Raw genomic sequence first — 72089 nt, forward strand, 5'->3', positions numbered from 1 at the left:
AATTCTCTTTTATTTTATCTTTATTCTCGATATATTCCAAACCCCCCTACCTTTAATTTGAGCACAAAAGTTAAACTAGTTACTCCTCGTGGGATCGATCCTTACTCCCGCTACTACGTTTGTAAGGTTTTAATTTGGAAGCCTATGACAGCTCACCAAATTTTGGCGCCGTTGTCGGGGAGATTTTCTAGCTTATTTTGTGTTTATTTAATTATTTTTTTTATTTGTTTTTTCTCGTTAATTTGTCCCAAGTTAAAAATTTAAAAAAAAAAACATTTCTTTCATTAGTTTTACATAATTGCTGCTATATATTTTCTTTTTGTTTATGCCTATAACTCAATCTGCTAATCAAAAAATCTTGCCGTACGATCCAGAAATTGAAAGAACTGTACGCAGGTGGAGGAAACAAGCTTTGAGGAAATTAGAGTTTAGTGATCTGGCTACCGATTCTGCCAACTCTGATTTAGAAGAGGAACCCATGGCTCAAAATCGGATATTAAAAGAGCTTGGAGCTCCAAATTTAGATCAACAACCATTATGCATCACTTTCCCTGCTCTGGATGCTAATGTCCAATTTGAATTAAAATCTGGATTAATTCATCTTTTGCCTTCTTTTCATGGACTTGCAGGTGAAGACCCTCACAAACACTTGAAGGAATTCCATGTGGTGTGTTCAAGTATGAAACCCACAGGGGTTATTGAAGAACAAATCAAGTTGAGAGCCTTCCCATTTTCTTTGAAAGATTCAGCGAAGGATTGGCTATATTATTTACCTTCCGGAAGCATCACCACATGGTAGAACTTAAAGACATCATTTCTTGAAAAATATTTCCCAGCTTCAAGGGCGGCCAACATTAGAAAGGAAATCTGTGGTATAAGGCAAAACAATGGAGAGTCATTGTATGAATATTGGGAGCGTTTCAAGAAGCTTTGTGCAAGTTTCCCGTACCATCAAATCAGTGATCAATTACTCATTCAGTATTTTTATGAAGGACTTTTTCCTATGGATAGAAGCATAATTGATGCCGCAAGCGGTGGTGCCTTAGTTGACAAGACACCGGACGCTGCGAGAACTCTAATTGCAAATATGGCTGCAAATTCTCAACAGTTTGGCAATAGACTTGTCCAACCGTCTAAGCAAGTGAATGAGGTAAATATTTCTGCTCTTGAATAACAAATTACTGGTTTAACTACTCTTGTTCGTCAATTAGCAGTAGGCAATATGCAAACTGTAAAAGCATGTGGAATTTGCTCGGTAGTTGGGCACCAAACTGATGCCTGCCCAACTCTTCAAGAAGTTGAACAAGTCAACATGGCTGGAGTTTTTCCTGGACAACCTCAAGGTAAGTATGATCCATTTTCTAATAAATATAATCCTGGATGGAGGGATCACCCGAACCTTAGCTATGGGAACTCACAAGGGAACCAGTTTGTTCAGAATCGTTCCAACTTTCAACAGTATAGACAACAATTTCCTTCCAGCCAACAACCAGCCCAAAGCTCTAGCTCTGGTATGAATCTAGAAGATATTGTTAAATCTCTTGCTACTAACACTTTGCAGTTTCAACAAGAAACACAACTATTCCAACAAGAGACAAGAGCTAGTATTCAAGAAACAAAGGTTAGTATTCAAAACTTAGAAAGGCAAGTGGGCCAACTAGCAACTACGGTAAGTCGGTTGGAAGCACAGAGCTCTGGCAAATTACCATCTCAAACGATCGTTAATCCTAAAGAGAATGTAAGTGCAATTACTGTGGGAAGTATGTCACTGGAAAAAAATGTTGATTTAGACAAAGAAATAAGTGCAGGTAACATTGCCAATAAAGAGAAGTCCCAAGGTAACCTTTCTTCTTTTTCTGATTATGAACCAGTACCCCCTTTTCCTCAAGCTCTTTTGGAACCAATAAGAGGAAACTCAAATAATGATTTATATGAGACATTTCGTGAATGTGAGGCTAATAAACCATTTTTAGATTCTATGAAAAAGGTACCTCGCTATGCAAATTTTCTAAAAGAGGTATGCACATTGAAAAAGAAACAAAATAAAGGAGTTGATGAAGTGAAAGTGCACGAGAATGTCTCTATGGCTAGTCAAGGCAATCTTCCTGAAAAGTGCAAAGATCCAGGTATGTTTACTATTCCGTGCATGATAAGTGGTGTGAAACTTGAAAATGCTATGTTAGATTTAGGAGCTTCTATTAATGTTATGCCATATTCTGTGTATGCTTCTTTAAATCTTGGACCCTTGAATAAATCTAGTATAATAATTCAATTGGCTGATGGATCTACTACATATCCTAGGGGTGTGATTGAAGATTTGCTTGTTGAAGTTAATAACTTGGTTTTTCCTGCTGATTTTTATGTGCTTGATATGGAAAATAGTAATAAAATTTCTCATATTTTGTTAGGAAGACCATTCTTAAAAACTGCAAAAACTAAAATCGATATTCATAGTGGTATGCTTACTATGGAGTCTAATGGTAAACTTGTGAATTTTAGTATTTATAATACCATGAAATCTCCTAGTGATGATAATTTTGCAATTTTTGTTGATTCCTTGAAATTTGTTAAATTTAATGAAATTGCTTCTATTGAGAATAAAGAAGAACCAAATAATAAATCATCTTTGAGTACTAATCTGCATGAAGGGACTATTTTGAATCGTAATCATCTAAGGAACTCAACGAGACGGTGGAAATTTAAAGAAATATCATAAGTCGAGCCAACGACGATAAACAAAGGCGCTGAATAAATGAAGAAATGGGAGAAATGATTACTGTATTTTGAAAAAAATGTTGCTGAAATTTATGAGGAAAAATGAGAAAGAATCAGCAGTTTGTTTTGAGTCTGAAGTTATCTCTGAATAAATGAAGAAGGGGAAATTCTGGTAATACTGAGGAAGCATTCTATATTTTTGAGAATGATTCTTGAAGTGTCAATGAGAAATGTTTTGAATGGAAATTGAGGGTGTTGGATTACTTGTATTTATTTGTTCCTCTAGTTTGAAGCTTTTGTTTAAACTAATTTCCTAAAAATTCCCTACCTTAACCCTAGCCCCATTACAACCTGCGAAAAGTCCTTATGATTTGTGTCATGCATGACTCTTGTAGTGGTGATTGAGAAGATATGCAAGCCTATGGTAGATCAATTTTATAGGAATGAACTTGAGTGAAATTTATACCCATCAAACACTTGAGTGATGAGTGATATTCCTGTGAGGGCTTACTTATTTAGTTTTCTCCATTTTCAAACAGGGTGCTAACTTATTAATTGCAGGATGCTTCAGATTGTTGTTCATGATATGTTATGAGTTTTGGGAATTTCATTTCTATTTACTTCGCAAATAATATTTTTGCTTGGGGACAAGCAAACGTTTTAGTGTGGGGGAATTTGATGGGCATATTTTACACTCATATTTTAGCTACATCTTTATAATATTTTTATATTAATTATTTAATATTATCTAATAATTAGTTCTTTTTATATACATAGTATAATATACTCTTATACTATATATAATATATATAATATATAATTTATAAGAGTACATACTACGTACTTAATACTATATATATATATATATATAATATATAATATAATATATATAATATAGAATGCATTATAGTATACATATAATGCGTACTACATTATAATTACTTATATATATATATATATATATATATATATATATATATATATATATTATAAATCTAAACTTTGCAATTGATTTTTTCTTTTTTGTACAGGCATGCATCATAATAACATGGCTGGAATTGTGGAAGACTCAGGCATAAGGCAAAATAATAGGAAAAATGAGTGGTAGAAAATGATTGGGAAAATATATAAATAGTTAAAGGTTTTCTATTGTAAAATGTTCATTCTTCCCTCCTCTATAGTATTCGTTGAAGTTGTTATCAATGTCCATTTGTGGCTAATTTCTAGTTGGTTTAGTGAATTGAAGCCCCGGAGTTCATAACGCTGTAAGGTTATTTATTTAACTTTTTTATATATATGTTTTTATGCATTTTGAGTATTAAATATTCTTCTAAATTATTTGAATAGTTGTATCATTTAATTGCTAGGGAGGCCTACTAGTTATTTATTTGATATAATTATTTGCTATATTAGATAATGTTGTGCTACAAATTATTCTAATATTCAGTAGCAACTGAGGTTAATTATGGACGGCTTAGTGATAATTGGTCTCGGGTAGAATATTTTCCTAAATTAAATGCAACCACTTGTGCTTGTGTTATTTAGTTTGTCGGTTTTCCTAGTTCCTATTGCTGCTATTAAATTAAATCTATAGCGCTTGTCTTAGATTATTTAGTAGTTAGGGGTAATTAAACCGCTTGTGCTTTGTTTACCTACAACTAAGGGAAAACAGAAATGAAATAATTTCATGACAAATATTCAATTGCATATTAATTACTTTATTAATCAATGATCAGTGTTGAATTCCGGTGGTGGATCTTTACTAACCAAGGTCTCCTATTATAAGTGTTTTCGATATATTATTTTCATTGCTTTATTCGTTCAATTAAATTTCTTGTTTATTTAAATTCTCTTTTATTTTATCTTTATTCTCGATATATTCCAAACCCCCCTACCTTTAATTTGAGCACAAAAGTTAAACTAGTTACTCCTCGTGGGATCGATCCTTACTCCCGCTACTACGTTTGTAAGGTTTTAATTTGGAAGCCTACGACAACTCACCAGAAAGGATGATGAAGAATCTGAGGAGTCTGAGGAGTCGGAGAGTGAGTCCTTCTAGAGTGGAGTTGTGGCCGTCTTGTTTGCTCTTCTTTAGTTGTTGTTATCTTCTTAGCTGTTGTTATCGTTTGTTGGTTGTTTGTTGTTTGCCTTTTATGCTTGTTTTTGCTTGTTGTTTTGTTGTTTAGATAGTTTTGTAGTTGATGTTTGAGTTAGTTGTCTAGTTCTTAGTTGTTGGTTAGAAGTTGGTGTTTGTGTTGGGACTAGAGTTCGTTATGCTCAATATATCCGTTTATTTTAACTTTTGCTAAACCTTGTTTGGATTCTTTCTTGCCTTGAAATCGTGTGGAATCTTTTGGGGTTTTTGACCAAAAGAAATTGTTCTTAACACTCTTGTCACATTGGTGTTCCTTTTTACCGTTTGTTCTAATTCGTCGTACCCAAGCTTTGGGGACGAAGCTTCTTTGAAGGGGGAGAGGATGTGACACCCCAAAATCCGAATTCGATTAAGGGATTAATTAAATAATTAATCCTATTCCAATTTGTAATTTAATTCCTTAAATTCTTGAAAATTCAATAGTCGGGGACAAGTAATTGACTAGTCAACCCCAAAGTCAAAGTTGTACCTTGAGCATTGTAGGGAGTTCCCTTGTTCCCTTACACCTCTTCATGTTAGTAAGGGTATTCTTGAATTTTCACCTTGTGTTAGTATTGTATTCTAACCTAGTAGAACACCCTCATTTCTCTCCTTACACTTTCTAAATTCTAGCTCCACCTTCTCTCTAAAAAGGTAGATAGATTTTCTTCAAAGCCAAGTTGAAGCTTTGCCAAAACTTCAAGAGTTGTCTCCAAGATTCTACCTTTCATACATTTGGGCATCTAGGAGGGTAAGATCTATGTTCATCTTGTGTTTTTAGTGTTTTCTTAGGTGTCTTTTCTTAAAGATAGAATCTTTATGATCTTTTGGTGTGTCCTTGAAGTGGGTTTGGAAGGTGAGCTTTGTTAGGAGCTTGGTGAGGTGTTAAGTGAAGGTTTTTGTCTACAAGAGGTAACCCATGCTCTACAAAATCTATTTTTCTTACCTATATGAATATTTCTTGGATTCTACATGTATTTTGCTATGAAATGTGAGTGTTTATGCATTGTCTTGTGAAAATGCATATCTAGAGCTTGTGTTTAGGGTTCTTGTATGCCATTGCTTGGCTATTCCTTTGACTCAAGTCATTTTGTTGTATTTGGTGAGATTTGGCATGTTTTGGACTTGAATTTGAGTTTGGAGATGAAAATCCCCGAAGGGATTATTTTGGTACAAGTGTGTACCCGCGGGCGGAACGGTGGGTAGGAGGTCCACCTGTCGCCCACCCGCGGGGTACATGTTGCTTGTGGGTTATGTACCCGCGGGCGGAACCGCGGGTAGGGGCCTACCCATGGGTCCACCCGCGGGGTACAATATGTGGCCTATTGGGGATTTGTTCCCCGTGATTCTTTTGACTCGGTATTTGGTCGTTTGACTTCCCGATGTTCTTTTGTGGAATTATTTGAGTGTCTTCGTGATGTTTCATATGTCTAGAACTATATGGTAGGAATCTTGTGTTGACCCTATTACTCTTGGTTTTGAACTTATATATATGTATTCCGTTTCGAAAATGGTTTTACAAACTTATATCTTACCTATGTATGATATCTAACATGTATTGGTGGGTTACCAGCATTATTCGCTGACCGGGCGTCGTCCCATGTTTTATATGCTTCTTTCAGGTGATGCTTAGACGAGTGCGCGGTTTAGTGCCAGCTAGTATAGCTCCCCTCTTATGTTTTGTGGCCTGTGTGCCAATTTAGACTTAGTGCTATGTTATGATGGTTTAGATGTTGAACAATGCAGATGTAGCCTGTGCGTTCACCTTTGGGTGAGCGTGGCATAGCACCCCGTTTCCTCTGTTTTATATATATTTCCTCTTTCAGTCTTCAACTGTGTTTGATGTTTTCGTTTAGATATCTGCATGTTTTAAGGCTTTAAATAGCATGGTTTTAGGGGGTGTTACAAGTCTCCTTCTTGGGTTAGTCTCCCATAGTGACTTATTCGCATCATACGGTGCTCCTTAGTCTCCCATACGGTGCTCCTTAGTCTCCCATACGGTGCTCCTTAGTCTCCCAAGTGAGACAAAAATGCTTAACATGAGATTCAAAATTAAGATCATTTGGCATAGCTCACACACGTATCATCTAACTCTTCTAGCATGGTTCTTGGTGACTTATTCGCATCATAATTGTGTTAAGCTATAATACTGCTTAACTTCTTCAAATAAATTATGATCTTCAAGACTTGTACGTGGGTTGCATGATATGGGTGCACCATACTCTTATACTCAAAACTTAATGAAATAAAATAAAATTGGGGACTACTTGATTTTTCAAAAATACATTCGGCTCATCAAAATTTACAATTTATTCCTAACAGGTTGTGTGCATATGTTTTCTATCATCATGGGTTCCGTTAGTTTTTGGGTCTTTGTGTGTGTGTGTGTATTGTTTGTAGGGTAGTTTGATTTGTGGAATTGTAATTTCGAGGTTGTGTAATTTTTTTACCAAATTTTTTTTCATTCTTGTGCATTTTTCCACAGCTTTGTATTCATTCCTTTTTTTTTTTTCTATGTGTTTTCAAGTGCACATAGTTGTCAACTAAAGTGCTCACACTGTTGTGCATTCGTAATGTTTTTATCTTGTGCCAACATCTGTTGGTGTTGTTGAAGATTTTTCTGATGACTCTTGTGGGTGTCTCATGAATATTTCTCCGGGGTGTTGGGCGCCGATGTACAAAGTATTGGTAAGGTGTTCGCAATGTTTCTACTATTGGGTTTGATGTTCGTCATAATACGGATTCGAAGAATAAGCGGGGGGAGGTGTTGAGGAAATATTGGTGTGTTCTCATCAAGGATTTAAAGAACCTGTCACAGAGGTGTGTCCAGTGGGGGAGGGAGTTGATGGCTCTTCTATATCTCCTAAGAGGCGTAGGCCTACGAATAGGCTGTAATTGCCTGCAAAGGCGGTAGTTTTCTTTGTTAATTGTTCCTTTTTTTTTTTTTGACTTTGTATTTTATGAGACTTGGATTAAATCTGTGGTTTCATCTCAATAATTTAAACCGATTCTTATTCTATGAATGTCGTATTTTTTTCCCACGAATTACTATTAGCGTTGTGATTACACTTGCTTGAGGTAGAGTGTGCATGTGGGTTAAAACTCGTGTGTTGTTAAGCCGGTGGGTGTGTGCACCCGTGAATTGGACTGTGTCCCGTACATAGTCATACGAACCATAGTGTTGCTTTGTTACTTGTTCCTCTTTGAAGACAGCTTGGGTCAAGGTGTGCATGTTGATGTTAACTCCTGTGCTGTAAAGTCAGTGGATGTCTTCATCCCATTTTTATCATCTGTGTGCACCTACTTGTGGTAGGGTGTGCATGTTAGTTTAAACTTGAATGCTGCAAAGTTAGTGGGTGTGTGCACCCCAGTTATAGACCGTGTGACATACATACTCATTTGGGGTGCACGCAAAGTAAACGAGGTATGATTTCATGGGCCAATCTACATGACTACCAAAACATACGTGTGGGTTACAAAAATACGTGTGCACAACTACTCAAGCATGTTCCACGCCCACTATTATCATCCCCAGTAATTAATACATTATACCCAAAATAAACCATTACTAAGTAATCCAAACTCAAAGTTTGCTTTAAAAATGTCTACTTCAATGACAAAATGAGGTCGTGTGGTAGGGAAAAAAAAATAGACAAGTTTGTTTTTGGTGTCCCTCCATGGCATTTGCATTCTTGTTGGGACGATCCTTTTTATGTCGGCACCCTTTTCAAATTCCTCTTCATCATCTAAGAATGAGGATAGAAGGTCATTTTGTTCATATCAATGGGAATAAAGAACTGCGCAACTTAGTTACATAGTTGGATAAGTTGATAATAATGTGTACAATATGGTGGTTTATGCGTTGATAATGATGTGTACAATATGGTGGTTTATGTTTACCAAGTACACTGGGATGGTACCATACTTTTTGTCGTTTGGTGTGCAATGGCCTCTATCTTCATCTTTACTAGGTCCATGCTAATTACATAGTAGTGTCGCTTTGGAGTATCAAGAAAAATAACCTGCAAACTCGTTTGGATACATATTAGGAACAATAAACAAAAACAATGTGCATCAACCCCAATTTGTGTGTGCAGCCGTGCAAAATAAAATAGCATGGGGTTGGTTACGTTGACTGTGAATTCAATTCTTAAAAGTAGTTATTGTGCACATAGTAATGTGCCAGTGTGCATCTTATTGTCTTGGTATGTGCACGTCATAACGAAATCAGGTGCCTTATGTTTGGATTGGAGTACTTGTGTGGACATGCGTAATGAGCAGTGTGCACTTTAATGATTAGTCATGTGCAAGCTAGTTCACCTATGCTGTTTGGTAAATGTGCAGCTACAATTGCCCGTGTGCACTATGCCCAATTTGTGTGTGCACTCTTGCAAACTACAATAACATGAGGGTTCGTGTGCCCAATTATTTACTGTGCACATAGACACATAGTATAGTGCCTGTGTGCATCTTACTGCCCTGCAATGTGCACACAATATAGAAACCAAGTCCCATGTGTTTGGAGTATTGGTTTGCATGTGCATAATGAACAGTGTGCACTTTAAACTTCAGCCTTGTGCATGCTAGTACACTTTTGCAATTTGGTAAGTGTGCACCTAAAATAATTTTCCCTGTGCACTATGCCCAATTTGTGTGTGCATTCTTGCAACATACAATAACATAAGGGTTGGTGTGTTGTGTGGAAGACATGTCTTCCTGCTCTTTGTCTGTGTAAGCAACAAAGAAAATTTTTAAGGATTAGGCTATCCTAAGAAACGAAGCAAAATTTTTAGGATTACGCAAAGAAGCAAAATTTTTAGCAATAAAGCACACTCCGCCATCGTGTACCCACCCAATGACTAAACCCCCAATCTATGTAAAACCCAATGCGCACCATATACGGCTGAACCCTAGTTTGGGTCGAACCCCATCGCTGTCTACCCACCCAACGTCAAACCCCAAAAAACCAGACACAAGTTCCGTCGGCACACTGCCGTCTGCGCCTGTGACCCTAACCTGTGTTGTGCGGTCAACCGTCGCCAGATGAATGGAAATTTTTTAAAAAAAAAACATGCCTTTACTTTCTGTATGAGTCCTTGCCCCTCACCATCGTTTTTTCTCTCTGCCTTGATCCAACCATGCCTCACCGGAGTTTGCATCTCACATCGCCGTCTGCAAAAAATTTTCGTCGATTCGGTTGGAGTTTGCATCTACATGTTGAGTACGCAGGAAAAGACGAAGATTGCATAAGTTGAAGAATAAACACTGCACAAGCTATTACATGATTTGCATCTTTACCCTTAGTATGCGTATAATAATATTAAAACAATCTATTTTTTTTAAAGGAAATTCCATAAAATCTTACTATCAAATCTCAACCATTAAGTTGTTAAATCTAGTGGTCAATATTACGTCCTATTTCTCATCTAGATGGGTTATATATATATATATATATGTGTGTGTGTGTATATATATATATATATATATATATATATATATATGTGTGTGTGTGTGTATATATATATATATATATATATATATATATATATATATATATATATATATATATATATATATATATATATATATAGGGAAGGGATCAGGTGCGTGTGGTGTTGTGCGGGTGGACTCACATTAAGCATTACACTGGCACACTTTAAGTACACAACACACGCAAATTAAACACATAAACAAAATACATTCAGAACACAAACTCACGCACCTTAAGCACAAAAGTCACATATCTTAAGCACAACCCTCACGCACCTTAAGTTTTAACAACAACTCACATTAAGTACACACTCACACACATTAAGTACAAAACTCACGCTCCTTAAGCACAAGACTCACGCACCATAAGCACAAAACTCACGCACACTAAGCACAAAACTAATGCACTTTAAAGTTTCAACAACAACTCACACAACAACTCACATTAAGTACACACACACGCACATTAAGCACAAAACTCATGCACCTTAGGCACAAGAGTCACGAACCTTAAGTACAAAACTCACGCACAATAAGCAATACATACTCACGCACATTAAGCACAAATATCATTCACCTTAAGCACAAGACTCACGCACATTAAGTACAAAATTCATGCACATTAATCACTCGCACAACCGCACGAGAAACACTTAACTGCCGCGCCTAGCCCCCTAGCCCGAGCCCGGACGGTGATCCCACGATGAGGGGGTCGGGCTATTCCCGGTCTTTGTAACTTGGCGCCATGTGTCTGGCCTCGTATCCCTTGGTTCGCCAGGCACGCACCGCCGGGTGGCGGGATGTTACACCACCTCAGAGGTGACCGGTGCATGCTCACCAAGTGGTAGCCATGCGGGGTTTCCGGGGCCTGTTCCCCCCTCTTCCCATAAATAGGGTATTTATTGCAACTGGAGAGGGACTTTTGGCATTTAATTGAACCAGAGCCTCCCGACTCACTGTTTGGAATCCCGAGCTTCAGTACTCTACATATACCCATATTTACTATATCATAACCCTATTTTTTTTTTTTACCTAATGAGGCTTTTTATTTGATCCTTATTATACATACATACATATATATATATATATATATATATATATATATATGTGTGTGTGTGTGTGTGTGTGTGTGTGTGTGTGTGTGTGTGTGTGTGTGTGTGTGTGTGTGTGTGTGTGTGTGTTCATGTTCAGGTGCATTTAAGTGTTTCCCATGCGGTTGTGCAGATGATTAATGTGCGTGAGTCTTGTGGCTAATGTGCGTGAGTGTGTACTTAATGTGAGTTGTTTTTAAAACTTAATGTGCGTGTGTTTTTGTGTGTTTAACATGCGTGAAGCTTGTGCTTAACATGCGTGAGACTTGTACTTAACATGCGTGAGACCTGTGCTTAACATGCGTGAGGCTTGTGCTTAAATTTTGGGTTGTCACAACACCCTTCTTCCACTGATTACCTGACTTGCTAGAAGAGATGAAAGAAGAAAACAATGAGACAATGCAAGCTCCACCCCCATCAGAAGATCAACTACTTCGACAGGCCATATTTGAGGAATATCAACGCATTCTGAGATGGCAGAAATGGCGTACATCTTCTCTCGATCTCTTTCTTGCCAAACTTGATGATATGAAAGAAGAGGAAGATTTTGCCTTACAATGGATTGGCACGAAGGTTGTTTACGAGGCCATCATGCTTACAAAAATCACTCGGGCGTATTCATACAAGATCACAAATCATAGCATTGCGAAAGGAAAAGCTGCGATCAGTCTCGATATCAAGAAACCCCCGCTTGATGATTCGGTCTTCGAGGCATAAATGAAGGATTTACGGGATGCTATGAGATTGTCCAAGATTAAAATGGAGCTTGAAAATCTATACAAGAATGATCCTTTCTGCAGCACTAGTGGCACGAAAGATGATGGTTCTCATAGCACACTCCCAGTTGAACCAAATGATCAGAAATCTGAGGATCATCACCCTGATAAAACTGAACGAGAGAATACACCACGAAATGACGACTATGAAGCAGATGAAGATGAAAGCAGTACAGATGAGAACTCTGAGGAAGAGGATGGCATTGCTGAGGATAACAATGAAGATGGAGATAATAATGAGGAACATAACTACGGTGATGATAGCGATGATGGTGACAGTGACGATGATTCTAATGATGATGATGATGATGACATCGAAAGATCTCCCATCATTGGAAAAATCGTGATGATTCCTCCTACTGATCGATACTATCCCCTAAACGGTCGAAACGACTAGACACCAAAATCAGCTCGTGATGGCAAACCGGAAGTGCAAGACATGACGTCTCCAGTCGAAGGGAGCACGACATTCAAACTGATATCCCTGAGGAAATGGAAACACTTGATGCTGAAGCCTTCTTAACACTTCTTGCGGAGACTAGATGTTTTTAAAAAATTTGTCCTCGACTTTTAATTTGGACACTTTACGTCTCTTGACTTTCAATTTATTTCCAGTTGAGGTCCTTTCATTAGATTACGATAAATTGGACTTTAAATGAAAAGGGTAAAGTAGTCATTTCATCTGCCTAATGTATAATTCTTCGTATTTCTCCCTTGAATGCGCGACTTCGGACATCAGATTCACTTAATTTCTTAATCCCTAAATCCACTCAAAGAACAAAATTCCATTAGGGATTAAGCAATTAAGTGAATCTGATGCCCGAAGTCGCGTATACAAGGAAGAAATACGAAGAATTATACATTAGGCAGATGAAATGTCTACTTTACTCTTTCATTTAATGTCTATTTTACCGTAATTTGACGAAAGGACCTCAATTGAAAAGAAATTGAAAGGCAAGGGATGTAAAGTGTCCAAATTAAAAGTCGGGGACTAATTTTGGAAAATAAATATAGTCGGAGGACCATTGCTGGAATTAAATTTTTTAATAATTTGTTGTTTGAATTTTAATTTAATATTAAGGTGCATATTAAATTGTCTCAAGTATCATAATTTATATATGAGGTAATAATATATTAATATGCAAATCCAAGCATGCTATGTGTATTTATAATCATTTTATTGTTATAATTATGCATTTAGAATATCATGTTTTAAGAATCGATTTAGCATATTATTAACTTGTAATATATAAATTCATTATTAAATATCATTAATTTTGAATCCTTAGGTCAAAATTTTAGGTATTATGACCTACTAAAATAGCTTGTTTGGTTTCCCTTTAATTTTGAGCACATTTTAGTTTTATGTGTCTCTAGGACTTTAGAACCTATTCTAAACAAGCTATTTGGGATCTATCTTGGGCCATTAAAGTATGGATCCCACCATTTTGATTGATATTTAAATAATAATTATAGCTCATTTTGGGTTTATAACATGTTTATTAAGTTTTAATTATTACTAATTACCATATTTTGGTATTCATCGTGGGTAATAATATAAAGTTTGGCTAAGATGATTACAAATAGGATGAAGCCGCGGATGGATGAAATTATATCGGAATCACAGAGTGCCTTTATACCTGATAGACTTATTACAGATAATATTCTAATAGCTGCTGAGGTGCGATATTATTTGAATAGAAAACAGTGTGGGGCTGTTGGCTGGGGTGCTCTCAAGTTGGATATGGCTAAAGCCTATGACCGCATGGTGTGGTCTTTTCTTCGTGGCATGCTATTGACTCTGGGTTTCGATAGTAGGTGGGTGGAGCTAATTATGCTATGTGTTACTACTGTGTCTTATAGCTTTTTGGTGAATGGCACTCGCATTGCTTAGGCCACGCCTACCCGTTGTTTAAGGCAGGGGGATCCATTATCCCCCTATCTTTTCATTATTTGTGCAGAAGGACTTTCTTTGTTATTACAGCAGGCACAAAGTAGTGGTTCTATTCATGGATGTAGAGTTGCAAGAGGTGCTCCCCCCATCTCTCATTTATTTTTTGCTGATGATAGTTTCTTATTTTTCAAAGACAATGCACAGGAGGCTGGTGAGATAAAAAAAAAAATTATCTGTTTATGAGAATTTTTCTGGGCAGGTGGTTAACTATCACAAATCCAGTATATGTTATAGTAAGAATACATGTGCGGCAAATAGGGAGGAAGTGGCGCAGATCTTAGGGGTGGTTCAGGCTCCTAATTTTGGTAAATACTTGGGACTCCACTCTTTTATTTTAAGAAATAAGAAGACAATTTTCTCGTATATTGAGGATAAAATCAGATAGAGAATTGGGTCCTGGAATAAGAAATTGTTATCGCAGGCTGGTAAGGAAGTCTTGTTGAAATGTGTGGCTCAATCTATGCCTAACTTTTCAATAAGTTTTTTTTTGTTGCATATATTTGTTTGCACTGTTAGATATAGTCGCAATGTCAAGGCGCGATCTAGAAGCCTTTTAAGAAGCACGTACACAACGGGTGTATGGCTAAAGGGAAATCTGTGCCGTGTTATAATAACACTACCTTTAAAGCATTATTTCCCCGGTAACGGTGCAGTTAGAACCCTGGCATGCTTTCGAGACATGGGTTACCTCTTAGCCCTAACCAATATCCCTAGCTACTAAGGTTCTTCTCTAAGATTCTTTCTACAATTGATCTTCCTAGGCTAGCTGGTGGGGGATTTCCTCGGCTGGGGTTCCTGCGAGTGATTTCGTGTGATGGAAGGGAGAGGAAGGGTTCTATCTGTTTTCTAATCTCCTATTTATACGTCTATGGGAAACCTATTCAAGGTCTGAGTAACAAGGCCCGCTTTTCCTGTTCCCTGTGGGTTTAAGGTTCCTGGTTCAGGTAAGGGTTCACGATTCATCGTGGACCACCTAGGTTAATTAAGGGAATTATAATTGGATTAAATCTCTTTTAATTATTTTAATTAGCGGAATTAATTTAATAATTAATTCGGATTTGAAGGACGTAACACGGGGTGTTACACCCTCCCCCCTAACAGAAAGCTTCGTCCCCGATGCTTAGATGTGACGGGGTCGAGCATCCTTTCTTGACCTAAGGTTTAGTCTAAGTTACCTTGTGCGAATAGTTTGGGGTAGCGTTCTCTTATGGCGCTTTCGAGCTCCCATGTTGCTTCCTTGGTCACGTGGTTGGACCAGAGGACTTTAAGCATATCTATGGTCTTCCGGCGAGTTGCTCTTGTCTTTGTGTCCATGATTTTTACAGGCTCTTCCTCGTAGGACAGGGCATCATCCAAGCACATGACTTCGGGTTGTGATATGTGGGTTGCGTCGTGTATATATTTCTTTAGATGCGACACGTGGAATACATTGTGCACTCGTTCTAGTTCGGCGGGTAATGCGAGGCGGTAAGCCAGGTTCCCAAATTTTTCTAGGATTTCGTAGGGACCAATAAATCTAGTACTTAGCTTCCCTTTCTTTGCAAATCTCATCACTCCCCGAGTGGGTGAAATCTTTAGCCAAACTTTCTCTCCTGTGGAGAATTCGGCTTGTTTCCTACCTAGATCGATGTAGGACTTTTGGCGGTCCTGTGCAGCCTTCATTCTTTCTTGTATGCGTTTGACCTTTGTTATGGTGTCTTGTAGATATTGTTGCCCCATAGTTACTGGATTGACCATGTCTTCCCAACATATGGGAGTCCTACATTTCTGACCATATAGCGCCTCGTAGGGAGCCATACAGATACTTGCGTGATAGCTGTTGTTGTAAGAGAATTCGATTAGGTCTATGTGTTCTTCCCATGTTCCCTGGAAGTTTAGCATACAGGCTCTCAGCATATCCTCGAGGGTTTGGATCGTCCTCTCTGTTTGGCCGTCAGTAGTGGGGTAAAAGGCGATGCTTAAATTTAGTCTTGTTCCCATGGCCATTTGCGGGGATTTCCAGAATTGTGAGAGGAATCTGGGATCCTTATAAAAAATGATGTTTCGGGGGACTCCGTGATATTTGGCTACCTTACTCAGGTAGGCTCTGGCTAGTTGTGCCATTGTCCATGTCTCTTTCATGGCAATAAATCCTGCTGTTTTGGTCAGTCGATCCACTATTACCCAGATTTTGTCTTTCCCTGTGGGTGTCGCGGGTAGACCTCTTACGAAGTCCATTGATATAGAATCCCACTTTCCTAGGGGCACTTCGAGGGGCTATACGAGTCCCTTGGGCTTGCACCGCTCGGCTTTTACCTTTTGGCAGTTCAGGCATTTGCTCACGAAGTCTGCTACTTCCTTTTTCATGTTGGGCCACCAAAACAACTTCTTCACATCTTGGTATAGTTTATCGCCTCTAGGGTGCACGGAGTAAGGTGAACTGTGCCCTTCTTCTAGGATTTGTCATTTTAGGTGGGGGTGTGTTGAAGGTATGCACCATCTTTCCTTATAGCGGAGGCTGTCGTCATTAGATAGTTTGAACGGCTCGTCCTTTCCCTGGGCCAGGTCAAGTCGGATCTTCTCCAGCTCAGGATCCTGCTGTTGTCCGGCTTTGATTTCTTCGAATAGTGTGGGTATGATCTTGAGATTAAGTAGTTGGATTTCCGAGTCCGTTCGTCCTTGTTCCACTTTTTCTAAATTTAACTTCTGGAATTCCCTACATAGTTCGTCTGACAGAACCCACGCGGTGTTGAGGAAGTGACTCGTTTTTCAACTTAGCGCGTCTGTCACAACATTAGCCTTCCCTTCGTGGTATTGAATATCCAAGTCATAATCTTTTATGAGTTCTAACCACCGCCGCTGTCGCATGTTCAGATCCTATAAAGTATATGAATATGTATTTCAACGCGTTGGAGTTGGGTTGCTTAACCTTATGAGTTCAGGTGCAGTCTAGTCAGTTCGAGAGAGCGCTAGTTAGAGCCCGTCTTCCTATACTTAGTTTCCTTTATTAGTATTTAGTCTTTGTTGGCCTATGAGCCCATTTCTGTAGACAATTGACTTTATGGATAGTGGATTTTGTTTAAGCCTGTGCATTTAGGTTTGGAGGATCTAGATGTGGCATAGCACTCCCTGACTTAACAGTTAGCTTCCTCATAGTTTGTTATTACGATGAATAGACTTTTTACTTATCTTCGAAGTTTGAATGCTTTAACTTTTGTCTAGTTTTGGAGGTGTTACACGAAGGGCTATCACCCTAAGGGGGAACGAGGTCCGATGTAACACCCCAGATTTTTGAAACTTTTTAAAACTTATATAATAAAGGTAATACTATTATTAATACCGAAATAGAGCATACTAAACATCAGGGTTTGGGGTGCTATGCCACATATGAGCTGGAGAACTCAGATGCACAGGCCATACTAACTAAATATCCTCAAGGTAATGTCAATACATCATCATGGCACGCAGGCCGAAAGGAAAACTATCTATCTACGCCTTGGTTCTCTAGCGCGCTCCGGAGTCTACTCATCTGTATCTGAAAGCCAAATATATCTGTTCAGCGAATAATGTTGGTAACCCACTCCAACGCGTTAAAATACAATATACGTATATATAGATATAGATATAGGAAAACCATTTTGAAGCCGGAAGATATATACTTAGGAGACCCTAGCTTTAAAACTAGGAATAGACTCAATAAGTAGGGACAAGCACATTCAATAGATATAATCATGCATATAAAGATACTAGCATATATCCTAAGTTCACAAGATTATTTCACGTTATTCATATCGTTATCCAATCATCAACTTAATCACATAAACACACTTTGGTGGTGCCGCAGGACCCTTCACGCGCCCATACACGAAGCGCCAGTGCATATAGCTCTGCATGGCCCCGAAGCACCTTGCCTGTACCGCAGCACAAGGGGTCGATCGCAACTGACCGATGAACCGCAGCTCATCATAATGTTTGATCGCAACGAAACAGTGGACCGCAGCCCAAAAGTGTATTTCTGATCGCAACCAGATTATGAACCGCAACTCATGTAAAACGTTTGATCGCAACCAAACGGTGGACCGCAGCCCTATATAATATTTATATACCTGACTGATCGCAACCGGCCTGGTTAACAGTTGGTATGGTTCTCAACCCATCCAACTGCCCGTATAGGCAATTTGATCGCAACCAAATTGGGGTATCATGCACACATATCACATAGCAAGCACATGCAACCCACTTTAGCACTTTGGGAACGGGGAGAGAAAGCGTATAATAAACTTATGCGTGGTCATCCACATACTAGGAATGGTCCTAAGGGGTTCATACATCTTTCACCTAGGCCAACGGGACACCAATTCAACTAGCATGCAATACATAGACTCTTTTATCCTACGAATGGTACTCTCGAAACATCAAACAAGACTCAGGCACGATAAACGGAGTCCGTTGGGATACCACGAGGGTCGGCGGCGAGTCTACTGGGCAGCGGGTGCCCGACGGGCAGTCGCCTGCCCGCCGGCTGCCCACTGCCAGCGACGCCCTTAGGGGCAGCGGGTAGGTGGCGGGTTCCCCTACCCCCACCTACCCCCCACTGACTCTTTTTCAATACTTGGGTCCCGGGATCTTTTGTGAAACCCGAAACCATGTTTAGACACCTTTAAACGCAAACGACAACACCACGTAGTCAAATAACGGATCAAAACCAAGAATCACATTGAACACATCCTAACATGACTTCTAAACATAATCAACACCCGAACATGCGAATTCCCACCCAAATATACCTAGAATATCACATTACGAAATTCACGATTAAACCTAGGGCTCTAATCATATTTAAATCACAAAATCATACTTTATCTTTAAAATCAGGAACATCAAGATTTATCAAGAACATCACACAATTATCAAGATTCTCCCATAATCATCAAGATTATCAAGATCAATACATAAAATCATCTCATCAATCATCAAGATCATATCATCATCATCATAAACGATTTATCAAGACACAAGCATAGAGAAGAAGCCAAGGAAGGAGATTATAGCAAAGAAAATAGGTTTTGTTGAGACATGGGTTACCTCTTAGCCTTAATTAGAATCATTGGCTATAAAGAGTCTTTCTTTAAGATCTCTTCTTCTTGATTTCTCCTATGGGAATTCTTGGGAATTCTTGTGTGATGAGAGTTATTGTGGTGTGAGTTCTATGTGCCTCCTATGTCCTTTTATATATCTGAGAGTCCTACTTAGGGTCTGAATGATATGGATTTACTAATTCTATTTCTTATAGGACTAAGGGTTTGGTTTAGGAATAAGGGTCTATGGTCTATGGTGGACCCTTCCTAGTTAATTAATGGATTTTAATTCTCTTTTTAGGGTAAGCAATTAAATAATTAATTTGGGTTAGAGGCCGTAACACGGGGTGTTACATCCGACCTCGCGTACCAACCGCGACGGAAGAGCATAACATCCCGGTGTCAAATGACTCAGGTCGAAGGGCTATCAGCCTAAGGGGGCACGAGGTTCAACCTCGGGTACCAACCCCGACAGAAGAGCCTAACGGTCCGGTCTCAAATAACTCGGGTCGAAGGGCTATCACCCTAAGGGGGCACGAGGTCCGACCTCGTGTACCAACCCCAACGGAAGAGCCTAACGACCCGGTGTCAAATGACTCGGGTCGAAGGGCTACCACTCTAAGGCGGCACGAGGTCCGACCTCATTTACCACTCGACAGATGAGTATTTGGACCGAGAATACCCTTGGCCAAATAACTACATACTACGTAAAGAAAAAAAAAAACACAAAACAAAAACACACAAAACAAAACAAAACAAAATCATGCGAGCAAAAATTTAATAAACGACCCCGCGTCGTCCGAAAGACCCGCTCTCGAACGGAGAAAACTCTGATCACAAAGCTAAAAGCTTAAAATGCGTTGGAATAAGCAAAATATTTTTTCCAGTAGACTCTGAAGCATTCATCCAAGCATGCAACCCCGAGTAGTTTCAATTGGGCCAACCGTTTACTATCTCTCGTGTCGACTTCTCGCAACTCAGAGAGGCGGGGACTGATGATGGATACATTGGAAATGACCCAATAATAATAGAGACCCGGGGTCCGGGAATGTATAATCCGAGTAGCCCAAGAAGAGTCTCAAGTTTGGAGGCTGCCTTCAGGCCCGGAATGATGGGCTTTGACTTAGTCTTGTGGCCCACTGTATGGGCCTGACTTAGCCTCGTAGCCCACCCCAAATTTAGCACTAATTGGTGGGGATCTCCTTTGTAGAAATAGCTTATATTTAAGTTAGACAGGACATGCATGTTCAATATATTCTAGTTACTTTGTCATAACGAATCGTTGTAACAGACTGCCTATTATTGTAATACAATATACGGTCTCCGTGACCTTACGACATCGTTTCATCTATTTAACTATTTTCATAATACGTTCTTTATCGGGTTTAGTGATTCGGACCTACCCCGGGTAATTAAATCCATCAGCATTAACTTTGAACTAAAGTGTATGTTGACTAATTTGTTATTAAGATTTCAACATAACTTGTCTCGATAGTTTTCAGAAATTAACTCTTGAAGTCAAAAACTATCAAGGCCGCCTATAGGAATATATGAACGAAATGAATGATAGCAAGAGAATGTAGCAAATTATGGGATTGGAGAAACAAAATATTATGAGAGAAACAACCTGCAAGTGGAGTGGTGAGATAACATATAGTAGAGTAAAAGATATTTTTGGTCCTAGACTTATAGTGGCTTGGACAATTTTAGTCCTTTATAAAAAAATTTGTCATTTTATGGACAGAGTTATTGTGGCGAGGACATTTTTGGTCCTCCGTCTATATTTCTGTTAGATAACCGTATGAGAGAGGGGCAATTACGTCAATTTAGGCTATCTCTTTATTGTGAGATGGACGATTTTGGTCCTACAACCATGCCTTTACTCTGACCCTCATTTATTTGTAGTTTTGCACTACGAAATGCTCTGCCCACAACCATGCCTTTACTGCAACTTGGACCCTCCGACTCCTTCGAATTATGACCGAGAAGAAAACAAAACACACATAGATATAATAGATAGAAGGAGATAGCCTAAATTGACGTAATTACCCATCTCTCAGACGGTTATCTAACAAAAATATAGACGGAGGACCAAAAATGTCCTCGCCACAATAACTCTGATATGTCCATAAAATGGCAAATTTTTTTATAAAGGACTAAAATTGTCCAAGCCACTATAAATCTAGGACCAAAAATGTCTTTTACTCCATATAGTAAGACCAATTTTGAGCCACAAATTTATTTTTTTCGCAACAAACCCTGATAACTAACACTGGTTAGGTAAGGTTTTTATAGCTTCAAGAATCATTATTAACTAATCATGCTTGCAAAGAATCCCCATAGCACCCTATGCTTCCAAAGATAGTAATTAAGAGCGTAAAATAGTAAACATATTACAATACCAACTTTTAATTTTTTATTTCATCATACATCTCATATTGTCTGTATAGTTTATAACAAACATAAGAATCAAACTCATACAATGATTGTTATTTCTAAAAGTAACATAGTGCAAACCACAAGATTGTATTACATGATAACAAGGAGGTGGAATGGATACATGCAATTCCACATATGATATTTTTAATAAGATTTGAATTTAGTGATTTTTGGATGTCCACAGATGTTTACGATATTCAGCCAATGCCCACAATGGGAAGTAACTCCTATATAGAGTATAGTGCAACATGCAATTCCTCATACAGACTCCAGTAATGTCCTGGTTATATTTGTATAATATTAGGGAAGCATTTGAAAAACATAAAAATATTTAAAGAAAAATAGACAAAAAATATGAAAGTAGCCTTATTAATTGTTGATGTAAAAATTATTGACCCTCCAGTGTATCACTTTCACAATTTTGATGTAAAAACCATTTTGATTAGTATAGGAAATTTGCAACTATAAGCAATTAAAGTCATGTTAATAAGTCAATAAATCAAAACCGTCACCTTGTGAAAATTTGAAGGGTCATTAATACTTATATTAACAATTGAAAAATTGAAATTTCTATTTTCTATAAATATTAGGACAAAAAATTATTTTTCTAACATTTGAATTATAAATACTTAGGGAGGTAAATAGTTTAATTAAAATAGTTGACTTACTTGTTGAGGGAAATCTCCATCTTCCATTTGTGCATTGATTAATAACTTAGCTGCTCTGTGTAAAGGAGTTGGATCCCTCTCAGCCTAGTTAACAAGGAAATACATAATTTCCAAAAAAAAAAAAAAAAGGACAACAAACACCCTTAATTACATTAGTTGTTCTTTGAGCATACATGCATCTAAGGGTAGTATTAGCTAGATTTCACTAAACAGTACTAACCTGTCCACTGTACATGAGTCCTAGCATTGCCCATGCTGTTTGTACAAAATTTGTACGATTCCCTTCCAACGGTATGTATTTCTGCTCCATAAAATTAACAATAGCAGAGCAAGAATTTGACAAATGTTAAGGTTGTATTAAATATGTGGTAGCATTTTCATAATTTTCATCATCTTCATTATGCAAACTTGAACACTTAACTAAATATGCAAACTTGGAAAATTTTATAAAATCAACGAAGAGCCTAAATTTTAAATCTAAACCGTAAATGTTAGACCTTAAGTAGTAAAAAGTGAACCACTAAACCAAATAAAACCCAAAACTCAGCGATAAATATTCAAAATGTTAATACTATATGTTTAAACCTAAAAAGTCTGAGAATTGCATATTCTAGTGTTTGCATAGTAAAGATAGTGATAATTACGGAAATGTCCCCTCATTTTTTTAAAGATGATCTGATCCGTCTAATTTTTCAGATGTAAGTCTGAGATTGGTTTTTGTTTCTCTCCTAAGGTCTGATATACTTGTTGTATAAACTATAGACACTTGTAATATAAAACTTGTGTATTTTGTGTATATAAATTTGTGCACTTTAAATTTAGAAAATATTACCAAAATGTCACTTCATTATTTTAACTCATATTACTCTTTGCACTAGAAGTATAAACTTATGTACATGTAGTGTATAAGTTATGCACTTTGTAGTATAAATCTGTGCACATCAAAGTTGAAAAAAATTACCAAAATTTCACCTTATTTTTCTTCATTTAGAGGCGTTGAGTTGGATGAGATCAAAGGTTGCAATTTCACCCATTTTTTCATTAACAAAATTTTATATATATATATATATATATATATATATATATATATATATATATATATATATATATATATATATATAGGGTTGAGTTCAAATGAGGACAACAATATATAGAGGACTGTGAGGACAAATAATGGGCACACACCAAATTAATACCAGGCACACAACTAAATACATAATGGCACACAAGAATAAATGTAAACATCAGGTTTCGAACACAGGCACTATAAATTAACAAATCTAGCACGCGACAGACAAACTGTGGCACACGACTACATTCGGCCATGCACACGACATACCGGTTAATGACACACACTACATTTGTCCTCACAGTCCTCTATAATATACTTGTCCTCATTTGAATACACATCTATATATATATATATATATATATATATATATATATATATATATATATATATATATATATATATATATATATGCTTAGTGAGAACACCTCCTTATGTGAGAACGTGAGAATCAACGTAAATGCACACAATCTATTACATTTGTACATTTTTGTAGTAGGTTTTGTGCATTCAAGTTTGTACTCACCTTCTAGGGGTGTTCTAATATGAACGTTAATCTATTTAGGCATTGAAATGTAAACCAGCCTTAATTTGAGACTTTGTGAACTACTGATGTACGTACCATGCTTGGGCAAGATTCAAGGCATTCCCCCCAGCCACCTTCTATGTTCTGATTAGATAGGTAGAAGTGAGCAGCTTTGCGAATGGATTCACTATTCTCGTAATTCTTTCCTGCAGCTGCCAGACCCGATAGGGCAAAGCAAGTGCCATAGAGGAAGCAAATTCCCCAGTACCCATACCATGACCCATCTGCTTCTTGTTGATTTTCAAGCCATTGTACTGCCTTTGCAATAGACAGATCTATTTCTATTGGTCTATAATTTGGATATTGACATCTGAAGGCTGAAAATGCACTGATTATAGTTCCTGTAGGTTCTATATGCCTAATCCACAATTATATCCAATAGTTAGTATGAAGCTGATTAGTCATTTTATTTATATGGTGTGAAGGAATAATTGTGATCATAGCTTACTCTCTCTCTACTACAATATCTGCAAAGAATTCACAGGGATTCAACAATTGCATATATGGTTGCGGAACTGCTGGCTCCCAGATAGAAAATCCACCATTGTCGGGACTCTTCAATGTAAAAATATAATGTTAATTAGTAATCAGTAATGTTGGCATTGGCACTTAGTGGAAAGCTAACTAGGAAAGTCTTACCTGAAGATAAAGTAAAAAGTCTACAGCTTCATACAAGCACTGAGCATCGGCCTTTTCTCCTACCATTTCTGGAGGCATTTGCCCAAGGAATAGCAGACACTGCAAAAAATTAAAAGTTCACAAAGGTGATTTCTTTTTTTTTTTTTTTCTTCTTTTTGTTTAACAGAGTCATTTCCATATATAGCCTTGAATAAATGTGTGACTCTCCAGTGAGATCATTTCACTAGTTCTTGTCCGTGACACTAGTTGGTCAAGATGAAAATATAATATGCTTATATTGAAAAATGTAATACTAATCAGTAATAAAGTATTTCTTATTTATAAGGAAAAGAGTAATACTGTTGAAGAAAACTATAATACTTTTACATTATTCTTCAAAAGTATTATATTTTCCCTTATAAGTAAGAAACATTTATTACTGTTAAATATTACATTTTTCAATTCAATTATTACATTTTTATCCTGAACTGACCCGTCTCATGGACAAGTATTCGTCAGATAGTCTTACACAAGTTTTTGCCTGAATGAATAAAAGTATAATGCCTTAAGAGCTTCTGCTGTGCCATCGGAAAGACCCCAACTCTGGTCTTGATCAGAGAATGTCCATGATCCTTTTGCTAAACGACGATACATGCTTTTGAAGTCTCCTTTTGGATTTTCTTTTACCTGTATATTATTGTTATTAGTGTTAAAGGGAGTTGAACTGGAAATTTAGGTCCCAGATTGTATAGCTAAAACTTGCTATATTTTGATCAAATGTTTTACCATACCTGTGACTCTTTGATATAGAATTGAGCCTTTTTCAAGCAGTCTCCATATTCTTCTACCATGCCACTGGCAATTATAGCTTGGGTGGCAAAAGTGGAATCCCAATTTTGACTCCCAAAACTATGCATCGTCATTCCATCTTCAGCAACCCATAAATACTCAAGAAGTCTAGCAAGATGGTATTTGAACTCATCGCAATTTGGATCTTCTGCCCACCAACACATCATTTGCAAACTCTATACCAAAAAATAAAGTTTAATAATTTCATTCATATTTATTTTAATTGGTCATCTTGAGCAGTTCTCAAAAACTATTTTCAAAATATAATTTGTATCGTAGCTAAATTTTTAAAATGTTCAAAAGTTTGGATCTTATTCCAAATTATTCACATAAATATTTTGAGGAATGGAAGACAAGACTCCAAATAAATCTCTCAATAATACATTGACGGGTGTGGGATGTCATTGGAAATATAATGGACCAATCAGAATAGAAAAGATCAACACAGCACCAGTAACTCCATGAGCAGGACCATCCGAACCAAGATCACAAGAAGAGGAAAAAGATCAACCACCAACACCTATTAGGGTTCCAAACACTACTACAGAAATGATATACTACGGCACTTAATAGAAGGCAGTTTTTTAAATGACCGCCTTCTAATATATGTTGTTATACTACTGCACATAATAGACGGCGGTTTTGTATATAACCGCCTTCTATTATATACTACGTAACTTAATAGACGATTGCTTTTAACTAACCGCCTTCTATTATATATGTAACACCCCGTGTTACGGCCTTTAATCCCGTTAATAATAATTAAAAAGGATTTAATTTGGTTAGGATTCCCTTTAATTAATTAATATGGTCCACCATGGTCCATGGGCCCATTATCCCTAAAAGCCAACCCCTTAGTCCTATAAGAAATAGGATTAGTAAACCCATGCCACTTAGACCCTAAATAGGACTCTTAATTATATAAATAGGGACATAGGAGGCACCTAGAACTCACACCACAAATAATCTCTCACCACACAAGAAGTTCCAAGAATTCCCCTAGGAGAAATCAAGAAAGGAGAAATCTTAAAGAAAGACCCTTCATAGCCAAGGAAATTAATTAAGGCTAAGAGGTAACCCATGTCTCAACAAAACCTATTTTCTTCGCTATAATCTCCTTCCTTGGCCTCCCTCTATATTCTTGTGTCTTGATTGAATTCTTCTATGACAATTATGTTATGTTCTTGATGATTGATAAGATGACTTATATGCCTTCTTGAGAATCTTGATGACCTTGATGTTAGAAAGAAGTTCTTGATTATGATTTGATGATTCTTGACGAATCTTGATATTTTCTGGATGTTAAAAATAAAACATGTTCCTGATGATTTGGGTGGGATTAGAGCCCTAGGTTGGATTGGGAATTTGTATTGAGGATGTTCTTGATTTATATTTGGGAGGGAATTCGCATGATTGGGTGGTGTTCATATTTAAGCCGTGATAGGATAAGTCCTACATGATTCTTGCTTTTGATCCGTTAATTGCTTATGTGATGTCGTTATTTGCGTTTAAAAGTGTCTAAGCATGGTTTCAGGTTCCACAAAGGATCCCGGGACGAATTTATGATGAATGGGTCAGTGGGGGGTAGGTGGGGGTAGGGGAACCCACCACCAACCCGCTACCCAAAGGGCACAGCCCGGCAGCGGGCAGCCACCGGGCAGCCGGCTACCCGCTGCCCGGAACAGTGCTCACCGGCGGGCAGCCTACCCGCTGGTCCATACCCCACCCCGGGTCCCCGGCTTCCCCGTTTGATGTTCCCCGTTCCCCATGGTGTCCCAATGGACCCCGTTTGTCGTGCTTGAGTCTAGTTTGGAATTTCGGGTACCATTTGTAGGTTAAACGAGTCTTAGGAATTGCATGCTAGTTGAATTGGTAACCCGTGGACCTAGGTGGAAGTTAGATGAGCCCTTAGGAACTATTCTTAGTGTGTGAATGATCACATGTAAGCTTAATTATTTGTCTCCCCCTTCCCTATGTGAATTATGTGTTATTATGTGCTATTGTGTGTTACGTGATGCATGACCCCAACTGGGTTAAGACCAATTGGGCTATACGGGCAGTTGAATGGGCTGAGAACCATCCCAACTGTTAACTAGGCTGGTTAAGATCGGTCAGGGATATTAATATGATATAGGACTGAGGTCCACTATACGGGCAGTTGAATGGGTTGAGAACCATCCCAACTGTTAACCAGGCTGGTAGAGACCGGTCAGGTATATAAAGATTATGTATAGGACTGAAGGTCCATATGGGCCTCGGTGATATGACCCACCGACCTGGACGCGCCAGGCGGAGTGTAAGGCCAACAAGCCGAGGAAGGCTGTACTCCACCGACCTGAGTAATCAGGCGGTGTGTAGGGCTACGGCTGGCTGCGATCCACCGAGTGGTGGGACATCGGTATATAGGACCGTAGTCTCCGAGGATCTTTGCCCATCGGCTGAGTTTAGCTCAGCGGTGTGTCGGGCTTGATCCGCTACGGCCCACCGATTGTGCGCATCAACGGTGTGTAGGGTCGTAAGTCCCCCCTTTTAAAGGGGATCACGGTCCACCGACTGGGCGCGTCAGCGGTGTGTCGGATCGTGGTCCGACGTTGAGTTCGTCAGCGGTTCTAAAAGGGTTGGTTGCGATCAACTCCCCTCGTACCGCGGTACTGAGGTAGGGTGCTGCGGGGCCGGGTTAATGCTATAGGCATTAACCCTCTTGTTCGGGGCATGCGATTGGTCCCATGGCGCCATCAATGATTATGTGATATGAATGATGATTGGATGATGATGTGGACTGGAATTGAGAAGTGGCTTGTGACCGTAAATGCGTATTCCTTATGATGTTATTATTGTTGTCTGATGTGCTTATCCCTATTTGCTTAGTTTATTCCTGGTTTTAAAACTAGTGTCTCTTAAGTATATATCTTCCTGCTTCGAAACGATTTTTGTATATCTATACATATCTATCTATAATGTATTTCAACGCGTTGGAGTGGGTTACCAGCATCTCTCGCTGAACAGATATATTTGGCTTTCAGGCACAGATGAGTAGACACTGGAGCGCGCTAGAGAGTTGGAGTGTAGAGTAGATAGTTTCCCTTTCGGCCTGCGTGTCATGCTTATGTATTGACATTATTGAGGATTTTAGTTAGTTAGCCTGTGCACCTGAGTTCTCTAACTCAGGTGTGGCATAGCACCCCATACTCTTATGTTATATTTTGGGATTTAATGAGAATTTACCTCTATTATATAAATCTTAAAAAGTTGAAAAATTTCGGGGTGTTACAATATACTACGTCACTTAATAGACGGGTGTTTTTAAATAACTGCCTTCTATTATATACTACGTCACTTAATAGATGGTGGTTTTTAAATAACCGCCTTCTATTATATACTACGTCATTTAATACACGGCGGTTTTAAATAACCGCCTTCTAATATATACTTACGTCACTTAATAGACGACGGTTTTTAAATAACCGCATTCTAATATATACTCATGTCACTTAATAGACGGTGGTTTTTAAACAACCGCCTTCTAATATATACTTACATCACTTAATATACGGCGGTTTTTAAATAACCGCCTTCTAATATATACTTACATCACTTAATACACATTGGCATATATGCCGGTTATACGTATAACCGCCGTATATAATGTATAATGTAAAACTCTACCTACGAGGATTGGATCAAATTAAAGAATACCACATTCTCACCAAGTTGGATAACGACACGAAGAATGGGACCATGAAGATATTAGATAAGTTCATCTTCAGTAAAGTTAAAGGACACACAATAACGGCGAAGCAACTGTGAGACAAGTTTATTAAACTCTACATAGGAAATGAAAAAATCAGGGAGAATAAGTTTAATATTGTTTGTTAGTGTTTTAAGTCTAAACCTCAATTTGTAATTGGCAAAATTAAACAGGTTTTATTATAAGTGTGTCAGTTTTTAAAGTGAAGACCTAATCGAGCAAACTCTACGTCAGAGCGTCTTGAATATATCCGTTTGACTTCTCCGAGTAAATAATGATGTGTTGGCAGAATCAGTTACTTCAAGATGAGTCTTTTCAAGAAAGTCCCTGATCAGTATTTTCACCTCAAAGGATAAGATAGTAATCTGGTTACATGAGATTCAAATTAAGATTACTGGGGTACCTATATTCAATCAGAGTTCTATATAAAGGGAGAAGATTCAAGGGTTTTACATACAACTCTACATCGACTTCAATCACTGATTATCTCTCCCAATACTCAACCAGAATAACTCTGATTCATTCTCTTCTCAAGACCATATGTACTGAAGCTTTACGAAGAAGAACTTGAGAAGAAAACATTGATGCTTAAATATATGGATGCAAAGATCATGCAACTGTGGGAACAGTGTAGGATGTGTCATTGAAGCGGGCTGCAACATAGTGGCTCTCCAACGAATGGATTCTTGGACTTCTGATTGCTTAAATCTCCGTCTTCAACAATTCACTATTCTATTGTAGACTGGGTACTGACCGAGTAGGGACCACTTTGGGTGAGATTGTTTCATATCTACCTTTCGGTACAATTGGAGTTAGAGATAGTAAATTGGTCGCATTGATGATTGTCGCCCAGATGTAGATACACTATGTATCGAATTGGGTAACCAATATTTGTGTCGTGTACTTTCTGCCCTTTAAATTCCACATTGTGTTTTTATCTGTTGTATTATCTAATAGAGTCACCGATTAGGTTTTACATAAATCAACAGCGAACTGTTCTAGGTTAGAAAGTAGATCGGTCATTTTCGATTACCAAAACACATAAAATCACATTGTTGTTCTAAAGTTTTATTCTTTTGAGATGCTACCGTGTCAATCCATTGCCAAATGGAAACCTTATGTACTAATATATTGGTTGAGTTGTTTGTGCTGCTGAAACATTGCACGCATTGTGAGATAACAACCATCAATAGTAGCAAGGAATTCTCCACCATCAACACATTTTTGGAACCTCAAAGACCATTAATACGACATGGTGATACTAGACAAGAAAGAGGCTACATGTGAAGGGCCTACAATTGCACTAATGGGAAATGATGTTCCTTCAACATATAAAGAAACCAGAAGAATGTTGATCTCAAAGAAATAAGATTTGGAAGAAGAGATGACACTTCTTCTCAAGAAGTTAAGAAGTTACTAAGGCACAACGAAGGGAAATTTGAGAGAAGTCCTATGAAATAAAGATCATCTAACCGGAAGGTAAGAAATAATAGAAATACAAAATATGATAATTCTGAAGGGGTTTGCTAGAATTGAAAGAAACCTAGACACTTCAAAGCTGATTGTCCTTATCTTAAATAAGAGAAAACAAGCTCAAAGAAAGACGATCGGAAGAAGCATGACAAGCATGATTAGAAGAAAGTTGAGAAGATATTCAAAAGGAAGGCTCTCATCTAGGATGATCAATCGGAATAAAACGAGCTTAGCAACAGTTCTTCTGAAAGCAACTCTTCTTACAGTTTAGAACAAGAAGAATTAATCTTTCTAATGGACAACATTGAGTAAGAAGAGTTTACCAGTTCTACCAAACAGTATGAAGCAACAACACCAGAACGATGGAAATTAATTCAAGGTGCCTTATGGCTAATGATAATGATGAAGAAGAGGTAACGTCAACATCATATTCCAAATCTTTAAATAGTACACCAAAGAGTCGCTATCACACATTTCTTGAAATGTCGAGCAAGTTTTCTGAAATCCCAACGGATCGGAGCACAATAAACTAAAATCTAAAAATCAGCTACTTAAAAGGATGGGTAGCACGGATGCCAGGAGGGATGCGGACCTGGCATATGCCACGGCAGTTATGGGAGGCCGATGGCTGAAGAAGAATTGGTTCGGGATGAACCAATTTGTGTGCACTAGGAAAATTAGAAAACACTAGTGTTGAGCAGCGCTAATAATGGTTTGTGGTGCGAGAGGTAGGAGCACCGTGGTGTTAGGCCTGATTTTTGCTTCGTGGAAGCTTTGTTGGTGCAACAAGTTGAGCTGTGGACTGATTTGGCACAGCATGGTTTGAAGATTGTTCTAGTGGTTCGAGACATGGGTGTTGATCTCGAAGGTTATGACTCAAGATGTGAAGTCCTGTGGCTCATGTGATATATTTGTAACAAGCTGGGCATGATTGATATCTATGCTCCAGCTTGAGGGGGAGTGTTAGAAGTGAATAAAGTAAGGATATGAAGGGCCAAGGCATATGAAAAGCCAAAGAGATGTGAAGGGTCATGGATAGTAAAGTAGGGATGTGAAGTACCTTCTACAGTGTATTTAGCATGTATATATATATATATATATATATATATGACAGTGTGTGTAGTTGAAGGAAGAAGTAAAAGAAATATATAGAGTTTTATATATTAACAAAAATATGGTCATTTTCCCAAGATATCTTCTTATCTATATACCTCTCTCCCAAGAATTTTAAACACTAACTGATTTGAGCAGCCTCGAGTAGCTTATTTCTTCTATCAAACTCACAGCTAAATATGGATTTTCATATAAACCCAATCACCAATTTCCTAGGTTCTCTCACTTCTATTATTATAAGCTTGCACCTTCATCATATTCTGGGCTTGCCTCAAGTTTTCCTTCAATACAGCCATTACTGCTTCTCTCTCAGTCAGCCAATTGAACTCTTCCCCTTTGCCAAATGAGTTGGACCTAAGCAATGGTGGGGGATATCCATATAAAGCCTGTAAAGGGGTACATTTAAGGGCAGAGTGGTAGTTTGTATTACACCACCACTCTGCTAAGTGCAACCACTTACTCCAATTGTTGGGCTTATGAAAAATCATGCACCTTAGATATCCCTCCAAACACCAGTTGACCTTTTCTGTCTGGCCATCAGTCTGGGGATGGTATGCAGTGGATAGGTTTAGTTTGACCTGCAAATTCCTGAAAAGAGCTTGCCAAAACTTACTGGTAAAGATCATATCCCTATCTGATATGATACTTTTTGGTAGCCCATGTAGTTTATAGATATTATCCATAAATGCATCAGCAACCAATTCAGCAGAGAAGGGGTGTGTTAGGGCATCAAAATGAGCATACTTAGTTAATCTATCTACTACAACAAATATTACCTCCTTCTATCTGGACTTAGGCAACCCCTCTATAAAGTCCATTGAAACACTCTACCATGCCTCCTCAGGGATGTTTAGTGGCTGGAAGAGTCCTGGGCTAGCTACATGCTCGTTTTTACACCTTTGACATGTATCACAAGATCTCACCACTTCTATCACATCTCTTTTCATCCCCTTCCAGTAGAAAAGGTCCTTCATTCTCTGGTAGGTACCAATCTGGCCTAAATGACCCCCCCTACAGCTGACTCATGTAATTGGAGCATCAGATCCCTTCTCAGATTCCCAACTGAGCCAATATAAAGTCTATTTTTATACCTCAATAATCCCCCTACCAAGGAGACATCACTGTTAACAGCATGATCTACTAAGGTTGCAGTCAAATGTTCCTTAGCCCAAGGGTCATTTTCATAGCTCTTAAATACATCCTCCATCCATTGTGGTTGCAAAATTGTGATGGAGTTGATCACAACCTCTGCCTCAGGCTCTTTCCTTGACAAGGCATCAGCAACCATATTCGCAGACCCTTCTTGTATTGGATGGAGTAATCCAAGCCCAGTATCTTAGTCAATCCCTTCTGCTGTAGTGCTGTAGTAATTTTCTGTTCTAGTAGATACTGCAAGCTATGATGGTCAGTTTGGATGGTAAAATGTCTACCCATCAAATAAGGTCTCCATTTGTCCACAACGTTAATGATTGATAGATATTCTTTCTCATATATGGACATACCTAGGTGCTTTTTCCCAAAGGCCTTGCTATAAAAGGCAATGGGTCTAAAACCTCCTGAATCAACACAACTCCCATACCCAAGTAACTTGCACCAGCTTCCACCACAAATTCTTTCTGGAAATCATGAAGTGCTAGCATAGGTGGACTACACAAAGCTTCCTTCAACAGCTTAAAGGCTTGATCTGCCAAATTTAGACCACTGAAAACCATATTTCTTGAGCATTTCTGTCAAGGGTTTGCTTATCGCCCCAAAGTTCCTAATAAATCTTTTATAGTATCCAGCATGGCCTAGGAACCCTCTCAATGCCTTGACATTTTTAGGTTTAGGCCACTTGGCTACTGCATCCGGTTTAGTAGGATCTGTCTTCAGCCCTTCTTGGGAAATAATATGCCCCAAGTATTCTATCTGATTCTGAGCAAAAGAGCATTTGCTCAGTTTGGCCAGCAACTTGTTTTCTCTCATGATTAGCAACACTTCCCTCAATTTTCCCCAGTGAGCCTCCCAACTTGAGCTGTAAACCATAATATCATTAAAAAAAAAAAAACAAAAAAAAACAAGGACTGATTTCCTGAGTGATGGTTGGAATACCTGGTTCGTGAGGGCTTGGAAAGTGGCTGGGCATTTGTGAGCCCAAATGGCATTACTTTGAACTCATAGAGGCCCTGATGAGTTCTAAATGCAGTCTTAAACCCATCTCCTTCCCTCATCCTTACTTGATGGTACCTAGATCTGAGATCAAGTTTGGAAAAACAGACAGCTCCAGCCAATTCTGAGAATAAATCCTCCAACAAGGGTATGGGGAACTTGTTCTTAATGGTAATGTTATTGAGAGCCATGTAGTCAAGGCAAAATCTCCAAGAATTATCTTTTTTAGGCACATGCATGACAAGTGAAGCAAAACTAGAAGAGCTAGGGGTGATGATCCTAGCATCTAGCATTTCCTGCACCATCTTCTCAATTGTATTCTTTTGGTCAAAAGAATACCTATAGGGACCTACGTTGATTGGTTTGGCCCATGGAATTAAGGGAATGGAATGGTCTAGGGTTCTTTGTGGGGGTAGGGAAGTAGGTTCTTGGAATAGGTCCTAGAACTCTTCCAAGAGTTGGGATAATTCTGGGAAAGTGTTGTGGGTAGAGGTGTGGAAAAGAAGAGGTTCTTCAGGTTCTTCATCACTCATTCTAATGTTACACTACACTAGAAACCCTTGTACACCACCCCCCCCCCCCCCCCCTTATGCCATTTCTTAATCTAATTCTCAAATGCTTCTTTCAACATAACTCTTCTAGTTAATCCCTTCAAGAAAATTCTCTTGCCTTCCTTATGAAAGCAAACTCCTGATGGCCTAGTGTGCAACTGTATTGGTGCAAAAATGTCCACCCAATCCATGCCAAGGATCATATCACACTCTCCAAGTCTTAACAGTCTAAAATCCTTAACAAAGTTCTCTTGTTGAATCTGCTACTGTAGATTCTGGCAAACTGAGTCACTAATCACCTTCTCACCATTGGCTACTATTACCACCAATGGGTTGGCTTTCTTAGACACTTTTCTTAGTTGATTCAATAGCTTAGGGTCTAAAAAGCTATGAGTGCTCCCGCTATCAATTAGAATTACCACTGATTGCTCCTGAATGGTCACTAATAGTTTGATGGTGTTCAATCCTTCACCACCAACCACTACACACAAAGAGACCTCTACATCCTCAGCTTCTGCCTTTTCTTCTTCTTGCTCTAGCAAAGCAGAAAGCTCTCTTCATTCCATGTCCTCAATTATATTAAAAGTAGGTCCATTGCATTCGTGTCATGGTTGCCAAAGGTGGAAACATTTGAAGCAGATCCTCTGATGTCTCAATTGGTTTCTGAGTTGGGTGATTTCTGGTGATTTGGAAGCAGTTATTTGTGTGGCTGAAGTAGGTTTGTGGGTGGAGTTTAGGTTAGGGATGGATGGGTTATTTGAATTAGAGCTATAGGGTTTAGATGTTTGGGAGATTTTGGTGTTCCAGGTTTGGTTCTTAGGGCTTTCAGTAGGCTTGAGACCCCTCTCAAATTGTTTGGCAAACCAAATAACATCCTCCAAGGTTCTTGGTTTGGCAGTTCTAACAAAGCACCTGAGATTCTGCCTCAATCTAGCAACATAATTCTCTAAGAAATATCCTTTAGTTAGGCAATGCTGAGCCTGCAAAAGGAGGCTCTTGAACTCCTCATATCCACCAGTAAACTCATCTATCCCACCCCACTGTTTAAATGCAGCAAAATCTTCCATAAGGGAGACTCCACTGTCCCCAAACCTCTTGCAGATAGCCTCAGCAAAGGCCCCTCACTGGAATCCTGCTCTTAACCCACAGATATAACCCTCAAACCACAGTCCCACATTCCCTGACAATTGCACAAACAATACATTAACCACTTCATCTATGGGGATATGGGAAATCACAAAAAAACTTTTACATCTGATGATCCATTGCCTAGAGTTGCTATAATCAAAAGTGGGGAAGTCACTTTCACACCTGGGGAAATGATCTGAAATCTGCATTGCCACACCAGATCTCAATCCTTCTCTCCTGGAAATCCATTCTCCAGAAGCCCTTTCTGCTAGTCCCACACTCACTGGTGTAATCCCATTCATTCCAGCTCCATCTGCCTCCCCTCCTTGCATAGGAGCCTTGTTAGGCCTACCTCCAGGGTTAGGGTTCTCTGAATACTGCCCCTAGACTGAAGATTGCCCCGGGGAGTTAGCCATGATGGGTGGTGGTGTCCTATTCAGTCTCATGATCCGCATTATCTCTTCTCAGAGGCTACAGAACTGGTTAGCTACTTGAGTGGTAAGCTCAGCGACTGCATCTTGCGTAGCCTGGATCTTGGTGTCAATCTTACTATTCATCTCTATAACAGTAGCTTCAAGCTTTCGAATCTGATTGTCCATTGTTAGGCTTTGATACCACTTGGAATGCTCTCATCTATGAATTAGGGTTTCAAGTGATCATAAGGGAAGTTGGGGGAGAAGTAGAATAAGAAAAGAGGGAGAAACATAGAATTCAGTTTATTAATTCGCATAAAAAATCCACATTGATCCCTCAGGATTACATATAGATCAATCCAACTGATCCCTATTCTACAGGAATTAAACAGAAACAGTTGTGAAGACAAATTGCAACTTGGCCGGAAACGATGTCGTCTGAATATCTCATAACAGCCTCCAACGGTACATCAAAACGACACCGTATGACTTATGTCTCAACGACTCTCAACTATATTCATCATGCAACAACGTTTTGTCTGAGCTTTTCCTTCCTCTTTCCATTCTCGATTCCTTCTTCTTTCTTTCCGGCTTAGTTCCTCCATTCTTCTTCCCTTCTTCATTAATGGCTGCTACTAGAGCTATTACAATAACCTTTGTGACTAATCCTAAAAACAAGGAAGTGACAAGAGAGCTAGTTCATAACGAAAGTATGACAAGAGAAATTTGGAGACACCCATTTACCTCCAGAGCCATTCATAACGAAAGTATGACTATGGTGCCTAAATAATCCTCTCTGTCCATTGTAGAAGGGGATCCACAAAAAGTAAATCCGAAAGTAACCACAACAGCAAAAGTTGATCCGGAAGAAGTTGGAGCACTAGAGGTCGTTTTGGAAAAAGCCGATACTACATACCAAGGTATCAAAAAAGTTGAATTGGTATTGTGATTTCGAAAGGAGTAGAGAATCTGGAAGAAGTGATCTAAGAAGGTATTGAAGTCTATGTCTCATTATGTAGCTCTTTCAAGGACAATTAACAACCAGAAGAAGATTAATTAGCATGGGGAATATGTTAATGATCCAATCTTTGGGGAGTGCAAGTGTGGGAAATACACCCAACCTGCTGACTAACCAACCAAAATAAATTGTCAGAGCTCATGGAATTCAATTGTTGGGTCAGGCTATTAAAGTTGAGCATCAATAAGTAATATACCAAGAAAGCGTTTGATTAAAAGAATTCATCCATGCCTTCAAAAATATATGCTTTGGCAAAATAAGCCAATGACATTTGTCCCATTTAAGAAAGGTGGATGGGATGAAGCATTCAAGTTGTTTGATGTACCGAACTATACTAAAGACATGCAAGTTTGATAGACAAATAGAGGTATACCAAAATAACTTTAGAAATGGCAGTGCAACAGTTTGAAGACTAAAATGACGACTCAGGAGTGTTTCTGTAACTAGAAGGGAGAAATGGCTCAATAGGCTCAATTACATAAGAAGGTGGAAGAAGTGAAAAGGAAGTAGGAAGAGGAAAGGAGCGGAGAAGGAGTTAGTGAGCTAGGGATGAATTAGAGAGAAGACCCTACAAAAGGCTCAGGAGGTAAAAGGTTAGAAGATGTTGACATTTAGGGGGAAGAAGTAAGCATCCGGAGTGCTAAGATAAATTGGAGTTGATTGAAGATATTTTGATTTTGATATCTTGTAATAATTTTATTTTGTAATTTTTAGAACTCTCATGTATCCAAAAATTGATTAATAAAATTATATTTGTTTGTGGTGAGAGTGTAATCAATATAACCTCTTTATATTTTGACATCATTAAAAATAGAGAAATTGTTAGGAATAAATTTTAACTGATGTAAAAGATATTGTATAGGTAAATTAGACCCCTCATTCTTAATTGTAAATCTAGATAGGCTTCGTAAATCATTTGATCGAAATGAAGAAGGTTCTGAACGAAGCAACTGGAACGAAACGCTTAAGAACGAAGCAACCGGTAGGAAGGGCTATGAAAGAAGGAGACATGAAGGAAAGAGTTCGGAATGAAGCAAATGGGATCGAAGGAGAATAGCTCAAAAGTGATCTTCATGAAAGAGAAAAAGGGCATTCAATGATATTATTCAAGTTCATAAGGGCTTTATTGAATATTCTTTAAGGAATATTGTCCTTAGAAGAATTTCGTACGAGGAAGAACAAAATGAGTCATTGAAGAAGTAGTTTTTTTTTTTACTTTAATTTGTAATGATCATACACACTGATAGGGAAACAATCTTTACATTATGGATATCAAGATGCAAGAGTTCAAATCTATGGCAGCAGATTTTAGGTGATTTTGGCAGCTTTTGGACGACTACCACTTGCTAAGTGACAACAGGTAAATTTGAATTTCAAGATGATGCTCATCTATCCCTCCTCGTCTATAAAATGAGGATCTCAAGCTTAGAAGAAAAGAGAAGAGCTATGCAAGTTATTGAAAAATTGTGATCAACTCTTCAAGCGATTGTTAAAGTGTTACATTGTTGAATCAAGCTTCTAAACTGAAGAAAATAATCAGTTTGATTCTTGCAAGTCTAGCCCTCAACTACAAACATCTTTCAGTTGAAGGAAGTTGGAAGATAAACCTAGAAAGGGACTTGGTGCGTGACCCTTATCTTAAGGACTCTCTAGTTGAAGGTGAAGGCTTCTTGCCACTTTGTATTTGTGTATAAAATACATATATAGTAGAATCCTCATTGCAGTCAAGGAGAAGTTTGAAGTAGGAAAGTTTCTCTAAACCACTATAAAATTCTTTGTCTCTCCTTGAATTCATTTTCACTACTTCAACTGTGCAACTAACCCCATATTTACACACACTAACACTTAAAATCTTCAAACTTAGCTACACATTTTATAAGGCAAGCACAAACACTTCCGTTTCAAGGAAATTCAATTTCCGAGCATTGATTTATAAATTCAAGCACATTTACAACTGACTAAACAAGTTTTTATTGTTAGAAGGTCTATTCAACCCTCATCCCCTCAACCTTTCAGACTTTTTAATTTACTCGCGAAGAACGCGCGCGCGCACACACACACGCGCGCGCACACACACACGCGCGCGCACACACACACAAGTATTTGATTACTATTTTTGTAGTTTCACTCCTATGGGAAACTACAAAAATACTAAATAAAATTTAAAATAATATTTGATTATATATAGAAAAGTTTAATCTGCAAAAAGTATAAATTTTTAAAATAATTAAATATGGATAATATTATCTTAAACTCTTTAGATTAATATTAAAATCTATAAAAAAAAATTGTTGGTAATATTAAAACTAATTTCTATTTATTCAAAATACAATGTACATAAAATAACAATTCAAAAATTAGATATGGATAATATTATTTGATTTTTTTAGAATAATATGAAAAACTACAAAAATAAATTTTTTTAGTCACTCATATTAAAATTAATATCTAATTTTAGAAAGGCTATATGAAATATTAATTTTGTAAAAATCAGATATATATATAATATTATATTATTTTTTAGATTAATATAGAAAACTACAAAAATAATAAATAATATAATTGATGACATTTAAATTTGACATTATTTTAATAAATTATAAATCAATATCAGTAAATTTTAAATCAATTTTTCATTAAATGATTTTACTTAATTAGCAAGTACTTTGATTTAATGTATTATATTTTAACCTTTTCTATGCAACCAATGGTAATATATCTGGTTTCTTCTGCCTCATAGCGCATTAACTCGATTGCTTTTTTCATAGCCATTCCTCTAATTTTTTTGAAAGGCCAAAGACTCATGAATGGCTCAGTGCAGTATTGAAGAGTATTCCACAACAGATCTTGTATGAAACTATGAGGGTAGTAGATGTCCCCCTGCATTGGAAGTTGATTGTATACAAGTTAATTTTAATTTTATCTATAGTTTAATTAAAAGGGTACTTGACATATTTGTACGTGTCTAGACTAACCTTATAACAATCCATGCGAGCACTATTCCAATCAATTTGATCATAAGGTTTTACATGAATTTCACTTCTTATGCAAATAACAAGATCAGTTAACGGTCCATGATATCTTCTTGCATACAAGTATGACATCGGTATGTACGTTGTCCGACAATAACACCACATTTTTGCTATAATATATTGAGAGTTATCGTTATAGATTTTAAATAATTTACTTATTTTATTATAATAAGCAATTAAGCACTTTAATAATTACCTGGATGGAAAATAAATTTGGAAGGGAAAAGCCAGAATTCTGGTGGGAGTGGATTACACCCATCCCACTCGTACACTCCAAGCACCTATATATGCCAAAAATTATTTAAATTTTAACAATTGAGAAATGATTATTATATTATTTAATCTCGAAACTCAAAAATTATCTATTGGGCAGACGTTAGTAAAGGCCAAGTCTAGCATCCAGCGACTAAGGGAAGCAATTTATATCACGAACTAGGGTCCATATAGCATTATGGACCCTGAATCGAAATGACGAGGTACATAATGCATACTCGTAAGGTACATGATGTGGTTAATACATGGGTGTATACGAATGGGTAATGGTATTTGGGGTCCGATTCATATTCTCCCACAGATGGGTCTGCTTGTTGATTAAGTGGCTGAGCTCAAGAAAGGTGACAGTGAGTCAAAGAGTCCCGAGCTGACAATGGTTAGAAGGAAATGCCAAAAGTCCCCCCCCCCCCCCGCCCCCCCCCCCCCCCCCTTTACAAGGTACTAAATGCGCCTTATATAGAGGGAAAAAAAAGGAACACATGCGAACCACGTGTCACTCATGCATGGAGGCGGTCGAAAGCCATGCAAATTTGCCAACATGTGAATAAGTTCCTGACACGTAGCTTTCCAATGCAGTCGGACATGATGTCGAATATTGTGCTTGTCCTCTAGTTTAAAAGAGGTTGTAAGCTCGGGGACTCTGAGCCGAGCTTCGCGGTCGGTACTGAGTCAAGGTGGATGCGTGTAGAATATTACATTGCAGACGGTGACAACGGGTCCGCGTGAACGAGAATGAGGTTGGGTGAGATCGGGAAGTGTGTCTTGTTGTAGGTAGTATACGAACCGAGCATCAATATGGTCAAATAGTCGAGATATATTTCCCATCAAATAGCATCCCTAGTCCTTGCCCGATGCTAGGTTACTTCGGAGAGGCTCGGACTAAAAAATCTGACCAGAATCACTATTTAAGAGCCCTTTGCTGGGCCAGGGTTGCATGTGGCACAGGTTTATGGTAGCACGCATGGATCACCGCCCAAGTTATTTCGATTTACACGTGTTGCGCCTTAGTCGATCGCCTAGGGATCCGTCCCAATTTTTAGATTTTCCCACCTCCCCCATCTATAAATACGACACTATTTTAGGCTGAATTAACGCTTTTCCTTCACGCTATTACAAGAGCCTCCCGAGAGCCTGTGCACTAAAGCAATTTAGCAACCTTCGACGAGACTAACGCTTGCAGTCGTCTTTCTTGGTAAGAACTCGTTCATGAATATATTCTCTTAATTCATTCCTATTCTTATTTTCTTAGCATTTAGCTTTCTCGGTTAGCTTCCCGTTCTAAATGTCCTCTTCTTCCAAAGGAGGAGACATGTCAGACTCAGATAGTCAAAACGCCTCGTTGCAAGACTACGACGATACAATTGTGATCGAGTTGTTCTCCTGTCATCTTACGACTCGACGATACATAAGGTGGAGGAGTTTTATGAGGTCAAAGCTTCCACTCCAGATGTTGCTGCAGCTCGGGCTAACAAGAAACAGGGAAGTTTCGGGTGGTCCGAGCACAAAGAGGTGGGGCCTTCCACACGAGTAACCTTTTTCAGGGCTCATGTCGCTTCGAGCCCCTCTACTTCTTGAATAGACACAAATCTCCTAGTCTAACTTGTGGTCAGTAGCCCCTCAACTCACATCTTAGCCCCCACCCTAGTGAGTGGGCAACATAAGTTTATAAGTGCTAAAGCCATAGAGACGTATCACCCTCAATTAACACATATCGATCTCCAAGAATTATCCAGCCTTCTAGACGGTCGGTCTACGTATGACGCTCGTCATAGACTGGGTAATATCATAAAGCGACATTGGGGGGAATGGATCGAGATCCACTTAGACTCCTTAAAAACACACCAGACCCTTCTGCTCACCCCATTCCCCTCAGCTTTCCTATAGTTTTACAGGGTTCTGCAGGGGTAGGTTTGCTCAAACGCTCACTATACCATAGCCTATTTCCCCCAAATATGCGCTCGACACAACATCATGTGTATGCTCGAGCTATTTCATTTCTTATTTTCAATCCGGGCTCCACTCTGAAACACGGGGGCGAGTTTCTTATGGTTAGGTCGAAAGCCTCGATGTGTAGTATTTTTAAACTTCCAGACAATAATAAGGGGAGGAAGAATCAATTTTTCTCTCTCCAATATTATGGGGTGTTCCGAACTCCCGAGGAATATGCAGCGGCCAACCTCCAAGAGCCTCAGTACGATCTCGACAAGAAGTATATACCCGAGAGAAAGGAGATTACCGTCGCAGTTCCCCCGAGAGTGGCTAAATCGGCCTGAGGAGATATTAACGCTTAAATCCTAGCTTCCAAGTCAAACGTAGTAGGTTTTAAATTTTTGTCTCCCTAACTTTTTGTACTAAATTTTATAGAGATGGGCCTGGATTAGTCGTTAGAGGTTGCAACCACCCAAGTCCTCTGCCACAATGTCGCCTTATGCAGGAAGAAGACGATGATCACAACGACCTCGACCATCATCCCTTCCGAGCTACAGCTGACGATAGTGGTACAGACGGGTTCGGGTGTCGACCTCCCCGTGACCCGGGATTACAACAAGAGGGGGAAAGATAATTCCACTAGTGGATACAAAGAGGGCCGATTAATGAGGCCGAAGGGGTTGGTCTCTCTCGACCACACTCCGATCATAGACGCCCTCCTATCCGGGTTAAAACTTGTGTCCCTCTTGGAAAAAAATTGTTCTTTCATGCTTCTCCCCGAAGACACCTCCGAGTGGTTGACCAACCGAGTCGGCGAACAAGGAGCCCGGGAGATCATACAGGTAATCCCTCGCTCAGCACTTTTCCTTTTCAGTATTTTTCCCATGACTTACATACAACGATCGCTGCAATTGAGCAACACTCTAGCTAATCTCTTATGTTGGGCCAGGGGTGCCGAACAGGCACACTAGAAGGACTTGGAGACTGTCAAGAAGGCCCTTGCCCGGAGACATTAAAAGATCCGTGATCTGGAGGGCAAGGTCACATAGCTCGAGAAGAAGGTCGGGATAGTCATCTCGGACAATAAGGCCTCTCCAACCTTTCTCAGCGATGCAATGATGGCATCCAGGCTGCTGGCTACCCGCATCTTCAGGGACCGGGACCGTGTCGAACCCTTTTTCATGTCATTGCTCGAGACTGAATTGGGGGAGGAACTAGTGCGGACCTACAGTAAGTGTGCGTTCTTGTGTGGGAAGCATAAAATGCAGACCGACGTCTAGGAAGCTCTGACCGATTCGCTAGACGACGACGGACTAGCGACTATTTTAAGCATTCTACCTGAGAAGGTCGCCGACCCCGATCCAACCCCTCACACTCAGCCCCGGCCAACAGAATTCGTTCGGGGTTGCACTGAGGAGGCTAGTGAGGAGATACCTCAGGGCTGAAGTCATCTGTCTGGGAGCCCGACCCCATTGTGTTGGGCAAATTATTTTAGACATAATTTTGGGGAGCTTGGCCCCTCTTGTGCCGAGCACGCTGAATTATGCCCTTTCAATTTTAATCCCGGTCGCTTATTTCCAATCACGTTGTTCTCTTTTCTTTCCATCTTTTCAATCCAAAGTACGTGTTGTCACCTTTTGCAACACCCCAAATTTAGGGATTCCCGACTAAAATATCGCAGTCACATGATCAGGTCTTGGGTTTGTTAACCCATTCAGCTTGGGCAAGCGAGGGTCCACCGGCCTAAAATTTATAAGCGGCACATTTTCCTTTCTTCTAACCCCTTATACTTGGAGCATGTGTTCGGGGCTCACGATCTACTGATCGAGATTTTATGCGATCCATTGATCAATTTTATGCAATCTAGTGATCAATTTATGTGTTCGGGGCTCACGATCCACTTGGGCTTTTCGGACGTCGAAAAAGTTACTTGGACATTACCTAATGTAAAAGTTACAACAACACACTACATACACAACCAGAAAATACCACTTCGCCCGATCGGGCTTACAAAATCAGATCACTACTGCACCGAACAACACGAATTACAAACATTACAAACTTGAAATTTGATTTTACATGTAAAACATTGTGAAATGCTCAGAATTTCTAACCATACCCCGGTCATTCATGTTCCAAACAGGTTGCCGTCGAGGTGACATTTTGACCTTGTTCGCATGGTTGGGACGTGCACTACTGAGTCCAGGACACAGAATCACTAATCCATTAGCTCCCCACCCTCTGTGGTGTTAAGATCAGCAAAGTGGAGTAGATAAAATAATATGATAATTTCCTTTGCTTAATACGCTCGGTGTCTTCCGACTTTAGGATTGAGTTTCATTCTATTATCGTAATTTTATCGACGAATTTTAGCGATCAGGTGATCGATCGGATTTTTAGCATGATCAAGGGATCAATTTTTACCGATCTAGGGATCGGAATTATTGTGGTCTAGAGACTGTTTTGTACTGACGTTGAGGTCGGGATTAGCATTGATCTAGAGATCCGAAACTTGATACGATCTAGAGACCCTTTTACTCAGCATAAAGGTTAGGTTTGACACGTCTTCTGATCTACAAACGCGAAGGTTGGTTTTACATCGATCTTAGGATCGAATATGCTGCGGTCTAGGAACCGTTTTGTACTGATGTGAAGGTCAGATCTTGCGGGCTACGTTGCGTTGTGCCGACATGGATGTCAGATCTTGCACCTATCTAGAATTCTAGATATCGGATTTTTGCGATATAGAGACCGTCTTGTGCCGACACGGAGGTTGGATCTTAGACCAGTCTAGAGATCGGAATTGTTGCGGTCTAGGTACCGTCTTGTGTAGACACGGAGGTCGGATTTTGCACAAATCTATAGATCCGATTTGATGTAGTCTAGGGACCGTCTTTTGCATACACGGAGGTCGGATCTTGCACCAATCTAGAGATTGGAATTGTTGTGGTCTAGGGACCGTCTTGTGCCGACACGGAGGTTAGATTTTGCGCTAATCTAGAGATCAGATTTGTTGCGATCTAGAGACCGTCATGTGCCGACACGGAGGTCAGATTTTGCATCGATCTAGGGATCGAACACATTATGATCTAGAGATCATTCTTCGGATTTATTCTTCAATCAAGAGATCAGGCATATGGCAACCTAAGTTACATTACAATAGAACATAACTAATTTCGTTCACTAAATATGCATTATATTAAGGCCATTACAAAGTTTACTGTATTCGAGCTAAACTAAATCAACAAGTGGCCGATTGGTCGGCTAGTCATTGTATAGACCAGTGTCGCTTAATTGGCCACTAAATCGAACGATGGTTTCTAGCATGAGGGGCGCAACAATGCCTTTGGCTTTGATATATTAGCAAACTCCGCCTCCTCTTGAGGTTCCTTGGATGATTGCTCATCGTGATTCCGCACTTGGAAGGGTGCTCCTAATCGATGTTGTGCTAGCGACCACAAGTCATTGTCACTGCAATCAATTCCATCTATACCCAACCAATATTGGATTGGTCGGGTGACCAACTTTGATCTTATTGCCTTGTAGCTACCACTTTCATCACTACTAGTGGTGTTCTGGGACGTTCGGGAAGACCACGTATATGGGATGTGGAGGCTTGGGTTGACATAAGATGAGTACTTGCGGATGTAGGCCGATGAGTGATAAGGCGGTGAAGTCACCCACCGTTGCGAGGTGAAGTCCCATCCGAGAACCAGACCGATCTAAAGAGGATTTATGGTTTGGCTCAGGGCAGATGGGCGAATGATGTCCGAAATCACTCTACTGAAGTTAACTTGACATGGGTTGAACTCGGAAAAGGTGACTATGTGTCAAAGAGTCCCGAGCTGACAATGGTTAGGTGGAAATGCCAAAACTCCCCCCCCCCCCCCCCCCCCCCTTTACAAGGTACTAAACACGCTTTAAATAAAGGAAGAAAAAGGGAACACATGTGGGGGACTCAACATGTGAACCATGTGTCGCGCATGCGTGGAGGCGATCAGAAGTAATGCTCATCGTCTCAAAATTGTGAGGCGGTATAAGAAAATAAAGTTACGCCCTCGATACTAGCTATAACCTTTGGTATAGTGGTAAGCGTTTGATCCTAACAAGCTAAGTGGTATCGAAGCTAGGTCTTCTATGACTTATTAGTGCTGTGAGAAGGAATTGTTGGGCGAAGGCTCTGTGAGAAGGAATTGTTGGGCAAGGCTGGTAAAAGCCAAAATGAAAAAAACTAACATTATCAAGCTTGATCATATCCTAACATTATCTAAAACGTAACTTACAGAAAGATAAAGCTTTCCCCATGAGGCAATTCCAGTGGCACCTCCATGATCAAGAATCCACTTTCGACCTCTAGCAATGGCACCATCACCATCATCAGCCTCTTCTCCAAGCAAACGCAAGGACACATAGCTAAGTGCTGATCCCATCATGGTACTGTGTCCATCTACGTATAATCCCCACCCACCATCTTCATTCTATCAAATCAAAACAACCAACATATAGTATGAAAAATTCACATAATATAAGGAACTGGTCCATTGGTAATTACTAGCTACAGTATTATTTTCATATATATAGAATCATATATATCTTTGGAACATGAAATTAATATAGGGTTTGATACGTACTTGATGATTGTAGATATATCGAACTAATTCTTTTTTGTGCTCGGACGTTAAACTTGTATCAATTGCTCCACTAATGTACAACACAATCAGCTGCAAATCATCTTAAAGAATTATTTTCTTTTATGAAGACATCCCTACCCTAAAGTAAAGCAAAAACTTGTACTTGTGAAACCGTCAAAGGAATCTTTGTCTTTGTGACGGGTCGAGTTAATATGAAAATGTAATGCTCATACCAAAAAATGTAATAGTAATCAAGAATAAAATAATTGTTATTTATAAGAGAAATTGTAATATTGTTGAAAAAAAAAAAAATCCTAATTACTATAACATTTTTTATTATAAATTTTAACTCGATCCATTTCAAAAGATAGGTGAAACAGTGTCACATGATAGTGAGTCCTAAAGTAATCATTATAGCAAAATATATAGGATACCAAGGGAGGAGTAAAAAACATTGGGCCAGCAATCTCAGCTGGCCAGTGCCCATCTTTAGCTTGAAGTGCACAGTTCAATCGTACGGCTTTCCTAACAGCTGTTGTGACAGCCTCGTAATTCACTTCTTCTTCCTCTCCTAGTCTTGTCGGAGGGATACTCAACACATCAATCCCACTTTCTTTGATCATCTGTACACAAAGATTAATCATCAAACATTAAATATTAAAACAATGAAATCAGGATGGATTATATTGTTACTCCGGGTATGTGACATACCTGCATTCTCATCAACAAATCACCACAGACATTATGGAAACCATTCCGCCGGTTTTTTGTGAAGTCTTGACGGGCTTTTTCAATCGCTACTCGTTCTTCCGGTGTGCCGGCATTAGAGTCATACTCCCATATTTGTCTACCGACGTAGTTGTTGGTGCTGTATATGTACGGCCCCCCACCTTCAGCAATCTTAAGCTTCCACATATTCTTGCTAGTATGCTGGTGATTTAACAGAACAGGAAAAGGAAAACTAGAGAGACATGTGATAACAACTATATATATATATATATATATGTGGCAATTTATATCCTACACCACGGCGCGCGTTGCACTGTGCGCCTAGATGCAAAACGAATTTGTTTTAATTTAATTTTTTTTTTTAAATTTCCCGCCCCAGTGAATGGCAGTAATTTTTTTCTTTAAAAAAACCCGTTGTTCAAAAATGTACATAATGTTATACTAGAATAGACATAATTGTATACATGAATGTACATATTTATATAACAAAATATACATACTCTTTTTAAAAGATAATACACATAATCTAACATAATACATAATAAACATAAACTTTTAACATAATACACATCAACTCTTAACATAATACACACAAATTTTCTAATTCGGATGTACATAATTGTATAAAAAGAATGTACATAATTGTATAAAAAATGTACATAACTGTATGAACAAATATATATAATTGTATGAACAAATACACATAATTGTGTGAACAAATACACATAATCACAGTAACTTCCTACCGCGCCTCCCAAAACGACGTCGTTTTGGAAGGTGCGCAGCGCACAGTGCTACGCGCGTCGCGGTGTAGGGTATAACGATTGTATATATATATATATAGGGATGTCAAATCGGGCTTGAACCCGATGGGCTAGCCCGATAACTAGATGGGCTTGAACCCGATAGGGCCAACCCGAAATTAAATAGGCTAGCCCGATAACACGAACTATTGAAAACTATTCTTTATTATAGAATTGATGTGAAACATAACATACATGAAATTTATAGGTGAGTTCATCTTTAGTATTTTTTTTATTACATTTTCAAATAAAATTTTAATAAATATATTACAATATAAATTATTTTTATAATAATAAATAATGAAAAGTTAAAAACTGACTGTAAATATTATATTATAGTGTAACTGTGTGCGTATATTAATTATTTTTAGTTAGAATTTAAGAATGTCGGTTTAGATTAATTGAATTATGTATAAATTTATATTTATTAGTGTATATGTCCTAGTTTGAAATATAATTATAATTTATTTAACATTGATATAATTTATGGGTAATATTTTTATTTTTACTTTATAATTATAATACTATTAAGTTATGAAGTTTATAAAATGTATAGTTTAATACTTTATTTAATTTATGTAATAAATAAAATTTAAATTAATTAATTAATTATATATATATATATATATATATATATTAAATATTAATATAAAATACAATTAAACTTATTAATCAATACTTGTAAAAAATAATAATTATAATATGAGTAAGTTATATATAAATATATATAAAAAAAAATATAGATCGACAGCTCAAATCAATGAAAATTAGAAAAAAAAAACGCGCCTCTGGAAAAAACCAAGCAACTTACCCTTAAACATGAAAATGGCGCACCTTCAATACACAAACCACGCACCTTAAGTACATAAATCATGCATCTTAAGAATACAAACCACGCACCTAAGGTTTTAAAATGGCGCACCTTATGTTTCAACAATTCACGAACGTTAAGCATAAAAATCACGCACCATAAAAAGGAAAATCGCGCATCTTTAAAAGGAAAATCACGCACATTAAGCTTCAAGTTCACGCAATTTAAGCTTCAAGTTTACGCACCTTAAGTTTCAACAACTACTCACATTAAGCACACAAAAACCACGTACCTTAAGTTTCAACAACTATTCACATTAAGCACACAAACCACGCACCTTAAATACAAAAACCACGCACCTTAACCACACAAACTCACGCAACTTAAGCACAAAAATCACGTACCTTAAATTTGACCTAGATGCAAAAATTACCAAATTACCACCACGTTTTATTTATTTTTATTTTTATTTTTATTTTTTTTTATTTTGTTAATCCTGGACGTTGATTTAAGCAAGATCAATAACTCAAATTTAACAACACAATCGTACAAGACACACCCAACCGCATTAGAACTGAATTATATATATATATATATATATATATATATATATATATATATATATATATATATACACATATACATTGGCGGACCTACCATGGGCAGTGGAAGCAGCTGCCCCCACTCACCCCCTCCCCTTAACCCCCTTTATATATTATAAACATAAGATATACAAAAGACTTCGTTACCTTAGGTGGTTAAAACCTTAAATTTGTAATGGCATACCATCCCAGTAGCTGCACTTTTTTGTTATATTTGCTGTTTCTCTTCTTTATTTTAGCCTTTCTAATCCTTCAATAAATTAAATAAATTTTTAAGTTTACTTTTTTGTGAACGTAGTCACAAGATTATATTATACTTCATTATATTCGAATGAATCATTTAGTTAATTTTATATATATATATTTTTCGCTTTTTTAAAGCCATTTCAATTCTTCAATAAATTAAATATTTTTTCAAGTCTACTTTTTTGTGAATGTAGTCCACAAGTTTATATTACACTTCATTATATTCGAATTAATCATTTAGATAATGTAGTTCAGAAGTATATATTATACTAATTGTATTCGAATCTAGAAAAATGTAAAGTTCATCTAACTAAAAGAAAATTAAAATTAAAGTATTTATAAATATATTGTCGATTATGTTTCATATATACAGTTTGTTTCTAAAGTCATTTGAACTAAGCCCCCACTCACATACTTTTTTGGATCCGCCACTATATATATATATATATATATATATATATATATATATATATATATATAATATACATCCACACACGTGCACTGTTTTTTATTTTTTAGTAAGTTGTATAAATGCTAGGCGCTACTCACTAGTACAAAAACAGTCATTCGCGTCCAAAGGTAATGCTAAAAGGCGTCCAAAGTTGCTTGGACGCGGATGTAGAAAACGCTAATTGTATATTTGGACGCGAAAAATGATAATTCGCGTCCAAAGTTGACGAACTTGGGACGTGTATAGTATTTTTTATTAAAAATATAAACACTATACGCGTTCAAAGTTCATGAACTTTTGACGCCTATAGTGTTTGTATTTTAAAAAAAATACTATACGCGTATAAAGTTCATGAACTTTGTATGCGTATTATATATATATATATATATATATATATATATATATATATATATATATTATATTTAAGATAAAAAAAAAACTGAAATCAGCACTAATACATAATATGACAAACAATAAATTGTCATATTTTGCGGCATTGAACTTATAGGCGCATAATATATTTAAATCTAAAAAGATAATCTAAACATACTTGGAAAAATCTTAAGATCCACTTCTGAACCAGAATATTTATGGTTTTCTATTGACAGTGTCAAACAAAAATAAAAGTAAAAGCCTGAGCTTTTAAGTTTGTAACTTTCAGCATTGCATTCATTATGTTTTCCAAAAAGAAATCTAATAACTAAACTTATAGACTCACTTTGATGAAGGATGAAAGGCTGAGGCAGCAAACCATCCTTGTGTCAATCGGCGTGCTGTGGACGATGAAGATCGAAGTCGAAGTGAAGCAGCGACAATGCGGCGCTGGACGGGATGGGAAGATGGAGAGCGGTGGACGGCGGGGACGATGGAGAGCTGATGGACGGCGTCGACGATCGAAGTGAAGGATGAAGATCGGAGCTGATGGACGGCAGGAAGATGGAGAGCGGTGCGTGCGATCTGATCTGCTGCTAGGGCTTTTTTGGATAAAAAATAATAACACGCGTCCAAAGTTTGACACTTTGGACGCGTGTTATGAATGTGCTTCTATTATTTGCGTCCAAAGTACTGAGCTTTGGACGCGAATAATACGAGACATTTAATATTGGCGTCCAAAGTACAGAGCTTTGGACGCCTATACTATTTTAAAATAAATAAATAAATAAAATTATTTATATAATGGCATTTTAATTATAAAAATGCCACCGCACTATACTTTAGGCGTCTAAAGTTCTAACTTTGGACGCGAATTATTCGATTTTATTGATGTTTTTTGTACTAGTGACTCCATCGTCCGATTAGCGCCTACTGCAACCATGCTTTTAATATATTAAAAATGTACTTTTTATTATAGTCAACATAGCACTATGTGAACCATTTGCAATGTACACAACAAATTAGGCCAGCGAATTACTTATATAATCAAATGAAGTTATAGTGTCAATGTGATCATTTGAAGTCATCTACTACATTCGTTCAGACAATACTTTACTGATTAGTGTTAAACATAGAGCTTGAGCTAGTCTTTAGATAATGTTGTTATTTACTTTTCTTTAGTCTTCTTCTCCCTCTTTTCTTTAGTCTTCAGTTATGCTTTGTTGCCTATTTATACGTTCCGTGTAACTCTTTATTAATGCAATTCATCCTACTTTCACAGTCAGTACATACGCAGACATATTCAAATCGTTTGTTTCCATTAACTTTTGCTACCTAACTCTGAAAATCTAGGGTGAGGTGGATAAAATTAAAAACATTAATTTTCTTTTTCTTTGTTTTTCACCATGGGCTGCATGCATTTTGTATTTTTAAAAAAATTTTAGTATTATTTATTTATTTATTGAAAAATATATTAATTTATTATTGTGGTGTAAAAGTGGGGCCGCTTTTGAAAGTGAGAGAGTATTTTAGGAATGTAGAAAAAATAATGAAAAGATTGCAACTTTGATGATTAAAAAGTAGGGCTCACTTTTGAAAGTGAGAGAATATTGCAGTGATAATTAAGGATGATGAGCTCTACTACATGGCGTGGACTTCCAAATTCTACCCATCACTATTATTCCTTCACGTAGCAAATATTAATATGTTATTTTCATTCTGTGGATCCAAATAAAAATGTTTACATCATCAATCATAAAGATGTAAACAATGAGTATGTTGAGATTAACAGGAACAAGAAAAATAACAATGGCAGAAAAGGTAAAGAAGACATGATTTACGTGGTTCGGCAATGTGCATACGTCTACGGGAGTGAAACAATACTCTTATTTATAGTAATAGTGATAGTAGTGACACAACCCCTTAAGGATACAACTAATATATTTATAGACATTTAATCCTTATACAAAAGGTTTACCCGTTTTACTCCTACTATTAATATCAGACAAACTTATATTCCTAATCTATATATGAGCCAAAACTAAATTAAGAGTTCAACTACTCGTTATTATTAATTTTCGATAAGGATAGCGTAAGAGTCAAAAAAGAAGGCTGAGATAATATTTTAGTGATCAGTACGCACGCAAGTCACATTCAAATCGTCTTTTTGATTAACGTTTTCTACCTAAAGTCAGAAAAGAAGGCTGAGCTAGCAGATAAACTGTCTGCTTTCAATTTATTATGCGGCAACCAATTTGGTAGGTTATAAATAACGGGTACATAACCAGTCGGCGGCTCTCATTTTATTGTGCTGGCACGTTATTATTTGATACTTGATATGTTTGGATAACGAAGGAAATCTGCATCGACTATACGGCACAGAGCAGCTTTGTCCCGGGGCGCCAGATAACAGATAATATTCTGGTTTATCAAGAAATGCTTCATTCTATGCGACACAAGCAAGGAAATACCGGATGTATGGTGCTTAAAATCGACTTGGAGAAAGCGTACGACAGACTTGATTGGAATTTTATCCGCGATACTCTTAAGGAGGTGGGTTTTAATGAAAAATGGACAGGAAATGTCATGAAATGTGTTGATTCCACTACTTTGAATATTCTTTGGAATGGAAAACAGCTGGACAAAATCATTCCAACTCGAGGCATTCGGCAAGGAGATTCAATATCGCCTTATATTTTCGTTATGTGCATGGAGCGACTAAGTCACATCATCTCCGAGGAAGTGCGGCAAGGAAATTGGAAAGGAGTGCGTCCATCCAGGTACGGCCCTAACCTTACTCATCTTTTCTTTGCTGACGATTTAGTTCTCTTTGCTGAGGCCACACAGGATCAAATAATGGTGATAAGGAGATGCCTCGACAAGTTTAGCACAGCTTCGGGGCAAGGGTAAGCTTGAAGAAATCACATATTTTCTTCTCCAAAAATGTGAAGATGGAGGAAGTGCAAAGAATCACACAGATTGCTGGCATGCCTACCACAACGAATCTTGGGAGGTACCTTGGGGTTCCTACGATTCATGGAAGGGTGAATTCAAACTTGTTCACTCCCATTCTTAACAGAATCGACGGCCGCCTTGAGGGTTGGAAAACTAAGTTTCTGACTCTAGCAGGGAGACAAGTGCTTGCCCAAACGGTCCTACATACTATTCCCTATTACACTATGCAGACCATGTTCATGCCAGCGGGGGTGTGGGAGGCAATTGACAAGAGAATTCGAAAGTTCATATGGGGAGGCTCTTTGGAGAAACGAAAGTGTCATCTAATAAAATGGGATGTTGTTACGAAGCCTAAAATGGAGGGAGGACTAGGAATTCGCAACTCAAAAGACGCCAACCTAGCGTTCATGGCGAAACTTGGTTGGAGGCTCATGAACGAGCAAGGAAGCCTGTGGGCGAGAGTCCTAACTGCCAAGTACGGGCAAGGCAGAATAGGCATGGAAATCTTTAGACCAAAGCATGGAAGTTCAAATGCTTGGAGGGGTATAACCGCTGCGTTTCATCTCCTCCAACAAGGAACTCGCTTCACGGTACGAAGTGGGACTTCCACCAGATTTTGGAAAGATCTTTGGATTCACGAGCAACCTCTCAGCACCTTCTTGAAGCAACAACATCAGGAAATGATAACAAATGAGAGGGTTGCCCACATGTGGGAGTGGGGGGAGGGATGGAAACGGGAAGCGTACAATAACCTCCCTGAGTTCTTACAACGCAAACTTGACATGGTCTTCTTGGAGGGCTTAGACAATCAAGATGAACCATACTGGAAACCGGAGGCATCAGGTAACTTCTCAATGTCCTCTGCCTATAATTTAGCACGAAAAAATACTACTAATATGCAGGATCCAGTATGGGGTAAGATGTGGAAAATCAAAGTACCAAACAAGATGAAAGCGCTCCTTTGGATTGCCATGCATGGCCGACTAATGGGAAATGCAGAGAGATATCGAAGAGGGTTCACTGGAGATGGCAGATGCGGTGTATGCCCAGAATGCGATGAGACCACAGAGCACATCATCAGAAAATGTAAGCATGCGAAGGAGGTGTGGAAAATTATTGCAGGGAATGAAAGGTATGACTCTTGGCACCAACAGAACTTTCAAGCCTGGCTGGAAACTAACATTTCAGGTGAGAAGAAGGGTGGCGACACAGATTGGCCTCGAACTTTTGCCATTACGGTGTGGTGGCTTTGGCGATGGAGAAACAATAGAATCTTCAAAGACGAAGCCTGGAGTACACAAAGGAAAGCCGCATGGATTAGAGAAGCGAAGGAGGAAGTCAGCCGTGCTTTTGTGAGAGAAGAGCAAATGCAGGGAAGAACAACGAAGGAACGAACTGTTCACCTATGCTGGAATCCTTCGAAGAATAGCCGTCTCACTCTCAACGTTGATGGCAGTGTCAAAGCTTCAACAAACAATGCTGGAATAGGAGGTGCACTCAGGGAGAACAAAGGAACGTGGCTCGGAGGATTTGCGTATAAAATACCACTGGAGACCCCGGAAGCCATAGAAGCTAAAGCCATTGTCTTGGGAATGCAGTGGCTTTGGGAGAGAGGAGTTCGCGAAGCTGAGATCCAGACCGATGCTAGAAAGGTGGTGGAATGGATTCAGGCCAGTGATAACCTTAGGGGTCCTATTCAAGGCATTATTGAGGAAGCCAGATTATGGCTAACGAAGGATTGGAAAATCTCCATTCGCGCTGTCTATAGAGAGAAAAACAGGGTTGCAGATGCCTTAGCCGGTTACGGCGCCTTCCAAAGTGATGCTTGGACAACTTTCAGCTCGTGCCCCATCATTAGCAAAGAGGCTTACCTCCAAGATATAGCTCGTGTTACAAGTGCTCGCAGAGTTAGGGAGACTCAACCAGTAGCTTGAGTCGCCCCCGGGTCTACCCCGTCCTTTCAATAAAAAAAAAAAATAACATCTCAGGCAATAGCTCGCACAGCAACGTCGCACCGCATTAATCTCCGCAGCAACCTCAAACAGCAGCGCCTCCAACTGTCATTTCAAGAGTGGTCTATGTTTGCCCGCATAGGTAGCTCAACTGGTCATAAAAGTGAAACTTTAGAAGAATGACCAGGGATCGAGTCTCACCAGGGGCAGTGTGGGAGCAACCTCTCAAAGTGAGGGGGCCTCCTTGTGCGCAATGAGTACCGATGGTTCATGTTCAGTTGAGTCACCATAATTTACATTCTCTCAAATGCTCTGTAGGACCGGGGTGTGGAGGGTCCTTAGGGTTGATGTTCAATCTTTTGAAAGAAGAATGGTCTACATAAATGGAACGCCATTTATGGTTCTTGGCCCAGGAACGCTAAAAGAAGAATGGTCTACATAAATGGAACGCCATTTATGGTTCTTGGCCCACCATGAAAACAAGCTGGTACTATAATATCTGTGCCTCTTAACTTTTGAGAATCCAAGCAAGGACTGTCGGGGTGTATCGATGTTGGAGAAAATGCTTGTAATCTGTAATACATTTGAGATACAACAATAATACAGAATACAACAGGGAACAAAAACTGGATCATTTGATATTTTCAAGCGTGTAATCACTTTCCTATAAGCTTTAAATCTACCTCTATAAAAGCAACAAGGTTCAAGATTAAATCTTATGGGATATAAGAAGACGAATGAAATTCTCAAGTTGCTCTGTTTGAGAATTTCCTGTAGAATTGTAAGCCTGTGAAATGTCTTGGTTTCCTGCAAGTTGATTGCCTCCATCAATTGCCTATTTTCTTTTTCTCTGTATTCTTCAGATGTTTCTCCAGATATTTATAAAATAAATATAGCAGTTAGGAGAAGTTACATGGAAGTTCTAGGAGTTCAAAAACTCTAGCTTCCATAAGATATATCTTATCTGATATATCAGGCATTGAGAAATATATATAATTTAATATTATATATATTCATATGATACGAACTTTCGTAGGTTCATGCACTGCATACAAAATAGCAACGTTAAATATATATATTATATATATTCATTATTCATTGCATGTTAACATGCAAAATGAATAAACATATAAAATATATATATATAACTAGTCATGCATGCAATACATTCAAAACAAAAGAAAGAAGTGAAAGCCATCTTTCGTTATTGTATATATTAATACTTGTTATGCATGTGAACTTTCATTATTTTCATTTGGCCGAAAGGAGCCAAATAGCCGAAAGTTCATCATACAGTCGAAACTTCATATAGCCGAAACTTCAACCATACGAAAACATATTTCCCAACTTACTTTCTACCAAACTAAAATAATATTTATAACTCCACAACACCAAATATTATTTAAGCTTTTCATGGTAGTTCATCTGAACCATTAACTCTCATTACTATATAAATCTTTAACATTCCTCCTCCATTTATATAGTAAAAATTAATATTGTACCAAGATAGATCCAAAACTCATGCATAAATGAAAGTGTCTTAGAGATTGAACTTTCACATAGTATTATATGTGTTACATTAATTCGGATTGCAGTGATGGACGAACCTTGATTCACGCACTCATGCATAAATGAAAGTGTCTTAGAGATTGAACTTTCACATAGTATTATATGTGTTACATTAATTCGGATTGCAGTGATGGACGAACCTTGATTCACGCAGTCTCTTTGAAGAAACGTAGATATAACACACACAAGTTTTACAGTCATTACAACTCACTGTAACTTGACACTTTTATGGCCATGTGTCCGTATCCATTAATGAGCACGTACCAAATAAAGCCCAAACTTGTTTGAAGCGGCCACACTTCATGCTCACAGAGGCTAATCTTTTAACTCATGCACTGCATCTTGCACTTTTTCAAAAGATCAGTTAAGAGTAAAACTCATCCCTACTTCAATGTAGAACCAAGCATCACCTTTTTCTTTGGATACAATTTTAATTAAACTTTTGATGCTTGCAAATCACAAAATGAAGTACTCATCTACATTGAACTCAAGGTCTAACGTAATAACTTAGACGTGAGTTGAGCTTTCCTTCACTTGCAATTTTAGTTTAGGCTTTCCGTATCCCTTCCGATGAACCATGTCCCTTGCAAGGATTCTTGCAAACGGATCCGTTAAATTACACCAGGACCGTACAAAGTCCAATGCTACAACACCATAACTTAGGAGCTCCCGCACATAGCTATGTTTCATGCCTATGTGTCTTAACTTGCCATTATAACTTATTGTTATATGCTTTGGCCAGTGTAGTAGCGCTGTCACAATGTACTAAAACTGGTGACATCGATTTTGGCCAAACCGGAATCTAAATAATCAAATTCCTTAGCCAATCAACTTCTTGCATGTCAAAGCCAACGTAAGAAATTCAGATGCCGTAGTTGAAAAAGCAACTTTGCCTTTTTATAAACCCATAAAACAACACCTCCTCCAAACAGAAATATCCATCTGCTAACTGAGGAACAAGTTTCATGATTAGACTTTCAACTGACATTAGAATATCTTTCCAGGATGGAATTTTCTATTAAATATACTAAACCATACTTAATGGTTTTATTCAAGTATATCAAAATTCCTATCGATCCCATCCACTTAGCCAACTGAACATGATGATTGATAGAATTTTAATATTCTATTAAAGAAAATATTCAATTGATTATACCGGAACTCACTTAATAAGTTCCTAGTCAATAAATATTTATATCCTGCAAATTCTACAACCAAGAATTTCAATCATCATGTTGAACTTATTAGCAGTGAGGACTTCTTAAAATAAAAATTCAACCTCCTCCATTTGAGACATCATCAACTTTGGAGAATAAACCTCCTCCATTCAGAGAACATCAACTTTGGAGAATAAACCATTTTGATTTTAAGCTTTTAACTTTTCATGTTTCTTCTAAACTGAAGAATCATACCAACTTAAAATCTCAATCCATAATTTGAATTTAAACTTTCTTTTCACTGCTAATTGCCAGCCATACTAGATAAACTAGCTAGTAAACTTTTTGGCTTTCAGAATTTTAACACATTCTCAAAATGAGAAACTTTGTATTAAATACAGTCATAAATTTTTATGAAATTCATTATGCATACTTCATGCATAAAAGTTTCTGTATGCCTTTATAAGAAATATAACAGAATATTTCCTAGGCTTTCTGTCTTTATTAGAAATATTAATAACATAATATTTCAAAAACTTTCGCAAGGATAAAAACATCTGTGTGCTAAAATACCAATATTTCATGCATGAAAAAATAAAAATAATTCCATCTTATCATTATGCAACTCTTTATCCATGCAAATGATACCAGAAATATTTACAACACCAAACTACACCAAATTTGGCAATTTACAGCACACCAAGATTCAACATATTATACATGTATCTTGTATACTATGCATGCAACCGAGACAGAGTCTCAATATAAAAATATTTATATACATGCATAAACATATCCTTGTATTAGCAGGCTATGCAAAAACACAAAAGAATCACATGCATACCTTCTAGACAGAAACCAGAACTTAACTAGAAAGTAAAATAAAACTTACGTACCTGCCGAGGCCGAGACAAATATAAAAAAGGTAATGTACCGATCTCATCCTGTAACTTGTATCTGCCTTGATAATCCATATCTTCCGGCCTTTGATGCGCTAAAACCACACACCCACTCTAGGGAAGTACATATCTTCTCATGCCAATTAAATCATGGCTAACAAAATGATTTATTTAAATAAAATCATTTACATATCTCACTAATCATCTTGGCATCACTTGATGCCCCATGATTTTAAGTGAAGATGAAAACAAAAACTGCACAACATGCATTTAATCCACATGTACAACATGTACACAGCATGTCATGAATAACATGCAAAAATAGCAGGAAAAACCTTCTTGTACAATAGAAAGTGATTTCTGTCATCCTTACCACCAAATTCGAAATTCTCATTCTGAAATATTTCCGTGATTGGAAACTGTTCTTTCACGCCTGGCATCTTGTCTTCAAAACTTTCAAGACAAGACCATGATCACAGATTTAGAAAATTTAAAGCTTATAGATTGTTGGAGAAAATGCTTTTAATCTGTAATACATTTGAGATACAACAATAATACAGAATACAACAGGGGACAAAAACTGGATCATTTGATATCTTCAGGCGTGTAATCACTTTCCTATAAGCTTTAAATCTCCCTCTATAAAAGCAACAAGGTTCAAGATTTAATCTTATGGGATACAAGAAGACGAATGAAATTCTCAAGTTGCTCTGTTTGAGAATTTCCTGTAGAATTGTAAGCCTGTGAAATGTCTTGGTTTCCTGCAAGTTGATTGCCTCCATCAATTGCCTATTTTCTTTTTTCTCTGTATTCTTCATATGTTTCTCCAGATATTTATAAAATAAATATAGCAGTTAGGAGAAGTTACATGGAAGTTATAGGAGTTCAAAAACTCTAACTTCCATAAGATATATCTTATCTGATATATCAGGCATGAGAAATATATATAATTTAATATTATATATAATCATATGATACGAACTTTCGTAGGTTCATGCACTGCATACAAAATAGCAACGTTAAATATATATATTATATATATTCATTATTCATTGCATGTTAACATGCAAAATGAATAAACATATAAAATATATATATATAACTAGTCATGCATGCAGTACATTCAAAACAAAAGAAAGAAGTGAAAGCCATCTTTCGTTATTGTATATATTAATACTTGTTATGCATGTGAACTTTCATTATTTTCATTTGGCCGAAAGGAGCCAAATAGCCGAAAGTTCATCATACGAAAGTTCATAGTCGAAACTTCATATAGCCGAAACTTCAACCATACGAAAACATATTTCCCAACTTACTTTCTACCAAACTAAAATAATATTTATAACTCCACAACACCAAATATTATTTAAGCTTTTCATGGTAGTTCATCTGAACCATTAACTCTCATTACTATATAAATCTCTAACAATCGAGGTCTCTAAGCTAAACATGAAATTTTCTGCCCAAGCATGGTTTTTTTGAGAAACTTCAAGCCCCACCCGCCAATTTCTACCTTCTTATGACTGTTTTGGAGATGGCTTTTGACAACTATAGCAGCCAACTCAAAATTCGTGATAATAAGTTCATTTCCTGTATGGTTAGTACCACCTAAGGCGCGATTAGTCCAGATATCTAAGGATGGTGACCAAGAACTTTCTTCAAGAATTGCATTTGTTCCATCAATTTTTGACGGTTTTCTCTGCCTATATATATATATATATATATATATATATATATATATATATATATATATATATATATATATATATGATTGACTAGACCTAAGAACATACATCAGCCATTTTCATGGGTAATTTTTTCTTCTTTCTCTGAATTTTTTGTGTATCATCATCTCTGTACAATCATCACCGAAACCTTACAGGACAAACAGGGTCTCCATAATCTCGTACTCATTTGGAGAGAGCGTGAACGAAGTAGAAACTGCCATTTTACCAACTAGGCAAATTATATCGTGCACCGCGGTGCATAATCGATTATGCAACGAGCTTCAAAAAGACGTCGTTTTGTTTAATGAAAGAAACAACACTCGTTTTCCGCCTTTTCGCAAAAAAGTAACTCTGTTATTCAGTTTCATTTTGTATACACTGCAGTTTCAATTCAACAAAACTGTAGTTTTACTTCGATATAACTATAGTTTCATTCTATATATATATACGCTTAAATATGTAAAACTGTTACTTATTTTTATTTTATATACAATATAGTTTCATTAATACACAACTACATGATATTTTCGATAAAACTACAGCTTCATTGCACAATATACACTCAAATATGTGAAATGTTATTCAGTTTCATTTTATATACACTGCAGTTTCATTTTATTTCAATTGCAGTTTCACTTGATAATACAAAAATAATACGTGAGGCAGTGTCCGTTTAGATACAATGTAGTTTCAGTTGATAATTAATACACAAAAAATACACACTCCGTTAACTGTAATGACACGCCGTTTCTTTACTTAAAGAAACGACGCTGTTTTTTACCACAGTGCACGTGCACCGCGGTCCACGATATAACGACTGATAAAACTAGGACCAATTTTGAATGCTTTGAAAAAAAGGACTATAAGCGAAATGACACCTATGGGAGGGTAAGATCCTTGATCTCTTAAGCTTGAGCATATGGGAGGGTAAGATCCTTAATCTCTTGGTGTTTTCAGTATCTTTTTAGGTGTCTTTTTCTAAAGATGGAATCTTTGTTGTCTTTTGGTGTGTTTATGAAGTTGAAGTTGAAAGAGAGCCTTAAGAGAACTTTTAAGGGTGTGAAAAGTGAAGGGTTAGGCTACAAAGGTAACCCATTCTTTACAAAATCTATTTTCCTACCTATATGATGATTTCTTGGCTTCTACTTGTGATTTTTGTTATGATATGTGAGATTTGATGCATTGTCTTGTAGTAATACATATCTAGAGCTTGTTATTAGGTTTCTTGTATGCCATTGCTTGGCTATTTCTTGGATTCAAGTCATATTGTTGTATTGTGTGAGATTTTGGGTGTTTTGGACTTGAATTTAGACTTGTTGTTGAAAATCCCCGAAGGGATTATTTTGTGGTACAGGGTGTACCCGCGGGCGGAATGGCGGGCAGAGCTCCACCCGCCACCCCACCCGCGGGTTACATATGATATGGGGTGTGGTACCTGCGGGTGGAACCATGGGTGGAGTTCCATCCGTGGCCCCACCCGCGGGGTACAACTTTGTGGTCGGTCGGGGATTTGTTCCCCGTGATTCTTTTGACTCGGTAATTGATGTTTTTACCTCCCGTTGTTTTTTTGATTGGCTATTTGAGTGTCTTCTTGATGTTTCATATGTCTAGAACGGTATGTTAGGAATCCGTGTAGGATTTGGTGTCTTAAATCATGCTAAGTGTCCAACTTTGTGATTCATTAGACCATGACGAGTCTTGTATGTTCTACGGAACTATGTTTGGTTTACCCATTTGATAAGCATGCTAGTTTGATGTTGAATTGCTAGTGTGTGTGGTTTTTTCTTTACTATTGAGGTTGACAACTTGGGTTGACCATCGTTGGTGTCGGATTGTAATCCTTCCTTGTTGAGTATGGTTTCATATCCTTGTTGTGATCCATTGATTGATTCCTGTGATGAAAACGTGTGTACTGGTGGTACCTTGATTGCACGATTAAGGGTATGGGACCTTAATCTCCAAGGTACCAATGTGGTCCTCGTGGTGGCCATGAATGAAATTGGTGGTGTGACCTGAACGTAGGCTCATATGTTGGTGGTTGCGTGATTGAAATGAACGGTACCCCCGTGTACTATGTGTAGGTGGTTTTGTTGGAGGTTGTAGGTGGGGGAACGACGGTTCCTAGAGGCATAAGGTTGGACTCAGAAGTACAGGGGTTCTCAGAGGTAATGGTTGGAACTGAAATAAGGCCGGGGGTAGCCATAAGGTTGGAACATGGCATAAGGTTGGAACTATGATACTTGTGACATGTAGTTGTCACTGTGGCATGTAGTTGCCAATGTGTGAATGTCTATTCTTTTCTGATGAGCATGTCGAGTGGTATTCTACTTTGTGATCAGTAGAATACGCCTCAAGTTGTATGTGTTTACGGTTGTTGTTCTTGTCTTGTTGTTGTCTTGGGATGTTGATTTCCATTGTTCTTTTGAGAGTGAAATAGAGTCTTTGCAGTTGACTTCTCTCTACGACTTTTGAACTAATATATATTGTATCCCGTTTCGAAAATGGTTTTGATTTATACTATCTATATATGCTACTTAACGCGTATTGATGGGTTACCAACAATATTCGTTGACCGGGCGTCGTCCCCTTTCTTTATGTTGCTTTACAGGTCTTGAGTAGCTTATGGCGAGCGCGTTAGCTGTCGGTTGTTAGTGTAGCTCCCTTGGGCTGTTTAGTTAGTGTTTTGGGCCTGTGTGGCATGGGTTGTATGAACATGATAGTACGTTTGTTTAGACTAGCATGTGCATCCGCTTTGAAGTGGATGTTGCATAGCACTTCCCGTTTTCCGATTTTTAATTTAAGTCTTCCGCTGTTGTTTAAGTTTAATGCTACTTGTTAGTTATCTTGCCTTATGAATTTAAGTTTTAAAATGTCATGAAAATTGGGGGTGTTACAGTCGTCCCCCCATCAATCTTTACCACCAATTAGAACCGTATTACCACCGATCTCATAGTACACGAGGGTACTGTAAAGTCACAATATTACCACCGATCTCGTGAGCAAAGCTCAATAATATTACCACCAATCTCAATCATAATCACACACAGTTGTCATCATCATCAAGAAGATTGAGGCTCATCAATAGCCCAATCGAGTATCAACAAAGCATACAATGACTTGTACAAGATCACATCATAAGGATCAATCAAGAGACTTCAATGAAGACATGAAGCAATACTCAACAAAAAAGGACTACAGTCCATCATCAAAATGATTGACAACGCGAGTTACCAAGCCCGACAAGAAGGAACAAAACACATTCATACTAGCATGCTCATCAAACGGATAAACCAAAAGGGTTCCAACGAACCTTCAAGACTCATATTAGCCCAACAAATCACAAAGCTGGACCCTTAGCACGATTCAAGACACCAAATCTATTCCTAACACATCGTTCTAGACATAAGAAACATCAAGAAGACTCACAAATAGCTCAATAATCAAACAACGGGATGTCAAAACATCAATACCAAGAAGAAAAGAATCACGGGGAACAAATCCCCGCATCAACACCAATTGTTCCCCGCGGGTTAGGCCACGGGGAGGCCCCCACCCGTGGGCCTGCCCGCGGGGTACACACCCACAAGCCACTCGTTCCCCGCGGGTGGGGCGGCGGGTAGGCCACTGCCCGCCGTTCCGCCCGCGGGGTACACTCCCTGTACAACAATTTTGCCTTTGGGGAAATTCATCAACAAAGCCAAGTTCAAGTCCAAAACACCCAAAATCTCACACACAACAAATATATGACTTGAACCCAAGAAATAGCCAAGCAATGGCATTCAAGAAACCTAAATACAAGCTCTAAACATGCATCATCACAAGATCATGCATCAAATCTCACAAATCACACCAAGAACATCAAATAGAAGCCAATAATCATCATTTAGGTAAGAAAATAGGTTTTGTATAGCATGGGTTTCCTTTGAAGCTTAACAACTTCCTCTTTTCACCCTCTTAAGCCTTCTCTTAGAGCTTTTCTTCCTCACCAACTTCTTACACAAGACAAAACACAAGAAAGATTCTAACTTAGATAAAGACACCCAAAAGATGGCTAAAACACTAAAAAGCTATGAACCTTACCGTTTCCTATGCTTGGGAAGAAGAAAGTAGGAATCTTGGAGAAGGATCTTGCAAGGCTAGGAGGTTCTCCTTTTTGCTTGAAGAATAAGCTAGGTTCTTTTAGAGAGATGCTAGAGTGTTTGAGACTTAGGTTTTGGGTGAGGAATGAATGAAATGTCTTTCTAGGGATAGCTTGAACAACAATTTGTGAGTGAAATGTCACTTTTACCCTTACTAAGGTTGGAAAGACAAGGGGGCAAGGGCACAAACCATAAAGCACAAGGTACACTTGATTGACTTAAGTGACTAGTAAAATTCTAGTCCCTCGACTATTAAATTTCAAGATTTTTAGGAATGGATTACCAAAGAAAGCTTGGATTAATTCTTCAATTAATCCCTAATTAGTATTTAGATTTACGGGGTGTCACATGAAGCACATGGAATTATGTAAATATAGCAACCGGCTCAGTCTACCCTACGGGATGATCCTAAGTTGGATCATGGAAAGAAAAGGGGTGGACATAAGCCAAACTGAAGCCAGGCCCATGAGTGGGATGGTTTTCAATGCCCAAAACCTCCGCCACAACGACATCTACCATGTCGGAGAGAGACAGTACATCACCCTCAAGGAGGTTTGCCCGAAATCCCCAAAAGAGCGACGAATGCTAGTGGACCAGTTAGATATCTCGAACAAGAAAATGAAACGGGCAATGCAAGAAAACGAGGGGCAGGAGGAACATGAAGAAGAAAGCGAGCCTAGCCAACCTGAACCCGCACAGGGAAGGGGAAACACAGAGGACCGAGACGAGAGGTCCACCAATGAGCGCATCCTCGCGCAGCTCATGAGGCAGAATCGGATCATGGATGAAGGGTTCTCATCCTTGATTCTCGCGACGAGCTCGTTGGAAAGGAGAGTAGCGGCGATTGAGACCATACTTGGCATGCGTGGAGCATCAAGCTCAGGGACAGGAAACCAAGGTATACCCAAAATCTCAATCCTTACTTATCTCCTTACCTAATCGACCCGCACCCTACACTCGTTAGATAACAAACTTGAGCCACACTTCCCTAATTAGAAGACCAAACTGCAGGACACTTAGGAATGAGGGGAGTGATCTGTGTATAAGCTTCAGTGTAACACCCCCGAATTTTACCTACAATTTAAAACTTAAATACAAAGATTAACAGTCTAAACATCAAACATTAGAAAAGCGGAAGCTAATATAATTCGGGAAAGGTGCTATGCCACACCCATAAAACTACAGGTGCACAGGCTAAGTCTACAAAATCCATCATAACAAAACAAATGTCTAAGGCACACAAGCCGCAACTATCTAAGGCTCACAGGCCCAAATCTAAACAGAGGGAAGCAAAGCTACGCTAGCTAGAGCCCACATCTAGCGTGCTCTCCGGTCTAATCAAAACCTATAAAGACAAGGGATAACACCCGGTCAGCGAATAAAGCTGGTAACCCACCAATACGTGTTAAGTATCAATATATATACATAGTTATAGACAAAACCATTTGGAACTGAGGAATACAGTATATAGCGTTTGAAAACCAAGAGGTGAGACAACAATCAATTATAACACCATCTCAACAAGGATCAAGACCAACAACAACAAGTGACACGATCACACGATTCCATTCATTCTCTCATACTAGCCTAAGTTCCAAACACTCCATCATCTCTCTAAAAAGAACCTTGCTTATTCTTCAAGCAAAAAAGGAGGACCTTCTAGCTTTGCACAATCCCACCCCAAGATTCCTACTTTCTTCTTCCCAAGCATAAGAAAGGGTAAGGTTCTTAGCTATTTAGTTTTTTTATTCATATTTTGGATGTCTTTATCTAAGATAGAATCTTTCTTGTGTTTTGGCTTGTGTAAGAAGTTGGTGGAGAAGAGGAACTCTAGGAAGAGGCTTAGGAGGGTGTGAAGGAGAAGTTGTAGTCTACAAAGGTAACCCATGTTATATAAAACCTATTTTCTATTGATATGAATGATTATTGGCTTCTATTTTATGTTCTTGATGTGATTCGTGAGATTTGATGCATGATCTTGTGATGATGCATGTTAAAGCTTGTAATTAGGTTTCTTAAATGCCATTGCATGGCTATTTCTTGGGTTCAAGTCATATATTTGTTGTGTGTGAGGTTTTGGGTGTTTTGGACTTGAATTTGACCTTGATGATGAAAATCCCCGAAGGGATTCAGGTTTTGGCTCCGTGTTCCCCGCGGGCAGGAGCACGGGTAGGGCACTACCCGTGTCCCTATCCGTGAGGAACAATGATGTGCAGGGTATGTACCCCGCGGGCAGGAGCACGGGTAAGGCATTACCCGTGGTCCCACCCGCTGGAAACGTCATGGTTGATTGCGGGGATTTGTTCCCCGTGATCATTTTCTTCTTGGTATTGATGTTTTACCTCCCGTTGTTGAATTATTGAGCTCTTTGTGAGTCTTCTTGATGTTTCGTATGTCTAGAACGATGTGTTAGGAATCCATGTTAGGATTTGGTGTCTTGTATCGTGCTAAGGGTCCAACTTTGTGATTCGTTGGGCTAATATGAGTCTTGAAGGTCCGTTGGAACCCTTTTGGTTTATCCATTTGATGAGCATGCTAGTTTGATGTTGTTATGCTAGTATGTACGGTTTGTTCCTTCTTGTTGAGGATTGGCAACTTGTGTTGCCAATCATTTTGATGTTGGATTGTAGTCCTTGTTGTTGAGTATTGTCTCATGACTTTGTTGAAATCTCTTGATTGATTCTTATGGTGTGATCTTGTACAAATTGTTGTACCCTTTGTTGATACTTGATTGGGGCTATTGATGAGCCTTAGTCTTCTTGATGATGATGAATATGTGTGAATATGAATGAGATTCGTGGTTTTGTTACTTGAGTTTTGCTCACATGATCGGTGGTATGTTACTATGATGTACGGTACCCTCGTGTACTATGTGTTCGGCGGTATTGTTTAGCGGGAAGTTTGGCGGGGGACGACGGTCCCAGACCGGGAAAAGGTTGGACTCAGAAGTATAGGGTGGCATTCGAAGGTACAGGTTGGAACTGTGATAAGGCCGGGGGTAGCCATAAGGGTGGTACTAAGGAATAAGGTTGAAACATAAACTTAGCATTATGTGATTGATGCATTTCCTTGCTTCTATGCGTGTCTTTGATGAACTCTACCTTGTGAATGGTAGGTTTCACCTAGAGTTGTGTTGTCTTTGTTGTTTGTGGCTTTTTGTCTTGTTGAGGTTGATGATCCTCGATCTTGTTGAGAGTGTGATGAGTCTTTGATGTTGATCTTCTTCTGGCTTTCAAATGACTATATACTGTATTTCTCAGTCTCACACGCTTTTGATTATATCTATCTATATACTATGCTACTTAACGCGTATTAATGGGTTACCAGCTTTATTCGTTGACCGGGTGTTATCCCTATGTTTTACAGGTTTTGCTTAGTTGGAGAGCGCGCTAGATGTGGAATCTAGTTAGCGTAGCTTTGTGTTCCCTCTGCTTAGATTTGGGCCTGTGAGCCTTAGATAGATGTGGCCTGTGTGCCTTAGATAATGTGTTGTTTTGATGGATTTTGTAGACTTAGCCTGTACAGCCATAGTTTTATGGGTGTGACATAACACCTTTCCCGGTTTTTATTAGCTTCCGCCTTATGATGATTGATGTTTAGTTTGCTTATCTTTGAATTTAAGCTTTAAAAATGTTGGTAAAATCGGGGGTGTTACATTCGTAGCTTGGAGCGCGCTAGTTGGATTCCCCGGATCTAGTCTGGATAGGCTTAGATTCAGCTATACGGCATGTGAGCCTTGATTTGTACCCAACTATGGACCTATGGATTTTATGTTTAGATTGGTTAGTTTAGCCTATGCACCTAAGTTCTCCAGCTTAGATGTGGCATAGCACCCCAACTATTATGTTTCGTTTGTGCTCTGTTTGGGATTTAACAATAGATTTTCCTTTATTTTATAAGCTTTGAATACTTTAAAATTTAGGGGTGTTAGATTTAGGGCTGCTGATGGAAGCCTTGGGCCCAATACTATACTCGTAGTTTTAATATACGTATACATAGATATACATATATGTACCAAGTTTTGACCCAAAAGACAATCTGAGAGAAACCGGGAGAAATATGTGAAACCTAAATCAAGTGGTCACTTCAAAAATCTTTTTTGGAAGAAATCCATCTTGACCCCCCCCCCCCCCCCCCCGCCTCCCCCCCTCCCCCCCAAACTATTTTAAAACTATCCTTCTAAAGACTTTGGTCCATGTTGCATGGTGAACCACAAGCTTCCAATGCCTTGTTTGATACCCTTGACCCCTAAGATAAGGACCCCCGAACAAACATTTATACATAAATATGTATATCCCTACTATTCTAAATATATTTCCCTAAAATTATATTATATATACACACGTTCCTAAAGTATGTAGTAATCCCAATTACATTCGTATGCTACACTTACACGCATGTTATTATCATTATTATTATTATTATTATTATTATTATTATTATTATTATCATTATTATTATTATTATTATTATTATTATTACTATTATTATTACTATTATTATTATATCCTAACCCTAATCACTTTGCCTAATTCTAAATAATACACATGTACCCTAGCTATGTTAAATCCTATATGTATCTACAAGTTTACACTTAGCGTATCCTAACCCTAAAATATTATCCCGTACAAATTACATTACTCTTAGACCATGATCGGGAAATTATTTAAGTTGCAAAAGAGAAAAACAGAGGAAGATGCATGAATTGGGAGCTAGTTTCACATGAGAGTTTCACATGAGAATCAATTCAAGTTGGGAGCCAATGTAAAATTGAAATTGGGAGCCAATTCAAGTTGTAGTATGAGATGCAATTTCAAATTGGGGAGCCAATTCAAGTTGTAGTACCAATTAAAAGAAGACATTGAGAAGCAATTGAATTGAGATGAAATTCAATACCAAATTGGGGACCAATTAAAAGAAGACATTGAGAAGCAATTGAATTGAGATGAAATTCAATACCAAATTGGGGACCAATTAAAAGAAAGACATTGAGAAGCAACTGAATTGAGATGAAATTCAATACCAGGAGAAGTCTGGGAGCCAATTTCGAAGTCAATTCAAATTTCAAATTTGGAAGTAATTGAAGCACCAGGAGAAGTTTGGGAGCCAATTGCAAGTCAAAGTCATTTGGGAGCCAATTACAAAGGAGAAATTCAAATTGGGTGTCAATTACAAGTCAATTGAAATTAGGAGAAATTCAAATTGGGTGCCAATTACAAGTCAATTGAAATTGGGTGCCAATTACAAGTCAATTGCAATTGGGTGTCAATTACAAAGGAGAAATTCAAATTGGGAGGAAGTTCAAAGCCAGTTTCAAGTCTGAGAACACCCAGACATGAGAATGAAGAAGATGAAGAAAAACTTACAGTGAAAATATTCTCACAAGGAAAAATACTAGTCTAACTAGTATGGGATTAAATTGAAGAATATTTTTGAAGTATTTAAATCCCAAAGATACAAGGACCACTTCAGAGCTGATCAGAGAAGCCATTCTACACAAAACTGAGACCCAGATATTTCCAAGAAACGTGAGAAAACCAGAGGAATATCAGATGAAGTTTGGGAACTCATTTGCATGAAGTTGAAGCTCTACCAACGGCTAGCTTATCTCTTCTGACACTTTGCCAAAAGATAAGATAAGATCTCTGACAAAAAGATATAGAATTAAAAAATGAGATCGTCTCTTTCCAACGGGCAGATACTCATTACCAGCTATAAAATGATGAAGATATGAAGACTTGAAGAAAACGAACTGAATAGAGCACAAGAGCAGAACATACGAGCAAAGAGCTAAAATGAGCAAAGAGCAAAAATCTCATTTGGTATAGAGCATACCAAAAGAAATCTTCAAGTGTGAGAACTCAGAGAGCTTAAAGAGAAATATTCTGAGAGTTCAAAAGTAGAGCTAAACAGAGCATAAAAATTAAGTGTTTTACTTGATACATTCAAAGAGAGAAAACACTCAGAGCATTCAAGAGCAATCTTTCAAAGAGTGTTTCATCTTCATCAAGAGACCTGCGCATCATTGAAGATCAACTACAGAGTCTCGAAGTTGGAAGCAAGACAAAACTTGTTTTGGAGCAACACAAGAGAAGGGACGAAAGTAGCACGGAGCTGTGAAATCCTGGATTGTCACACGGAGCTGTGAGATCCGAAGCAGCAGTGTCGGAGGCACTGGGCATGATTAGTGCGGGCTTTGTGATCAAAGCACTAGATCACGGGATACGTTTCTGCCGGAGTGTGGAAAACGGGGGGAAAGTAACGCGGAGTCGTGAAATCCTGGGATAGTAGCGCAGCGACGTGAAACCTGAAGCAGCAGTGTGGTGTCACTGGGCGTGATTAGTGCGGGCTTGGTGATCAAAGCACTAGATCACGGAATTCATTGTATCTTGGAACCAAGAAGTGGTGGATATAGTGAATTGCTCTTGGAGATAAGAGCAAGTGGAGTAGGAGGATTACACCACCTCCGAACCACTATAATTGTCTTGTGTTCTTTACTGTTTTCTTTACTTACTGCTCTTTATCTGCTTCTCACGAGATATACTGCTCACATCTCACACACACTTTATCTTTATTTATTTCCGCTGTGCAGCATACTCTAACAATCTAGTTAAGAGTTTTGGTTTATCTCTGGCTTAGCAATTGTTGTGTTGTACGAAAAAGTTTGAAAGTCTATTCACCCCACCCCCCTAGACTTTCACCTTACCTCTTTTGGGACCAACAATTGGTATCAGAGCCTGTAGCCTATTTGAGTCAGCTTGTACCAACCTTTGG

At 38.2% G+C, this 72089-nt stretch overlaps 2 protein-coding genes across 2 annotated transcripts; one reads left to right on the forward strand and one right to left on the reverse strand.

Annotated features, from left to right (window-relative positions):
- Window positions 1-12147: 12147 nt before the first annotated feature.
- Window positions 12148-12603, forward strand: LOC109174033 (prostatic spermine-binding protein-like). Its single transcript, XM_019323326.1, has one exon. The coding sequence runs from the start codon at window positions 12148-12150 to the stop codon at window positions 12601-12603; it is 456 nt and encodes a 151-aa protein (XP_019178871.1).
- Window positions 12604-21683: 9080 nt separating this feature from the next.
- Window positions 21684-47903, reverse strand: LOC109174015 (dammarenediol II synthase-like). The gene is made up of 15 exons (XM_019323311.1): window positions 47615-47903; window positions 47338-47526; window positions 46904-46993; window positions 46556-46750; window positions 40267-40351; window positions 40014-40180; window positions 39730-39918; window positions 25389-25622; window positions 25162-25284; window positions 24619-24717; window positions 24428-24534; window positions 24016-24337; window positions 22545-22625; window positions 22325-22408; window positions 21684-21936 (listed from the first exon to the last, which is right to left on the reverse strand). Exons 1-15 carry the CDS (start codon window positions 47816-47818, stop codon window positions 21817-21819), a joined length of 2289 nt encoding a protein of 762 aa, XP_019178856.1. The 5' UTR covers window positions 47819-47903; the 3' UTR covers window positions 21684-21816.
- Between the last annotated feature and the right edge of the window lie 24186 nt (window positions 47904-72089).

Source organism: Ipomoea nil, unplaced genomic scaffold (genome assembly GCF_001879475.1).
Source record: "Ipomoea nil cultivar Tokyo-kokei standard unplaced genomic scaffold, Asagao_1.1 scaffold0519, whole genome shotgun sequence".
NCBI classification, from domain to species: Eukaryota; Viridiplantae; Streptophyta; class Magnoliopsida; order Solanales; family Convolvulaceae; genus Ipomoea; species Ipomoea nil.

Excerpts from the sequence above, each read along its gene's own strand:
- LOC109174033 (XM_019323326.1), top strand. The coding sequence starts at position 12,148 with ATGAAGGATTTACGGGATGCTATGAGATTGTCCAAGATTAAAATGGAG.
- LOC109174015 (XM_019323311.1), bottom strand. The coding sequence starts at position 47,818 with ATGTGGAAGCTTAAGATTGCTGAAGGTGGGGGGCCGTACATATACAGC. Across the intron at positions 25,285-25,388 it reads TCTATATCAAAGAGTCACAG|GTAAAAGAAAATCCAAAAGG; the intron begins GTATGGTAAAAC and ends AATAATATACAG. Across the intron at positions 22,409-22,544 it reads GACTCATGTACAGTGGACAG|GCTGAGAGGGATCCAACTCC; the intron begins GTTAGTACTGTT and ends CTTGTTAACTAG.